The 72,089-nt window shown below is 42.4% G+C and overlaps 3 protein-coding genes across 6 annotated transcripts; 1 reads left to right on the top strand and 2 right to left on the bottom strand.

The window, feature by feature from the left end:
* Positions 1-11,409: 11,409 nt before the first annotated feature.
* Positions 11,410-30,156, bottom strand: LOC110488050 (zinc transporter ZIP4). Of its 3 annotated transcripts, none has more exons than XM_021560021.2 (12): positions 29,551-30,156; positions 28,104-28,451; positions 27,630-27,684; positions 26,703-26,944; positions 20,912-21,083; positions 19,681-19,853; positions 17,943-18,110; positions 17,461-17,556; positions 16,596-16,650; positions 12,989-13,141; positions 12,402-12,589; positions 11,410-12,123 (listed from the first exon to the last, which is right to left on the bottom strand). In XM_021560021.2, exons 1-12 carry the CDS (start codon positions 29,758-29,760, stop codon positions 11,995-11,997), a joined length of 1,989 nt encoding a protein of 662 aa, XP_021415696.2. In that variant the 5' UTR covers positions 29,761-30,156; the 3' UTR covers positions 11,410-11,994. The 3 variants fall into 3 exon arrangements, with proteins under 3 accessions (XP_021415696.2, XP_021415695.2, XP_021415697.2); XM_021560020.2 differs by having other exon boundaries at positions 27,480-27,684; positions 29,551-30,148; XM_021560022.2 differs by lacking the exon at positions 29,551-30,156 and adding an exon at positions 29,443-29,523 and having other exon boundaries at positions 27,480-27,684.
* Positions 30,157-36,116: 5,960 nt separating this feature from the next.
* On the bottom strand, positions 36,117-53,898 carry LOC110488049 (ATP-dependent DNA helicase Q4). Of its 2 annotated transcripts, XM_036971186.1 has the most exons (19): positions 53,786-53,898; positions 53,140-53,173; positions 52,727-52,856; positions 52,379-52,537; positions 50,705-52,193; positions 50,407-50,494; positions 50,059-50,224; positions 49,430-49,552; positions 45,373-45,537; positions 45,085-45,177; positions 44,796-44,932; positions 44,596-44,679; positions 43,680-43,869; positions 42,916-43,098; positions 39,283-39,462; positions 38,885-39,164; positions 38,605-38,736; positions 37,610-37,967; positions 36,117-37,354 (listed from the first exon to the last, which is right to left on the bottom strand). In XM_036971186.1, exons 5-13 carry the CDS (start codon positions 50,713-50,715, stop codon positions 43,777-43,779), a joined length of 960 nt encoding a protein of 319 aa, XP_036827081.1. In that variant the 5' UTR covers positions 50,716-52,193; positions 52,379-52,537; positions 52,727-52,856; positions 53,140-53,173; positions 53,786-53,898; the 3' UTR covers positions 36,117-37,354; positions 37,610-37,967; positions 38,605-38,736; positions 38,885-39,164; positions 39,283-39,462; positions 42,916-43,098; positions 43,680-43,776. The 2 variants fall into 2 exon arrangements, with proteins under 2 accessions (XP_036827081.1, XP_036827082.1); XM_036971187.1 differs by lacking the exon at positions 53,140-53,173 and having other exon boundaries at positions 53,786-53,892.
* Positions 53,899-53,979: 81 nt separating this feature from the next.
* Positions 53,980-59,461, top strand: LOC110488047 (protein HGH1 homolog). Its single transcript, XM_021560016.2, has 7 exons — positions 53,980-54,057; positions 54,433-55,082; positions 55,376-55,476; positions 55,668-55,766; positions 57,303-57,394; positions 57,725-57,847; positions 59,053-59,461. Exons 1-7 carry the CDS (start codon positions 53,998-54,000, stop codon positions 59,236-59,238), a joined length of 1,311 nt encoding a protein of 436 aa, XP_021415691.2. The 5' UTR covers positions 53,980-53,997; the 3' UTR covers positions 59,239-59,461.
* The last annotated feature ends 12,628 nt before the right edge of the window (positions 59,462-72,089 follow it).

The raw sequence follows: 72,089 nt of genomic DNA, 5'->3' as shown, positions 1-72,089 counted from the left end.
GGTACCAAGTAATTTGTTAAGTGACTATGCATAGATAATAAACAGCGAGTAGCAGCAGTGTAAAAATATAAGGGGGGGGGGGGTGGGTCAATGTAAATAGTTAAGGTGGCCATTTGATTAATTGTTCAGCAGTCTTATGGCTTAGAAGCTGGGGTAGAAGCTGTTGGTCCTAGACTGAACGTTCTGGTTCTGCTTCCTTTTCGGTAGGAGAGAGAACAGTCTATGACCTGGGTGACTGGAGTCTTTGACCATTTTTTGGGCCTTCCTCTGACACACCTAGTATTTAGGTCTCCTTCACTCATATACTACTCCACCTTTCCAACCCTCCATCCCTCTCCCCACAAACCCTCAATCCCTCATCTCATCTCATCAGCCCATGTCCATCACCTCCCATCTGCCTGATAAGGCTGGCCACATGTGACCATTAAGGGGAGGTGAGGGACAGCTGAGGTGGTTAGGTATCAGAACAATGTTGGTGGGTGAGTGACATGCAGAGAGGGAACTGGGCATGGCCCTCTAAATCATAGGTCACTTAGCTGTGGCTGGGGGGCGAACGTCTCACAGTAGTCATATCAGTAACATTATCTGTGTTAGGAAGAGAGAGAGACAGAGAGAGAGAGCGACAGAGAGAGAGAGAGAGAGAGAGAGAGAGAGAGAGAGAGACAGAGCGAGAGAGAGAGAGAGAGAGAGAGAGAGAGAGAGAGAGAGAGAGCGAGAGAGAGAGAGAGAGAGAGAGAGAGAGAGAGAGAGAGAGACAGAGAGAGAGAGAGACAGAGAGAGAGACAGAGAGAGAGACAAAGAGAGAGGGAGGGAGGGAGGGAGGGAGGGAGGGAGGGAGGGAGGGAGGGAGGGAGGGAGGGAGGGAGGGAGGGAGGGAGGGAGGGAGGGAGAGGGTAGAGTCAGACGTATTAGAGGGAGAGAGAGAATGATTACAGAGGAGTGAAAAGGTGTTTGATGGAGGAAGACGAAGGGAGAGGGAGGTTGTTGTTCCTCCCAGCTGGGGAGGACAGTCCATGCCCCCCCTCCATCCCTCCATCCCTCCATCTTAACTCACGACCACCTCTCCCTTCTGTTCTGACATGTGAGACAGAGCTGCTGTTAATTATCTTAATCACTCTTTACAGCTTTTCTAGGCTTATCGGCCCTCTCACTCCTTCAAAGACACTCACAGAGGCCTTCGCAGCCAACAGCTGAACAGCTGAGCCGGCTACCAAATAACAAAGAGAAGTGGAGAACAGCATTGGGGGGCGGAGGGATAGGGCTACAGGAGGATCTGATCTGAGAAAAGTTCTCCCGAGTACCCATCTTTAGGAAGTGTGTTGAGAGCGGTCTTCAGAGATTACCAGTGTTTTTTATTTATTTCCGGAGGTAGCAACTTCATGTGAAAGCACAGCGGGAGTCCCAGCTTCAATCAGCCCAACTAGCGCTTGGAGACAAGGACACTGCTTTTCTACTTGGCCATGCTCTTGAAAAATAGAAAGAGGAAAAACACTTTTTAAACGGCTAAATGGATTAGCCGTCACACGTTATTTTCGTAATGGAAACATCAGCAGAGGAAATATAACGGAGTAAGAAGTGAATACATGGAGGGTCGTCCAGTGCAGATGCATCCAGGGTGGCAGTATCATCTGAAAACTCTCCCAGTTGGATAAAGGATCTGCCACTAATGCCACCAATGTGACATTTTCCTTAACCATACCCACTTTGAAATCTGAGGACACCAAAACACACTTTTAATCTGTCCGGTCTTAAGCATCCATGTATTTCAAATGGAAGATGGGCTTTAGTTGGTATGTGTGTGTGTGTGTGTGTGTGTGTGTGTGTGTGTGTGTGTGTGTGTGTGTGTGTGTGTGTTAGGGTTAGGGTACAGGTTAGGGTTAGGGTTAGGGTTAGGGTTAGATTTAGGATTTAGGGGTTGAGGAAAATAGGATTCTGAATGGGACTGAATTGTGTGTCCCCACAAGGTTAGTTGTACAATAATGTGTGTGTGTGTGGAGGGAAAGAAGGAGGGAGGGAGTGATGGAGGGAAAAAAGGAGGGAGGGAGTGATGGAGGGAAAGAAGGAGGGAGAGAGTGATGGAGGGAAAGAAGGAGGGAGGGAGTGATTGAGGGAAAGCAGGTCAGTGTGCAGCCAGGACAATGTGGGTGGTAGGGGCAGCATTTGGGGGTGACGGCAGTGTGTATGTTTGTGTGCATGTGTGTGGTTTAGTCTCAACTCAGGGATTAGGAACATCACGCCGACCAGGGGAGGAATGAGGAGGGGGCAGATGTCCAGGGTCCCACGACTGGCCCCTGGGGAAACCAAACGAAGGAACACAGCAGTGGAATCCCGCCCGCCCACCGTCACCATGGCAACGTGCCAGGGCCAGAGCTGCTATACACGGTATCACTATAACGTCTTATACTGAGGTAAAAACTTTGGAATCAGATGGTAAACGAAAGGATATATTTAATCAAATGTCTTACCTTCACTTTGAAGACCATGTTCAACAACGGCTAATTTAACCTTGCGTGTGCAACAGCTCTTCCCATCCACTCTGTACACTCTGTGGAGGCTATTGACAGAATGATCCAGAGGGGACTATACTTTACATATGGTAGACTACCACCATCCGTATCACAAGGAGGCTATGTGAATCACTGCATTATAAACACTGTAAACTACTAAAGCAAGCCCACCAAGTCAACTTCTCAGATCATCATTTACTACCAAACCTAAAAGGTCCTTGACACTTGACAGAGTCAATGGAGAATACTGTTGCGTTGCTGCCAGTGTTAGTGATCAGAGCGAGGACGACGCAGCCTTAAGGAGTCAACGGCTTCGGCGCTGTTCAGGCCCACTGTTCACCAGGCAGGGCATTCATCTTCTTGTGTTAGCATCATCAGCCTCAGCAACACACACACACAGTCTCTACTCAGCATCACGCTACACACACACGCAAACGGACAAGCACACACGTGCGCGCACACACACACATGAACACACACACTGTCTCTACCCAGAATCACAGCACTATCTCTCACCGCCACATATTCATCATCCACTCAACTGATGAGGACCACAATACCTGCTCCAGCTATAAAACGTATCATCGTAACGCTACTAGGCATAAATCTTGTGCTAAGGAGACAGGCTACATTGAGGAATGGGGAGCCCGTGTGTTTTGGCTGTATGGGGATTAGATTGATGATTTAGATATGCTTATACTTCCCAGCAGCGTGGTTTATAATATAAGACAATGTTGTGGAACAGGGAACAGGAACATGGGTTTTGAAGTCCGTTCAAGTGAGAAATAAATTGGATGGAGAGTGCGGGTTTTGCTTAGCTGGGCAAGCATGAAGCGTCACATCTAAGAGAAGTCTACTTCGCACATCCCCCACAACTGGAATACTGTCATTACTAGACTCTGTTTACACTTGAACTTGATCATCAAAGAACCAAACTTTTCGGTCATTTAGCATCAGACAGAGGTGAGCTAATTGGCCAATTCAGAGTGACAGGACAGGGGGCGAGCAAGACCCTGAGACAAGTCTCCCAACCCTAACTGCCAATCACAGATTGACACATTGTAATCTCAGAATGTGAGACTGTGAGAGAGTAAATCCCCCTCATCCAGACTCTTGCCCCGGGGCCGTCCTGTCCTGCTTTCCCATAGCTGTCACTAGGCCTCAGAGCTGGGCACATGCACACACACGCACACACACAGGCACAAGCACGCACATAGACATACACAACATGGACACACACACAGAGCAGGATAGTTTCTTTCCCCCGTCCCCCAGGCAGTACCGATAATCCTAGCTGGATTAGTAAAATTATGGGGGAGCTGCTGTGGAGGAAGTTTTCTGACCCAGGAGATTAATTTGAGTGTGTGACTAGTCGTTTAACAGCTAAAATGACTCACACTGACTCCTAATGGCCAGCCACCGCCTGCCTACTCAGTGTAAACTCGGTGTAAATATATATGTATATGATGCTGTGTATAGACAATTCGGGCAGTATATGAATAGACAAGGTATGTACAGCAGTACTTATATAGGATAGGCCTTGACTAGAATACAGTATATACATATAAAGTGGGTAAAACAGCATGTAAACATTATTAGTGACCATGACTTTACGGCAACAGTCTCTAAGGTGCAGGGTTGAGTACCCGGAGGTAGCCGGCTAGCAACAGTGACCTTGTGATGTATTGGTGCTGACCGCACCACCCTCTGGAGAGCACTACAGTTGCGGACGTTGTAGTTGCCATACCAGGCGTTGATACAGACCGACAGGATGCTCTCAACGGTGCATCTGTAGAAGTTTGTGAGTGAGGGGCCAAGCCGAATGTCTCTTGAGGTTACAGAGGTGCTGTTGCACCTTCTTCACCACACTGTCTGTGTGGACGTACCATTTCAGGTTATCAGTGATATGCACGCTGAGGAACTTAACGCTTTTCACGCTCTCCACAGCTGCCCAGTGGATGTCATTTTATTGACATTGATAATGCAAATCTGAAGAAAACAAAGTTTTATCAACACATCGCCATGCACCCTTGTGGGGCCCCCATGTTGAAGAGCAGTTTTTGCCTACCCTCACCAATTGGGGACGGCCTGTCAGGAAGTCCAGGACCCAGTTGCACAATGCGGGGTTCAGACCCAGGGCCCTGAGCTTAATGATGAGCTTGGAGGGTACTATGGTGTTGAAGGCTGGGCTGTAGTCGATGAACTGTATTCTTACATGGGTATTCCTCTTGTCCAGATGGGTATTAAAGTCCTGAGCTACAATAAACGTGATCTCAGCATATGCGGTTTCCAGTTTGCACAAAGTCCAGAGCAGTCGTAGTGTTGGCTTGAGGGGGACTATACACGGCTGTGACAATGACCAAAGAGAATTCTCTCGGGAGGTAATGCGATTGGCATTTGATAGTGAGGTATTCCAAATCGGGAGAACAAAAGGACTTGAGTTCTTGTACATTACCACAATCACACCATGAGTAAATTTTGAAAAAATGTTGTTTTACCTTTATTTAACTAGGCAAGTCAGTTAAGAACAAATTATTATTTTCAATTACGGCCTAGGAACAGTGGGTTAACTGCCTTGTTCAGGGGCAGAACGACAGATTTTTACCTTGTCAGTTTGGGGATTTGATCTTGCAGCGGTTTTAGGTTAATAGTCCAACGCTCTAACCACTAGGCTACCTGCCGCCCCCAATTCATGGTGAAGCATACACCTCTGCCTTTCTTTTTCCCAGAGATGTATTTCTTCCTGTCTGTGCGATGTAAGGAGAACCCTGCTGGTTGTATGGACAGGGACAGTATATCCGGAGAGAGCCATGATTCTGTGAAACAGAGTATGTTACAGTCCCTGATGTCTCTCTGGAAAGAAATCCTCACCCTGAGCTCGTATACTTTATTGTCCAGGGATACTCGGAAGCGGTGGATGCTACAAGTCCACTCGATAATCCTCTTCTCCGTTGGCAGCGTCTTGGAGCAGCCCTTGGGATGAGTGAAAATGCCTCGGGGGATAAGAACAAAGGAACCAATTCAGGAAAGTATAATTTTTTTTTAAATGCTGGTGAGTGACTGCTGATCTAATATCCTAAATGTATTTCCGGACTAGCAAATAATGTAAGAAATAACACAAACAAATATATATGGCAAAGTTTGTTAGGCGCTAGGAACAGGGCAACCATGTCTGTCGGCACCATCTTGTTCCATCTTGCTCCGTCTCCATCTCTCTCTCTCTCTCTCTCTTGCTCCCTCTCTCACAAGGTGCTCCGCTCAAGCCTTAAAAAGATAAAGAAATAAACAAGAGCGGAATGTTGACAAAGAGCCCCTGACACTCACACAAAAAACTACTGGGCAGGAGCAGTCTGAGAGCTGCAGTAGTACAGTTACTGCAGGGCTCTTCTCAATCTCAAATATCCACGAGAGGCTGAAAAAAAACGCTACACACAGGAAGCATTTAGCTGGAGAAACCAAACAGGCTGCAGGGGTCTGGACCAGGCAGGGGGCTGTGGAGTGAAGCCTTTTTCTCTGGGTTGTTTTGGCCATCCAGAGAGGACAGCTAGGCGGCGTCTCAAATGGCATTATATTCCCTTTATAGAGTATTAGTTCTGACCAGAGCCCCGTAAGGTCCTGGTCAAAAATAGTGCACTTCATAGGTAATAGGGTGCCATTTGGGATACTACAATAGATCAGTGGTGTCCTATCAAGGCCGGTGTTACTGGGGCTGCGTCTCTCTCCCCCGATGGATGCTCTTTTGTGGAGGGCTAACCTTTAATTGGCTAGTGAAGTGGTGAGGCGAATAGGAGGGTCTGTCTGTCTGTCGATCTGTCTGTCTTTGAGAAGCTAATGACTCTTTGGTCTCAGCCACACATTCCCTTTGAATAGGGAGTGGAGCCCCACTCCCCTGAGAACACGGCGATCTGTTTCTTCATTTAACGCTTCATTTGTGATTGCTGTCACAGTAATGGTGTGTGTGTGTGTGTGTGTGTGTGTGTGTGTGTGTGTCTGTGTGTGCGTGTACGCACATGACAGCATATGTGCTTGTTTGTCAGTAAATTGGTAAGAAAGAATGAAAAAGGAGTGAAACTGAGACACTGAAGGATTTATGTGTGTGTGTTTGTGTGTGTGTGTGTGTGTGTGTGTGTGTGTGTGTGTGTGTGTGTGTGTGTGTGTGTGTGTGTGTGTGTGTGTGTGTGTGTGCGTGCGTGCGTGCGTGCATTGGGGAGGGTGTTAGGCAGAGGATGGTGTTAACATCCTCAGTGTGTGTCGTCTATCCAGACACAAAGGGTGTCCCCATGTGGTAGCAGCAGGAGCAGTCCTCCCCAGTCCTCCTCAACCCACTATAGGGTCCCACAGGGCACCTAATGGGAATATCATTAACCACACAGACAGCTAGAGCTGAATGGGAATGAGGGGAGAACAGGCCATGGATTAGATTAGAAAGCCATTTATGTCACTCTCCTACTTCAACAGTGAATGACACTAGTGTTCCATGTCAACACATGTCAAACACATGAAATGTTACAATTTTATGATGATTACAAAATGATAGGGATCTTGCAAAGGCAATCTCCATGTAACTCACCAAGGTACAGTGCAAATGAAAAATAGAAAAAAGAAAAGTACAAAATTGAACTGTTTTCGAGCAACAGAATGTAGAGCAACATCAATTAGCTCTTTACCTGTTGACATCAAAACATTACAACATCCAAGACCTTAAGTTCTGCTAAAAGTATGAATAACAAAACATTTGCATAATGTATAAATAGATTCTTCACATGATAGTTCAGCTTCTTTATCTTTGTATCTGAGGAACCTCCTGGCATGTCATACCTTTTGTCCGATGCCTACCATATTCCTCCGTACCGGGCACCTAAACCAAAGTTATTGGATCTTTTCCGCTTTTCTTACAACAAACAATGACACGTGCATTCTATCCTGCAGAGCTAAGCATGCCTCTGTGTCTATGAATAAATTAATCGATGCTTTCTAAAGAAGACTGGCAGGCTTACCACAATGGTTCTTAACATAGCTAAGATTACGCTGCCATCCTATTGGCTCACACAGAAGCTTCACCCCCGCAGGAGGACGATAAGTAACGAATCAGATTCCTGATAGGCTCCATGGGTGTGTCTCAAATGGCACCCTATTATAGTATATAGTGCACTATTTTTTGAGCAGAGCCCTACGGGCCATTTGGGACGCAAGCTCTGTGTTTACAATCTAGCTCGGGGCTTCTGTGATTCTGAAGGTTCTCCATGCAGTTTAGCACCACAATAGCAGGGCTTATAAGGTATCTCCAGTTTGATTCTGAATGGGTACATTGTCTATTTCTAGCTATTTGTAGTTGTAAAGATGACAATTGTATCAACCTTGTTTTCTACAGAATTGTCACATCATTGTCATATTATGATGCTGCTTTCATAAGGTTGGACATGGAGAATATTTGACAGGGAGGAGTTTATGAATAGCCTGACAGTTTGAAATGCTCTGCAGTGTTTCTTTGCCTATGTCATCAGCAGTTGCAAAACAGGCAAATTATAATAGGTGGTAAATCATAAATATTCTAACAACCTGTTCAATTAATGTTACTGTTAAGCTGTGACTGTAGTCAAAAAATAACTTCACTGAAAATAACCTTCACTCATCTTAGAAAATATGAAGGACATCAATTTACCTCATTATTTACAAGACTATATTCTGAGAATCATGGTTGACATTTGTGAAAGCTTTTCATTATTAAGGTTCTACCTGTTCTGTAAAATGTTCTCTACCAATATACTACTTTAAATACACCAATTCATGTCAAGTTAAAAACAATAAAATATATTTTTTAATTGCTCACACCATTCAAGCCAATGGGGGGGGGGGGGGTTTGGTACTTTAAAGCCATTTATCTTAGTCATCTTTTTGCAGATAGAACCTTATAATTTGAAGGTAATGTGACTTATCTATCATTGCTGTGGAAAGACATCCTATGGTGACATACAGTATCTCTCCTCTAATGTGGCCATGTGTCTGGGGTGAATTTCAAGGCAACAGGAAATACATAATATTATGAGTCTCAGAGCTCCCTCCAGTGGTCCATTTGAAGAACATACACCACTTATAAGCTACTTCATCATTTTTCCTCAATCAAGTCTTTAAAAAAAAGCCTCAATTGACTCACCATAACCCTGTCACATTCTCACATTCATACACACTGTGTACACTTGCATCAACTTCACACTTCAGAAGATCACAAATTGAAACAGCATCTACCTACAGTGCACACTGCCACGTACAGTAGCATCAGAAGTATTCATACCTTTTGACTTATTCCACGTGTCGTTGTGTTACAGCCTGAATTCGTAAATTATTACATGAATTTCTTTTTCTCACCCATCTACACACAATACCTCCTAATGACAAAGTGGAAACATGTTTTTAGAAATGTTTGTACATTTATTAAAAACGAAATACAGAAATATCTAATTTACAGTACACAAGTATTCACACCCCTGAGTCAATACATGTTAGAATCCCCTTTGGCAGCAACTGCAGGTGTGAGTCTTTCTGGGTAAGTCTAAGAGTTTTGCACACCTGGATTCTAAAATATTTTTATTATTATTATTATTATTATTATTATTATTTATTTTTTATTCTTCCAATTCTGTCAAGTTGGTTGTTGATCATTGCTACACAACCTTTTTTAAGCCTTGCTATAGATGTTTGAAAGGCTGGTCATGGCTCACATCAACACCATCATGTCGGAAACCCTAGACCCACTCCAATTCGTATACCGCCCCAACAGATCCACAGATAACGCAATCTCAATCGCACTCCACACTGCACTTTCCCACCTGGACAAAAGGATCACCTATGTGAGAAGGCTGTTCATTGACTACAGTTCAGCATTCAACACCTTATTACCCACAAAGATCCTCACTAAGTTAAGGACCCTGGGACTAAACATCTCCCTCTGCAACTGGATCCTGGACTTCCTGACGGGCCGCCCCCAGGTGGTAAGGGTAGGCAACAACACATCTGCCGCACTGATCCCCAACACTGGGGCCTCTCAGGGGTGAGTGCTCAGTCCCCTCCTGTACTCCCTGTTCACCCACGACTGCGTGGCCAAGCACGACTACAGCACCATCATCAAGTTTGCTGACGACACAACAGTCTGATCACCGACAACGATGAGACAGCCTATAGAAAGGAGGTCAGAGACATGGCAGTGTGGTGCCAGGACAACAAACTCTCCCTCAATATGAGCAAGACAAAGGAGCTGATCGTGGACCATAGGAAAAGAAGGTCCGAACAGGCCCCCTGTGGAATGAGTCGAGAGTTTCAAGTTCCTTGGTGTCCACCAACGAACTATCATTGTCCAAACACACCAAGATAGTTGTGAAGAGGGCACGACAACACCTTTTCCCCCTCAGAAGACTGAAAAGATTTAGCATGGATCCCCAGAACCTCAAAAGGTTCTACAGCTGCACCATCGAGAACATCCTGACCCGTTGCATCACCGCCTGGTATGGCAACTGCTCGGCATCTGACCTCAAGGCGCTACAGAGGGTATTGCGTACGGCTCAGTACATCACTGGGGCCAAGCTTCCTACCATCCAGGACCATCCAAGACCTATATCCAGGACCCCTCTCTTCTTACACTGCTGCTACTCGCTGTTTATTATCTATGCATAGTCACTATACAAAATACCTCGACTAACCTGTACCCCCACATATTGACTCGGTATCGCTATCCCCTGTATATAGCCTCGTTATTGTTATGTCATTTTCTTGTGTTACATAATTTTTTTACCTTAGTTTATTTAGTAAATATTATCTTAACTCTCTTGAACTGCATTGTTGGTTAAGGGCTTGTAAGTAAGCATTTCACTGTAAAGTCTACACCTGTTGTATTCAGCATTTCACAGTAATATTTGATTTGATGTTCAAGCTGATTTAAGTCAAAACTGTAACTAGGCCACTCAGGAACTTTCAATGTCATCTTGGTAAGCACATCCAGTGTAGATTTGGCCTTGTGTTTAAGGTTATTGTCCTGCTGAAAGGTGAATTTGTCAGACTGAACCTGGTTTTCTTCTAGGATTTTGCCTGTGCTTCACTCCATTCTGTTTCTTTTTTTATCATAAAACACTCCCTTGTCCTCTACCGATGACAAGCATACCTATAACATGATGCAGCTACCACCATGCTTCAAAATATGAAGTGTTATTCCGTGATTTGTTTTGTTGGATTTTCCCCAAACATAACACTTTGTCTTCAGGACATAAAGTTCCTCACTTTGCCACATTTTTTGCAGTTTTACTTTAGTGTCTTGTTGCAAATAGGATGCATGTTTTGGAATATTTGTCTTCTGTACAGGCTTCCTTATTTTAACTCTGTCAATTAGGTTACTATTGTGGAGTAACTACAATGTTGTTGATCCATCAGTTTTCTTATGTCACAGCCATTGTAACTGTTTTAAAGTTACCATTGGCCTCACTGTGAACTCCCTGAGTGGTTTCCTTCCTCTCTGGCAACTAAGAAGGACACCTGTATCTTTGTAGTGACTGGGTGTATTGATACATCATCCAAAGTGTAATTAATAACTTCACCATGCTCCAAAAAATATTCAATGTCTGCTTTTTTCATTTTTACCCGTCTATCAATAGGTGCCCTTCTTTGCGAGGCATTGGAAAACATCCCTGTTCTTTGTGGTTGAAATTCATTGCTCCACTGAGGGACCTTACAGATAATTAATTGTATGTGTGGGGTACAGAGATGAGGTAGTCATTAAAAAAATGATGTTAAGCACTGTTATTGCACACAGAGTGAGTCCATGCAACTTATTATGTGACTTGTTAAGACATTTTTTACTCCTGAACTTATTTAGGTTTGACATAACAAAGGGGTTGAATACTTATTGACTCAAGATATTTCAGCTTTTAATTTTTAATGAATTTGTAAACATTTCTAAAAACATAATTCCCCTTTGACATGATGGGGTATTTTTTATAAGCCAGTGACACAAGATTTGACACAATTTGAATCCATTTTCAATTCAGGCGTTAACTCAACAAAATGTGGAAAAAGTCAAGGGGTGTGAATACTTTCTGAAGACACTGTACATGGGGTTAATACAAAAGGTGTGACAATTAGAGAGGAAGTAGCCTGAGGACCTGTGAGTCCCATTATAAATATAGGTTGTATAAATTACAGTTTGAACTAATCACATTCAGATGATATCCCTTCAAATAGTAACATTAGCACCTACGGCAGGATGTGTCCACACAGAACACCAACAGATTATACTTCTATGTGTTAGATGCATAAGATACACCAGAACTAGCCTGTATGCTCATACTGTGTATAACATCTAGAAAAGTAATGTCAGGAAATGTTGTATCATATAGAAATACCAAGCGTGTTACAGAGACAGTAAAACAGATGAAATATAGCATAGCCTACATAGTGTCATTTGTAATTGTATTGTACTGTACAGTGTTAGGAATGGGAGGCTCTAGAAGCCAATTTTATCCTCATATAGAGAGAGGAGGAGCAGGATGCCCCAGCCAGACAGCAGTCCTACGTTCTGCAGCAGGAACATGAGCCAGGGCCTACGGTTGTCCACATGGACCATGGTGGGGAGCTGGGGGATGAGGATTAAGACAATCAAATGCATTTAACTCATTGTTCAAAATATATCATATTTATAGAGGAAATTAGGCATTTCTGAAAGGAATAGGAGCAACTGTGTCATAACTCGGGGTCAGAGTTCTTCCTGGTCAGGTCACATGGCCAGGAGATGCTAAAGGCCCAAGTCAAAGCAATTGAACTATTCGTGCGACAGATTCTCATTTGAAAAGAACCACCAAGAAGCTATTCCTCCTATCCTGTTTGAGAATGAGGTAAAACTAGCATACTAACCATATCAGCCAGGCCCACGTACAGGAAGAGACCAGAGGTGACGGCAGCGATCCACTGCTTGGTGGCCAGGTCAGTAGAGATGGTGAGGGCGATGTAGAGACCGATGAAGGATGTGAGGGCACTGGCCACGTTCAGCATCAAGGCCTTCTTCACTGACACCCCGCTGTGCAGCAGGATAGCGAAGTCACCTGGGAGATGGAGAGAAAGGAGGGGTATAAAGGGATGACACTGGTGATCAAATGTCGGTCTTAGATTGATGTCATTGGAAAGATTGTGTGAATTAGAAACAGAGCCAAATGACTAAACTGTGTATCTGCTAATCATCTACCTTTCATCTATTGCTATTAATCTATTCTAATACTTTATTGTTTGAAATGAACGATAATCTTCTGAAATCAAACAAATCTAACTAAATATAAATATCGAGTTCGATTTGTTTGATTTCAGAAGATTATCTTTCATTTCAAACAATAAAGTATTAGAATAGATTATATATACTGTATATATATATATATATGGCTGGACCTTATTCTCAAGAGCCTTTTTCAACATGGCCAACTAAAGGAATCAGTCGGTGCTCCACTCACCCAGTTCGTGAGGTAGCTCATGACAGAACACAGCCAGAGACGTGGCAAGACCTGACTTCCAGGAAACAGAAAAGGCCGCTCCAATAGCCAGGCCATCGGCAAAGTTATGTATCCCGTCCCCTATGGTAACCATGTAGGGTAGCAGACGCTGTTCTAGTGGAGGGGAGAGACAGAAGGGAAACTCAGAGAGAGGCTCAGTTGTCTAAATAAGTCCATTCAAAATGCAGCTATTGTTAATAACTGTATATATATATTTGTAAATACAGAAAATACTGTATGACTACATGACCAAAAGTACTGTATGTGGATACCTGCTCGTCGAATATCTCATTTCAAAATCATGGGCATTAATATAGAGTTGGTCCCCCCTTTGCTGCTATAACAGCCTCCACTCTTCTGGGAAGGATTTCCACTAGATATTAGAACATAGATGTGGGGACTTGCTTCCATTCAGCAACAAGAGCATTAGTGAAGACGGGCACTGATGTTGGGCGAGTAACCCTGGCTCGCAGACAGCGTTCCATTCATCCCAAATGTGTCCAATGGGGTTGAGGTCAGGGCTCTGCGCAGTCAAGTTCTTCCACACAGATTTCCCTTCATTGGAACTAAGGGGCCTAGTCCGAACCATGAAAAACAGCCCTAGACCATTATTCCTCCTCCACCAAACTTTACAGTTGGCATATTGCATTGGGGCAGGTAGCATTCTCCTGGCATCCACCAAACCCTGATTTGTCCATCGGACTACCAGATATTGAAGCGTGATTCATCACTCCAGAGAATGCATTTCCACTGCTCCAGAGTTCAATGGTGGAGAGCTTTACACCACTCCAGCCGACACTTGGCATGATGATCTTAGGCTTGTATTGGGCTGCTCGGCCATGGAAACCCATTTCATGAAGCTCCCGACGTACAGTTCTTGTGCTGACGTTGCTTCCAAAGGCTGTTTGGAACTCGGTAGTGAGTGTTGGAACCAAGGACAGACGATATTTACGTGTTACACGCTTCAGCAGACGGCGGGCCGTTCTGTGAGCTTGTGTGGCCTACCACTTTGCGGCTGAGCCATTGTTGCTCCTAGATGTTTTCGCTTCACAATAACAGTACTTACAGTTGACAGTGGCATCCTTTGACGGTGCCAAGTTGCAAGTCGCTGAGCTCTTCAGTAAGGCCATTTTACTGTCAAAGTTTGTCTATGGAGAGTGCATGTCTGTGTGCTCGATTTTATACGCCTGTCAACAACTGGTGTGGCTGAAATAGACGAATCCACTAATTTGAAGGGGTGTCCACATACATTGTATATATAGTGTGTATATACAGTTGAAGTCAGAAGTTTACATACACTTAGGTTGGGGTCATTAAAACTCGTTTTTCAACCACTCCACACATTTCTTGTTAACAAACTATAGTTTTGGCAAGTCGGTTAGGACATATACTCTGTGCATGACACAAGTAATGTTTCCAACAATTGTTGACAGATTATTTCACTTGTAATTCACTGTATCACAATTCCAGTGGGTCAGAAGTTTACACATACTAAGTTGACTTAAACAGCTTGGAAAATTCCAGAAAATTCTGTCATGCTTTAGAAGATTCTGATAGGCTAATGACATAATTTGAGTCAATTGGAGGTGTACCTGTGGATGTATTTCAAGGTCTACCTTCAAACTCAGTGCCTCTACACTTGGCATCATGGGAAAATCAAAAGAAATCAGCCAAGACCCCATTAAAAAAATTGTAGACCTCTACAAGTCTGGTTCATCCTTGGGAGCAATTTCCAAACACCTGAAGGTACCACGTTCATCTGTATAAACAATTGTACACAAGTATAAACACCATGGGGCCACACAGTCGTCATACAGGAAGGAGACGCGTTCTGTCTCCTAGAGATGAGCGTACTTTGGTGCGAAAAGTGCAAATCAATCCCAGAACAACAGCAACGGATCTTGTGAAGATGCTGGAGGAAACAGGTACAAAAGTATCTATATCCACAGTCCTATATCGACATAACCTGAAAGACCGCTCAGCAAGGAAGAAGCCACTGTTCCAAAACCGCCATAAAAAAGCCAGACTACGGTTGGCAACTGCACATAGGGACAAAGTACTTTTTGGAGAAATGTCCTGTGGTCTGATGAAATGAAAATTGACCTGTTTGGCCATAATGACCATCGTTATGCTTGGAGGAAAAAGGGGGAGGCTTGCAAGCCAAAGAACACCGTGAAGCACGGGGGTGGGAGCATCATGCTGTAGGGGTGCTTTGCTGCAGGAGGGACTGGTGCACTTCACAAAATAGATGTCATCATGAGGCAGGAAAATATGTGGATATCTCAAGACATCAGTAAGGAAGTTAAAGCTTGGTCGCAAATGGGTCTTCCAAATGGATGATGACCCCAAGCATACTTCCAAAGTTGTGGAAAAATGGCTTAAGGACAACAAAGTCAAGGTATTGGAGTGGCCATCACAAAGCCCTGACCTCAGTCCTATTGAAAGTTTGTGGGCAGAACTGAAAAAGTGTGTGTGAGCAAGGAGGCCTACTAACCTGACTCAGTTACACCAGCTCTGTCAGGAGGAATGGGCCCAAATTCACCCAACTTATTGTGGGAAGTTTGCGGAAGGCATCAAGAAACATTTGACCAAAGTTAACAATTTAAAGGCAATGCTACCAAATACTAATTGAGTGTATGTAAACTTCTGACCCACTGGGAATGTGATGAAAGAAATAAAAGCTGAAATAAATTATTCTCTTTACTATTATTCTGACATTTCACATTCTTAAATAAAGTGGTGATGCTAACTGACCTAAGACAGGGAATTTTTACCAGGATTAAATGTCAGGAATTGTGAAAAACTGAGTTGAAATGTATTTGGCTAAGGTAAGGTGTATGTAAAGTTCCAACTTCAACTGTATATATATATATATATATATATATATATATATAAATAATGGTGTGTATAGACAGTATGGACAGTATATGAACAGAAGATATGTGTACAGCAGTAGTTATATAGGATGAGTTTTGACTAGAATACAGTATATACATATGGAGTGGCTAAAACAGTACAGTTGTAAACATGATTCAAGTGACCAGTGTTCAATTACTATGTACTGTAGGGCAGCAGTCTCTAAGGTATCATTGTAAATGATATTATAATTTACAACGATGACGGGGACATTTGGGTTGTACCTGCAGCTAAAATGTTTTATCCCTTTAGCAAATATCCCTTTTTAACTGTTCATTAGAAAAGAACACAGCTCTCTTGTGCACCTTACTCTTCGTCACACTGAATGTGTGTAAACATTGACTAGACTTGAGACTCTACTCGCACAGTAAGTTTACAGTTTGACAGCTTGACATTGTAGCTACTTCCTGAATGTCAAACCTTGACCTATTTTTGTATTATTATTATTATTATTATTATTATTATCTTTGCTACTCAGTCATGTCACGACTTACTTTAACACATTTCTTAGTCTATATTGTATATTATTGCGTATCTTTTTCCAAACATTCACATAAAAAGAAAAAGGCTTTCCTGTGCAAGTGACCAATAAACTTTGATTAGATGTAATGTCTTGTGAAAAGGTTGTAAGTAGACCAGAAGACTTTCTTACCTCTTGAGTGTTGGTTTTGTTCTGGAAAGGCTTTCTCTGTGTCATTGCTATCAACCTAGCAGGATCAGAATATTACAGAATAATAACACCTGAATTAAAGCAGGGTTAGTGAGGGAAAAGATGTTCAGAAACATGGATAGTAGAGACGTGTGAATAACTGGTACAGAACCTACCAGGTCTGTCTGTGAATAACTGGTACAGAACCTACCAGGTGTGTCTGTGAATAACTGGTACAGAACCTAACAGGTCTGTCTGTGAATAACTGGTACAGAACCTACCAGGTCTCTGTGAATAACTGGTACAGAACCTACCAGGTCTGTCTGTGAATAACTGGTACAGAACCTACCAGGTCTGTCTGTGAATAACTGGTACAGAACCTACCAGGTCTCTGTGAATAACTGGTACAGAACCTACCAGGTCTGTCTGTGAATAACTGGTACAGAACCTACCAGGTCTGTCTGTGAATAACTGGTACAGAACCTACCAGGTGTGTCTGTGAATAACTGGTACAGAACCTACCAGGTCTGTCTGTGAATAACTGGTACAGAACCTAGCAGGTCTGTCTGTGAATAACTGGTACAGAACCTACCAGGTGTGTCTGTGAATAACTGGTACAGAACCTAACAGGTCTGTCTGTGAATAACTGGTACAGAACCTACCAGGTCTCTGTGAATAACTGGTACAGAACCTACCAGGTCTGTCTGTGAATAACTGGTACAGAACCTACCAGGTCTGTCTGTGAATAACTGGTACAGAACCTACCAGGTCTGTCTGTGAATAACTGGTACAGAACCTACCAGGTGTGTCTGTGAATAACTGGTATAGAACCTACCAGGTCTCTGTGAATAACTGGTACAGAACCTACCAGGTCTGTCTGCGATACAGACTGCTTGTTCTTTTTGTCCTGCAGGTACATCTCCAGGACTTTACCATGGTCACAGTGATGGGGCTCAGACTCCACCTGGAAACACAATGAGACAATGTGCTCATAATATCATATATTTTGATTGCAGACAGCATAGAACATGTATCTACTGTTATTACCTAACAATTATCACATTTTGGAACCAGTAAGACCTGACTAATTTATGTGACCGAAGCATTGCACTTCATTAAAAGTTTATTGCAAATATAAGTGTGGGAGTTTTTTTCACCATGGATCCACTGAACCAGTAAGCGGACAGAACAGTGGGGTTCAGAAAAGAAGATAACATTTCGAAACAGAGTGAAATTGGGAGGTACTACCTGAAATTGTCCAATAAGGTCACAGATTTTTGTTTCTTGATGCAAACATTTTGCTACGTTGGGCCCTACTAAACACAGACCAGGGTAATAGACACTACTTACCCCATGGTGATGCGGAGCATGGTGCGTGGTGATGATGGAGAAAATAGTCTCCATGAGATAGAAGCAGTAGATGCCAGCCATCAGCACCAGTATTTTATAGATGTAGTCTGGAACCTCCTCTGAGTGGCTGTGGTCTGTTCCTTCACTGTGAACATGGAGGCCTAGGAACTGAATCAAAAGAGGAAACACGGTCACAACACGGTCAGACACAGTCAGCCCAATGTCATTATAATGACAGTGTTATGACAGTGTTATGTAACCTTTATGACGGCAATACACAGGGAAGGATAAAACCAAATACTGGTGATGCAATCAACCTGTGGGTCAATTACTCTGAAATGGCCTCCTTCACATGCCACTGTTCTGACAGATGAATGTTTAGAGTGGAGACTGGTACCTATCCACCATATTGCTTTCACCAATCATGTCCTCTCAATAGGTAGTTGTTAAGGAGAGAAGAGGGGGATAAGAAACAATTTCGGCACCATTGGGACACAGGGTTATGTTACTCTCATCATTGGCTTTGTAATGACCGAAGATTCCCCGAAGCAACATCGGCCCATTTCTCGGTTTGTCCAATGAGAGGGTGTCGTTTCAGTTCCTTAATCACATTATTTTACACTGTAGCTGAGGATAGGGTGTGACAGCCTGCTAATATGTCGTCCTGTGATGTTGGCATGGATCTAAAAGGATTGAGCTACAGGAACAGGAAGTTCTGGATCTCCTTTAGAAGAGTCTGTCTGCCCTGGGGGAAATTAGCCAACTAAACTCAACTCCACAATGTACGATGCAGTTGATTGGCAACAATGTCATGTGTAAATGCAAGCTATTCTTTGGGTGCTGAAATCAGTATTTCTTGATAAAAAACATTTTATGTGAAGTCGTAGCTCCAGTCCGCCCACACTAGTTGCAGCACAACTCCATCGTATATTGTGGAGTTAAGTTTAATCAAAGGCCCTCAGACATCTAGATGATCATTGGGTCGCACAGACATTAAAGGCCCGGTGCAGTCAAAAACTGGATTTCCTGTGTTTTATATTTATTTCCCACAATATGTGGTTGGAATAATACTGTGAAATTGTGAAAATTATGACAACGGCCATTTGGTGTAAGAGCTGTTTGAAAAGACCCCCTGAAATTTCAGCCTGTTTTGGTGGGATGGAGTTTTGGCCTTCCATGGTGACATCACCATGCAGTAAATTAGTTAACAGATAGTTTCAAACCTCTGGCAATAACGGCTAGTTTTCACCCTCCCAACTCAGACCACTCGCAGACAGTCCTAGCAAAATTCTTGCTTGAGAAATTGCTTTGTTTAGAATATATTTATTTATATTTTTTGTACCATTTTAATTTAAAACAATCACAGTAAGGTACTAAATTGTTACCTAGAAATGATTTGATGTTGAGATAAAAACGGCTGCATTGGACCTTTAATCATAACACTTCAAGGAAGTGTTGAGGAGAAAGAGGCCTGGCTGGCCAGATTGTGATGTTGCGTGTGATGCGCTGCTGGTACAATCTAAAGGGTAATGCTGCTGAACAATAACCAGATGATACCTGATGATATACCTGTTATGCTATAAAGTGAGTATAAAGTCTAAATCCATGTTTTTTCCCACATTGTCCATTCCAGGCACAGTTCCAGAAACTATGATGGGTGTGTAACCAGGCCAGCACAGTACAGCTCAGCTTGAATCAGCTGGGCTCGGTAATGTGAATATGGTACTGTGGTGCTCACCATAGGCAGGAGGTGCAACAGGGCGTCCCCAGTGAGGGAGCCCACGGCCAGGCTGACACAGAACTGGATGATGAGCTGGAAGACACTACTACAGGAAGTACACAGCAGCACCACAACGCCAACCACAGCGGCCAGACAGATCAGAAGATTGGCGATGGTGGCATACACATACTCTGTGGAGAGAGAGAATTAACATTACTGGGTTCAACGTATACAGTAATAACAGGACTTAAGCAAATCAGTCAGTCAAGCCATGAAAGGTATGTTAGATGATAATATATTCCACATACTGTGGATGTTACCTAATGATAACATCCATCTATACTGAACAAAAATATGCAACATGCAACAATTTCAAGTTAAAGTTCATATAAGGAAATCAGTCCATTTAAATCAATTCATTAGGCACTCATCTATGGATGTCACATGACTGGGCAGAGGCGCAGCCATGGGTGGGTCTGGGAAGGTATAGGCCCACCCACTAACCCAATGGGGAGCCAGGCCCAGCCAATCAGAATGAGTTTTTCCCCACAAAAGGGCTTTATTACAGACAAAAGTACTCCTCAGTTTCATCAGCTGTCTGGGTGGCTCAGATGAACCCACAGGTGAAGAACACAGATGTGGAGGTCCTGGGCTTGGCGTTACACATGGTCTGCGGTTGTGAGGCCAAATTCTCTAAAACAACGTTGGAGGCGGCTTAAGGTAGAGAAATTCAAATGTAATTATCTGGCAACAGCTCAGGTGGACATTCCTGCAGTCATGCTGTTTAATCAGCTTCTTGATATGCCACACCTGTCAGGTGGATGGATTAACAAGCATGCGCACAAAATTGAAGAGAAATAAGCTTTTTGTGTATATGGAACATTTCTGGCATCTTTTATTTCAGCTCATGGAACATGGAACTATCACTTTACATGTTGATTTTATATTTTTGTTCAGTATAGTTTAAAGTTTGGAGTGTTTATATTTATGAACATAGTAAATGTATCGGTGCAGAGTCTCACTATCATTCCCTTTTCATTAAAAAGTAAATAGTGACGAATGGGCCTTTCTGTATCAAAAGGAGAGGAGTGAGTGTTGAATAGAGTGTGTACTATAGTAGTCAATCAATCACATATATTTTATAAATCCCTTTTAACATCAGAAGTTTACATATATCCATCCTAAACTCCCAAAGAGCAAGCAATGCAGAGGCAGAAGCATGGAGCTAGGACTGTAGCAGTCCACTCACTCTCTATGGTGCTGAGCTGGTCTGATGGTCCAGTGGGGGGAGAGGTGCTGTTGCAGGCCCCACTGAGGATCTGCTGGACCAGGGCTGGGCTAAGCCGGGCCACGTCATACCTGGACAGGCTAGATCCATTCAGCCCATGGATCTTTACCAGTTCCTCTGGGCTGAAACATGTCTATATGGAGAAAAGAGGGCTGAAACACATCTCCATAAGCAGGAAATGCCAACAACGAACAGTCTAACTCATATTTATGCATTAAAAACAAATAATAAAAGAAAAGCATTGTAAGTTTTAGTTTTGTAAAGTTGGCGTGGGAGAGGTGGATTTCTTTTTGTTATCGATCAATAATGACAAACATTCTGGCATTGACAACTTAGATGGAAAGCTACTGAGGAGGGTAGCTGACTATAGCCACTCCTATATGTCATATCTTTAATCTAAGCATACAGGAAAGTGTGTGCCCTCAGGCCTGGAGAGAAGCCAAAGTCATTCTGCTACCCAATCAGAACTATCAGCTTGTGTGTAAACTATCAGCTCTTAGCAAACTGTTGCAAACAAATGCAATACTATTTCTCTGTAAATAAATGTACGTTCAGCATGCTTATAGAGAAGGGCACTCAACATGTACTGCACTGACATGACTGATGATTGGTTGAAATAAATGTATAATAAGAAGATTGTGGGAGCTGTACTGTTAGATTTCAGTGCAGCCTTTGATATTATTGCCAATAACCTGTTGTTGAGAAAAACGTATGTTTTATGGCTTTTCAAACTCTGCCATATCGTGGATTCAGAGCTTTTCTTCTAATAGAACTCAAGAGTTTGTTTTTATAGAAGTCTCTCTCTAATGTAAAACATGTATGGTATGATATACAGCAGGCAGGTCTCTAGGCCTGCTATTCTTTTCCATTTTACCAATGACCTGCCACTGGCATTAAACCAAGCCTGTGTGTCCATGTATGCTGATTATTCAACCATTTACGTGTCAGCAACCACAGCTAATGAAGTCACTGAAACTCTTAACAAGGAGTTGCAGTCAGTTTTGGAATGGGTGGCCAGTATTAAACTGGTCTTGAACATCTCGTAAACTAAGAGCATTGTATTTGGTACAAATCAGTCCCTAAGCTCTAGACCTCTAGCTGAATCTGATAATGAATGGTGTGATTGTTGAACAGGTTGAGGAGACTAAATTACTTGGCGTTACCTTAGATTGTAAACTGTCATGGTCAAAACATATAGATTCAATGGTTGTAAAGATGGGGAGAGATCTGTCCATAATAAAGAGATGCTCGGCTTTTTTGACACCACACTCCAAAAATCAAGTCCTGCAGGCTCTAGTTTTTTCTTATCTTGATTATTGTCCAGTCGTGGTCAAGTGCCACAAAGAAAGGTCTAGTTAAGCTGCAGCTGGCCCAGAACAGAGCGGCACATCTTGCTCTTCACTGTAATAAGAGGGCTAATATAAATACTATGCATTCCAGTCTCGCTTGGCTAATAGTAGAGGTGAGACTGACTGCATCACTTCTTATTTTTATAAGAAACATTAATGTGTTGAAAATTCTACATTTTTGCATAGTCAACTTACAGCTCTGACACACACACTTACATACCGGACATGCCACCAGGGGTCTTTTCACAGTCCCCAAATTCAGAACAAAATCAAGAAAACTTACAGTATTATATAGAGATATTATTGCATGGAACTCCGTTCCATCTCTTTGCTCAAGTTAACAGCAAACCTGGTTTAAAAAAACAGATAAAACAACACTTCACGGCACAACGCCTCTCCCCTATTTGACCTAGATATTTTATGTGCATGTATTGATATGTAGGCTATGTCTGCCGTTTTTAAATGGATGTAGTTCTGTCCTTGAGCTGTTCTTGTCTGTTATTGTTCTGTTTTATGTCGTGTTCATGTTTTGTGTGGACAGCAGGAAGAGTAGCTGCTGCTTTCACAACAGCTAATGGAGATCCTAATAAAATACCAAATACATAGAGGAAACAGCGCTGAAACATGTCTACATTGAGGAAACAGCGCTGAAACATGTCTACATTGAGGAAACAGCGCTGAAACATGTCTACATTGAGGAAACAGCGCTGAAACATGTCTACATTGAGGAAACAGCGCTGAAACATGTCTGCATTGAGGAAACAGCACTTAAACATGTCTACATGGAGGAAACAAAGATGAAACAAGTATACATGGAGGAAACAGGGATGAAACACATGTACAGTGGCTTGCGAAAGTATTCACCCCCCTTGGCATTTTTCCTATTTTGCTGCCTTACAACTTGGAATTAAAATATATTTTTTGGGGGGTTGTATCATTTGATTTACACAACATGCCTACCACTTTGAAATATGCAAAATATGTTTTATTGTGAAACAAACAAGAAATAAGACAAAAAACAGAAAACTTGAGAGTGCAAAACTATTCCCCCCCTCAAAGTCAATGCTTTGTAGATCCACCTTTTGCAGTAATTACAGTTGCAAGTCTTTTGGGGTATGTCTATAGAAGCTTGGCACATCTAGCCACTGGGTTTTTGCCCATTCTTCAAGGAAAAACTGCTCCAGCTCCTTCAAGTTGGATGGGTTCCTCTGGTGTACAGCAATCTTTAAGTCATACCACAGATTCTCAATTGGATTGAGGTCTGGGCTTTGACTAGGCCATTCCAAGACATTTAAATGTTTCCCCTTAAACCACTCGAGTGTTGCTTTATTATTATGCTTAGGGTCATTGTCCTGCTGGAAGGTGAACCTCCATCCCAACCTCAAATCTCTGGAAGACTGAAGCAGGTCTCCCTCAAGAATTTCCCTTTATTTAGCGCCATCCATCATTCCTTCAATTCTGACCAGTTTCCCAGTCCCTGCCGATTAAAAACATTCCCACAGCATGATGCTGCTGCCACCATGCTTCACTGTGGGGATGGTTATCTTGGGGTGATGAGAGGTGTTGGCTTTGCGCCAGACATAGCGCTTTCCTTGACAGCCAAAAAGCAACATTTTTGTCTCATCTGACCAGAGTAACTTCTTCCATATGTTTGGGGAGTCTCCCACATTCCCTTTGGCGAACACCAAATGTGTTTGCTTATTTTCTTCTTTAAGTAATTGCTTTTTTCTGGCCACTCTTCCGTAAAGCCCAGCTCTGTGGAGTGTACGGCTTAAAGTGGTCCTATGGACAGATACTCCAAACTCCGCTGCGGAGCTTTGCAGCTCCTTCAGGGTTATCTTTGGTCTCTTTGTTGCCTCTCTGATTAATGCCCTCCTTGCCTGGTCTGTGAGTTTAGGTGGGTGGGCCCTCTCTTGGCAGGTTTATTGTGGTGCCATATTCTTTACATTTTTTAATAATGGATTTAATGGTGCTCCATGGGATGTTCAAAGTTTCAGATATTTTTTTTATAACCCAACCATGATCTGTACTTCTCCACAACTTTGTCCCTGACCTGAGCTGCTTGGTTTTCATGGTTCCCCTTGCTTAGTGGTGCTGTAGACTCTGGAGCCTTTCAGAACAGCTGTATATATATACTGAGATCACGTGACACTTAGATTGCACAAAAGTGGACTTTATTTAACAAATTATGTGACTTCTGACGGTAATTGGTTGCACCAGATCTTATTTAGGGGCTTCATAGCAAAGGGGGTGAATACATATGCACACACCACTTTTCTATTTTTTTCTTGTTTTTCTTCTTTTAAACAAGTGATTTTTTTTCATTTCACTTTGTGTATGTCCATTACCTGAAATCCAAATAAAAATACATTTTAATTACAGGTTGTAATGCAACAGAATAGGAAAGATATCAAGGGGGATGAATACTTTTGCAAGGCACTGTATATGGAGGAAACAGGAATAAAACACATCTATATGGAGGAAACAGGGCTGTAACACCCTATAGTGCACTGTTTTGGGCACTATGAAGGGAATAGTGTGCCATTTGGGACACAGTCAGATACAGTATTTGGATGAGTAGACAAGTATATTAATTGAATAATTAATTTGCATTTCCATTTTACATTGATGCACTGCACAGCACAGCATTTACAGCTATTATTTCAGCTATTCAGCTATTTCATCTTTATTTAACCAGGTAGGCTAGTTGAGAACAAGTTCTCATTTACAACTGCGACCTGGCCAAGATAAAGCAAAGCAGTGCGACAGAAACAACAACACAGAGTTACACATAAACAAAGGTACGGTTAATAACACAATATAAAAATCTATGTACAGTGTGTGCAAATGTAGAAGAGTAGGGAGGTAGGTAATAAATGGGCCACAGAGGCGAAATAACACTGGAGTGGTAGATGTGCAAGTAGTGATACTGGGGTGCAAAAGAGCAAGAGGGTAAGTAATAATATGGGGATGAGATAGTTGGGTGTGCTATTTACAGATTCACTGTACCTGTACACAGCCATCGGTAAGCTGCTCTGACAGCTGATGCTTAAAGTTAGGGAGGGAGATATAAGACCCCAGCTTCAGTGATTTTTGCAATTCGTTCTAGTCAATGCCTTAAATGAACACTCCTTAATGACTAAAGGAAAGATGTCATTGGGCATTCATTCATCTCTTGTGGAAAGACTATGTAAACATAAATGGTACATCTGACCAAATTACACAAGATTTTAGTTCTGGGTTTAGTTTGAGATTAGGCATTTATAAAGTGGGGACCACTTTTACAAGTGACATGTCATTATGCCTCAGCTGTGCTCCTTTTCATTCAAGTTCTCCAATAGAGATGTTACCATGGAGGGAATCCTATAGCTCCCAATAGCTCAGGCAATCTAAAGCACATCTAATGCTCATTACAACACACAGGAGGAGCAGCAGACACCAGGGGTTTAGCAGTTTGATAATGAATCAGAGTGAAGGAGTGTGGGTGGGTTTGTGTGTGTGTGTGTGTGTGTGTGTGTGTGTGTGTGTGTGTGTGTGTGTGTGTGTGTGTGTGTGTGTGTGTGTGTGTGTGTGTGTGTGTGTGTGTGTGTGTGTGTGTGTGTGTGTGTGTGTGTGTGTGTGCTGTGCCTTTAAGCCCCCGAAGAGAGAGTGAAGCTAAGGCCTTGACCTAGTAACCCACCAAAATAATCACCCATCAAGCACTGAGGTGGTTCAGTATAATAATGACCCACCAAGCACTGAGGTGATTTAATGACCCACCAAGCACTGAGGTGATTCAGTATAATAATGACCCACCAAGCACTGAGGTGATTCAGTATAATAATGACCCACCAAGCACTGAGGTGGTTCAGTATAATAATGACCCACCAAGCACTGAGGTGATTCAGTATAATAATGACCCACCAAGCACTGAGGTGATTCAGTATAATAATGACCCATCAAGCACTGAGGTGATTCAGTATAATAATGACCCACCAAGCACTGAGGTGATTCAGTATAATAATGACCCACCAAGCACTGAGGTGATTCAGTATAATAATGACCCACCAAGCACTGAGGTGGTTCAGTATAATAATGACCCACCAAGCACTGAGGTGATTCAGTATAATAATGACCCACCAAGCACTGAGGTGATTCAGTATAATAATGACCCACCAAGCGCTGAGGTGGTTCAGTATAATAATTACCCACCAAGCGCTGAGGTGGTTCAGTATAATAATGACCCACCAAGCACTGAGGTGGTTCAGTATAATAATGACCCACCAAGCACTGAGGTGGTTCAGTATAATAATTACCCACCAAGCGCTGAGGTGGTTCAGTAAAATAATGACCCATCAAGCACTGAGGTGGTTCAGTATAATAATGACACACCAAGCGCTGGGGTGGTTCAGTATAATAATTACCAGGTCCCAGCTGCTGATGTTCCTCTGGTGGTACCCCTCCTCGTGACTCTGTCTGAAGGCTGCACTTCCACCTCGATCCCCCCAACCACTCTGAGCACCTCGACCCCCGCTAGCGGTACTGTGGTGACTATGATCATCATGACCATGGTCATTGTTGTGTCCATCTTGATCTCCATGTTCATGATCGTGTTCCTCTTTGTGGATTCCACCCAGTTGCAAGCTCTTCATAATACCTTCCAGCTCTACAGAGATGAATCAGAATGATATGATTGGTGGTAATGTATATAGCAGGCCATTGGGGAACAGCAGGGGCGAAACTTTGGCTTTAGAAGTGGGGGGGACATATTTTTTTTGTATATATTTTTTTTCTTCAGTCAGATTAACACTCCAAGAGCCTACCCGGCACCTCGGAGTCGTCCGCATGGTCCTAAAGCACACTGTTGCCTCGTTTTGTATCACATTCCAATGATAAAACTAGGGGGAACATGTCCCCCCCGTCCCCAGTGAAAGTTGCGCCCCTGGGGAAAAGTAATACATGGGGTAATGTTAATAACATAGCCCCTCAAGGGCAACATGCTAAATAAATGATGAATTATGTATGACACAACATGGATGAAAGAGTAGGTTGAAGTACAGGCAGGAGGATGACATTACATGGCAGTGTAATAAAACTAAAACTAAAGAATAAGATCAAAATGATTCCTACTAATAGGAATAGTCACTTGTTATGAGGTAATATGACAGAAATAACAACATTAAAGGGTTATCGTACGGTACCATGAATTGTGATGTTGTCAGAGCCGAAGCGGTTGAGTATGAAATCCAAAAAATACTCTTCTTCAGGTAGTGCTCTGGCTGTCATGCAGTCACCTCGTAAAGCATGGTAAACTATGTATCCAAACACCACATCTGTGTTGTGAGGCTCACCATCACTAGTTGACGCGCTGCTCTCCTCTAAGATGTCTTGACCAGTGAGACAGTGCTAAATGACCATGATAACAAGACAGGACAGACTTACACTGTTGAATAGAAATACTTTGTTGAGACAAATTAACTATTTAGAAAACAGGTCAGTATATACAGTATTTTGCTATTCTTCATTATAAACCAGGTAGTTCCAGCCCTGGATTCCGATTGGCTAAAATGCATGGCATATGAGACAATATACCACAGGTATGACGCAATCTCCTGGTTTACTGTTCTAATTACGTTGGTAACCTGTTTATAACAGCAATAAGGCACCTCTGGGGGTTTGCAGTATATGGCCAATATAACACGGCTAAGGGCTGTAGCCAGGCACTCTGCATTGTTAAAATTTTAACAGCCCTTAGCCGTGGTATATTGGCAATATACCACACCCCCTCGGGCCTTATTACTTAATTATTACACATCAGCTCCAACCTGGTCGTACTGCTGATCAGGCTTGTAGTGCTTCTCCATGTTTCGGAGCAGAGTCTCTATCCCACTGCTCTCCATGTCTCCGTGTCCATGCCCATCCCTGTGCCTGTGTACGTGGTGGTCATGGCCTGTGATTTCCTGGATGAGGTGGTCATGGCCTGTGATTTCCTGGATGAGTTGGTCCGTCTCATCCCCCCACCTCCCTGCCCTCACGGCAGAGCAGGCCTCGGTGGGAGAGCTGAGGTAGAGGTGGCATCCTGCCGCTACTCTGAAGAAGGCCTCGTTGTGAAGGAGACCACCAGTGCTGGTAAAGTTACCCACCAGCTGGTCTACTGACTGCACAGAGAGGCACTAGAAACAAGCTTCAGTGTTACATGTAGATTATTTATGTACTAAGGACAAATATAGGTCTAATTTATAAGAGAAAACAAACGTAAGGTCTTATTGTTTTGTCATTATGACCACAAGCTAAAGGAAAGGAGTTTGGGTTGGTTTGACTTGGGTGACATTTTCTGATCTTTAAGAGCAGAGTATACTCTAGGACATACAGTGACTTTGTACAGTATCATAATGTAGATAATGGTCTGAATCTACCGCACATCCCAAACCGACTAGTGAATGTGCTGGAGGCAAAATGCAAAACTGGAGGAACAGGAAAAAGTCTCCACACATTTTCAGTCAGATGTAAATGTATTTTAGAAGAGGCTGAGCTTGATGCAGGTCGGACTGACTGAAAGAAATATGAAATAGAATTTCAGAAATGTAAGGAAAATAGAATGCCTGATCATTAAGATACAATTTAAACAACCTGCACAGCGAAGGTTGATACAACCAAGACGTTCAAATGAATTGGTGATGTAAAAGAAAAGCATTAATATAAAATATTATATTGGGTGTATGCTCATTGTAATAGTCATATAGAAGGCTATGCTAATACTTGTAACCCAGCCATAGGCCATTTAAGCCTAAGACATTGTTCTATAATATCTACTACCCTGTTTTAGTGTTGGTTTTATGTCATTGCAATAGTAAGAACATAATGGTCGGGATAAATGTTGTTACAAAAATCGGGTACAAAACAATCTGCAATGCTGACGTCGTGTAATATCTCTCTGTGTAATAATAACACGAATCATTATTGTTTTTAATCTATAATACAGTAATAATAACAATATATATATGTTTTAAATATTATGGAGCAAGCTTTAACTTTATAATTGCTCAGTGCTCAAGATATATGTATCAATAAAAATAAAAATATACTCTGTCAGGGACAGATAAATAAAAAAAATACGGATATATTTTAGCTATTGGTCTAACAAAGAACTGTGACTGTACGTACAGCGTAGTCTCCAGTAGTGTAGCGCACCGCACAGCACAGTAACAGGTGCAGAATGGACCTCGACCTTTCCTAAAGCGCAAGCTGTAGCGAGTGTAGGAAAAAAGTTACCTTTTCACACGACACACCAGGGCACTGCACACGCTTCTCTAACAGTTTGAAAAAGGAGCGAAGTGACATTTCATCCAGGTATTCCTCTCCTGGCGACACGAGCTCCACCACTTTATCATATACATCCACAGGTGAATACCACGCATAGCTGAATAGGTTAATACTCAGACATAAGAGAATAACGAGGAAATACTTATATGTAGTTTCCATTGTTTTATCAATAAAGATAAAATACTCAATAAAAAATTATCAAAAAATAAGTGCTAAAACAGTGAGTTTAGTCGATGAGTTGTTTCCCGAGTGGCGCAGATCATTCCACGCGCGGTTTTTAAGTTCATCATACAGGTCTCTCTATAATTACGAAGTTAGAGATTTCATCGACCTGTAAGCTTGCCTTTGATTGGTCCAGAGGCGAGGTGTGCTTCTCTACCATTCCATAAATAAGTGACCATTGCAGTTCACCCGAATGAGGGGTACATGTCCAAATCACCTGTCTTCATTGTAAACTCAGCATAAACTTTTTATGAAATAATGGCAAGTTCGTTTTTTAAATGTCAGTACAATATGTTGCTAAGAACACAGGCGGTGCCAAGTGACACACTTACACCCTCAATGGCCACAACTGTCTTGATGAAGACCATCACTAGCTGTTGTTATCTAAATATCAAATAATTGTACAATGAAGTACCTTACTGTGAATATTTCAATTTAAAATGGTCAAAAATAAACCAAAATAGCTTCTTAGCAAAGGGCAATTTCTCAAGCAAGAATTTTGCTTGTACTGTCTGAATGGTCTAACAGGGGAGGGGGGAATGTTGCTGTTATTTGCAGAGAGGTTACTGATGTCTCCATGGAAGGCCAAAACTCCATCCTACCAAAACAGGCTGAAACTACAGGTGGTCTTTTCAAACAGCTCTTAAACTAAAAGGGCATAATCATAATTTTCACAATTTCTCAGTATTATTGCAACCCCATAGTGTGGAAATATATATAAAACACAGGGAAATGTCATGTTTTACTGCCCTGGGCCTTTAACACTTCCCTTTACTGACAACAGGTTGTGTATTAGGAAAATTGACAACATGATGTAACAAGACAATGTATTACTGACAGCGTGGAAGGTGGCTGGTGTAACTTTTGTCAAAACAAATAATGCACATACTGTCATTTCTACAGAACTTTTTCTGTTCAAAAAAATAAAGAGCCAACACATAGTTGAGGAAATGTATTGATGAGTAAATTCAGAGGCCCCGTTCTTTACGTATACCCATTTTGGAGTAAAAGCACTTTTCATGGACAACATTCAAAATGTTGCATTGACCTTGGATGATTGAGTCCCATAGTTTTTCCTGGCAGTGACTAAGAGAAACTTTCTCACGGCAAACCAAGAATGTAAGATGTACCAATGCATACACAACCTTCAGTATAATCTAGAAGCCATATGTTGCCATGTTAACTAATTCACAAAGTGTTCATGTGAATTACCAATGAGGACATATAGGTGTTCATCTACTTGACCAATGAGAATGAGACCAATGTTGTGTTACATGTTGTGTAAGTACAACGAGCAGGAGTAAAATGTATGTTTGGCAAGGTGTTGTCTGAGCACGATCCTTCCATCGCAATGTAAATAAAAGACTGGAGTAAAATACTTTCCATGGACACCCATCATTTGTATTGACCGTGTGGCTGGATGATTGGGTCCAGTATTTAGGGACAATGACTAAGATAAACTCCTGGCCCTCAAAATGGTTAGTGGACTGCCATTACTGTAACACCTGCTACACACCTGTTGTCACAAGTGCATCTCAAACTATGGGGGGCAAGTTTCCCCTTGGTACAGATCTGTGATCAGCTTTCCCTCCCCCAATCCTAACCATTATTGTGGAAAATTGACCCAAGATCAGTGTCTAGGGGCGACCACCCTACAACACATCATCAGCACAGAGGCTGGGCCAGGTGAGACTGGTTTAACACATCCTTGTGTCATTGTCAACAGGATATGAGGAGGAGATCCCCTGTCTCCAAGTCAAACATGAAGCTGTTTGAAGGGTCTTTGGATGTAAGTGTGAGTATGAATATCCAATGAGGTACCCAAAGTAGACCTTCAGTGGTTTGCCACCTGTGTTACTTTGAACATATTTGGATGAAAGAAAGGCATGTGCAGAGTAGAAGAGCAATGAGCGTGAAACTGCTGCATCGTGGGAGATTTTGTTCTGAAGGGCCTAGCAGGATTTCTGGATCTATATAATGGGTTTGTGACGTGTCATAGCCTTGAATGAACGTTAAATTACATTATCAAAGGAACAGTCATCATGTGGTAATGATCTTATAAAAACAACATTATCATGGTCAATATTAACATTATCATGGTCAATATTAACATGATCATGGTCAATATTGATGTTATTATGGTCAATATTAACATTATCATGGTCAATATTAACATTATCACGGTCAATATTGATGTTATTATGGTCAATATTAACATTATCGTGGTCAATATTGATGTTATCATGGTCAATATTAACATTATCACGGTCAATATTGATGTTATTATGGTCAATATTGATGTTATTATGGTCAATATTAACATTATCATGGTCAATATTGATGTTATTATGGTCAATATTAACATTATCACGGTCAATATTGATGTTATTATGGTCAATATTAACATTATCGTGGTCAATATTGATGTTATCATGGTCAATATTAACATTATCACGGTCAATATTGATGTTATTATGGTCAATATTGATGTTATTATGGTCAATATTAACATTATCATGGTCAATATTGATGTTATTATGGTCAATATTAACATTATCATGGTCAATATTGATGTTATTATGGTCAATATTGATGTTATTATGGTCAATATTGATATTATGGTCAATATTAACATTATTGTGGTCAATATTGATGTTATCATGGTCAATATTGATGTTATTATGGTCAATATTGATGTTATTATGGTCAATATTAACATTATCGTGGTCAATATTGATGTTATTATGGTCAATATTAACATTATCATGGTCAATATTAATGTTATTATGGTCAAAATTAACATTATTGTGGTCAATATTGATGTTATTATGGTCAATATTGATGTTATCATGGTCAATATTGATGTTATCATGGTCAATATTGATGTTATTATGGTCAATATTAACATTATCGTGGTCAATATTGATGTTATTATGGTCAATATTGATGTTATCATGGTCAATATTGATGTTATTATGGTCAATATTAACATTATCGTGGTCAATATTGATGTTATTATGGTCAATATTGATGTTATCATGGTCAATATTGATGTTATTATGGTCAATATTAACATTATCATGGTCAATATTGATGTTATTATGGTCAATATTGATGTTATTATGGTCAATATTGATGTTATTATGGTCAATATTAACATTATTGTGCTCAATGTCCAAATTATTATGGTCAATATTAACATTATTATGGTCAATATTACAATTTTTATGGTCAATGTTAACATTATTATGGTCAATGTTAACATGATTATGGTCAATGTTAACATGATTATGGTCAATATTAACATTATTATGGTCAATGTTAACATGATTATGGTCAATATTAACATGATTATGGTCAATATTAACATTATTATGGTCAATGTTAACATGATTATGGTCAATGTTAACATGATTATGGTCAATATTAACATTATTATGGTCAATGTTAACATGAGTATGGTCAATATTAACATTGTTATGGTCAATGTTAACATTATTATTGTCAATGTTAACATGATTATGGTCAATATTAACATTATTATGGTCAATATTAACATTTTTATGGTCAATGTTAACATGATTATGGTCAATGTTAACATTATTATGGTCAATATTAACATTATGGTCAATATTAACATAATTATGGTCAATATTAACATGATTATGGTCAATGTTGATGTTATGGCAATATTAACATTATTGTTAATATTAAACACATTATATATGATTCATATTTTGCCACAACAAATCCCCATAAGCCTACATTCAAAATAATAACTTAATATATTTGATGTTTGGTTTCATAGCCCACTCTCTCTCCATACAACAAGGTTGCCAGGGATAGGTAATTAGTTTAGCTTCCCATTCAGTGAATGCATGCTACCTGACAAAGTTCACAGTCGACAGAGACAATAAACCTTATCTTGAGTTACAGCTACACAACTTTAATCTCAAAAGGTCATCACTGATAGACTACAGTGCCTTCAGAAAGTATTCATAGTACCGCTTGACTTATTGCACATTTTGTTGTGTTACAGCCTGAATTCAAAATGTAATAATTAATTTTTCTCATTCATCTACACACAATACTCCATAATAACAAAGTGAAAACATGCTTTTAGACATTTTAGCAAATGTAGTGAAAATTAAATACCGAAATATCAAATTTACATCCTGCAAATATTCCCACATCTGAGTCTATTCTTTGTAGAATCACCTTTGGCAGTGATTACATCTGTGAGTCCTTCTGGCTAAATCTTTAAGAGCTTTCCACACCTGGATTGTTCAATATTTGCCCATTATTCTTCTCAAAATTCTTCAAGCTCTGTCAAATTGGTTGTTGATCATTGCTTGATAACCATTTTCAGGTCTTGCCATAGATTCAAGTCAAAACTGTAACTTAGCCACTTAGGAACATTCACTGTCTTCTTGGTAAGCAACTCCAGTGTAGATTTGGCCTTGTATTTTAGGTTATTGTCCTGCTGAAAGGTGAATTCATCTCCCAATTTCTGTTGGAAAGCAGACTGAACCAGGTTTTCCTCTAGGATTTTGCATGTGCTTAGCTCCATTAATTTTATTTTTATCCTGTAAAACCCACCAGTCCTTAACGATTACAAGCATACCCATGACATGATGCAGCCACTACTATGCTTAAAAATATGGAGAGTGGTACTCAGTAATGTGTTGTATTGGATTTGCCCCAAACATAACACATTGTATTCAGGACAAAAAGTGAATTCCTTTGCCACATTTTTTGCAGTATTTATTTAGTGCCTTGTTGCAAACAGGATGCATGTTTTGGAATATTTGTATTCTGTACAGGCTTCCTTATTTTCACTGTCAATTAGATTAGTATTGTGGAGTAACTACAATGTTGTTGATCCATCAGTTTTCTCCTATTACAGCCACTAAACTATTTAACTATTTTAAAGTTACCATTGGCCTCATGGTGAAATCCCTGAGTGGTTTCCTTCCTCTCTGGCAACTGAGTGAGGAAGGACACCTGTATCTTTGTAGTGACTGGGTGTATTGATACACCATCCAAAGTGTAATTAGTAACTTCACCAGGCTCAAAGGGATAGTCAGTCTGATTTTTTTTTACCCATCTACCAATATGTGCCCTTCTTTGCAAGGCATTGTAAAACCTCCCTGTTCTTTGTGGTTGAATCTGTGTTTGAAATTCACTGCTCGACTGAGGGACCTTACAGATAATTGTATGTGTGGGGTACAGAGCTGAAGTAGTCATTCAAAAATCATGTTAAACACTGTTATTGGACACAGAGTGAGTCCATGCAACTTATGTGACTTGTTAAACACATTTTTACTCCTGAACTTATTTAGGTTTGACATAACAAAGGGGTTGAATACTTATTGACTCAAGACATTTCGGCTTTCATTTGTAAAAATGTCTAAAAACATAATTTCAGTTTTACATTATGGGGTATTGTGTGGGGTATTGTGTGTTATTGGTATTGTGTGTTGGCTAGTGACAATTTAAAACATATATTTTAATCAATTTTATATTCAAGCTGTAACAGAACAAAATGTGGTAGAAGCCAAGGGGTGTGAATAATTTCTGAAGGCACCGTATTTCCCCAAATAATCAGATAAAAGACAAAGACAAAATATTTTTTTTCTCAACCTACAGCATCTGATAAACAGCTGTAGTCTATTGATTGTGTTATGTTCACATTATCTGTCCAGAAGTCTTCCTTCAAGACTGTTACAGACATGTTGGCAGAAACCTAAGTCAGCAGTAGCTATATTACAGTAATGTAGAGCTGAGGTTGTTCTGAACTGATAGTTAGACTGCACTGCAGTCATTTCCTCAAGCAGACGTTACTCAGAATGTCCTCACTTTGTGGTCACCATCACTACTTAGACAGAGAAGTCATACTATCTGCTACTTAAAGTAAACGGACACTGCTCTCTGTGGAGTCAGTCAGCATTTTCACTCTGACCCTGAGAAGACAGACATGGCCAACACACAGCCTCCATAACTGCAGCAACATCAGGGGTGCTTCAAGATACTGTAGAGCCCAAAATACATTTTCACAACTCTAAGTTGAAGAGTTCACAGTGTGACAAGGTTTAGGTCCAACGTGGCATTATTCCATCTCATAACAGTTTCACACTTATCCTGTACCATTCTGCAGCAACAAAGGTGCAATACTGGAAATACTGTGTGACCCAGGCCCTGAGTTAATCATCAGTTTTATTTTACCTTGTTCCTTAAAAATGTGTTTATATTTCAGTTCAAAGATAATAAAACATGGGTTCTAGACCAGGTTATCAACATTTTTTTAAACCTTTATTTAACTAGGCAAGTCAGTTAAGAACAAATTCTTATTTTCAATGACGGCCTAGGGGGGGGGGGGGGGGGGGGGGGGGGGGTTAACTGCCTGTTCAGGGGCAGAACGACAGATTTGGACCTTGTCAGCTCGGGGGATTTGAACTAGCAACCTTTCGGTTACTAGTCCACCGCTCTAACCACAAGGCTACCCTGCCGCCCCAACCTTGACCGGCTTAGTCAAATAAATTGCTGGCGCAGACACTTCAAAATCAAATAAGAGTAATCTTGAATACATATAAACTAAAGAGTAATCTTGAATATATAAACCAATGTTTATACAATGGGAGAGTCACATTTGTAGGTTCGTATTTTAACTTCCTCATTCCAGCCATCCATTTCCTTAACCCTGTGAGACCCAAGCATAGATCCAAATGAGGAATTAATGTTACTACCCTTCAGAAATACTTGTATTAGGCCTCTGATTATGACAATAATCTGTTTTTTTTTCTCAAATGTGTAGTACAATTTTCTGGAAACGTTGCAAAAATGCAACATTGTGCTTCAATGGTAGGAAACATTTGTGGAAAGAAAACTGTGAAATGTTATGGAAATGACAACAAAATAATTTACATGTGATGGGACATATGTTCTAGTGGTATATACAGTATATCACAAAAGTGAGTGTTCCATGATGTCATATCCTGTGTTTAATCAATTGGTTGCTTACTGTGTAATCTGCATTGCCATTGGTTAGTTATGACTGGTTAATCACTTTGTTTTTGTCATGATTTGTATTTTTTTCTAACATTTTTGTAAATATTTGAGTATATCTTTTCATGTGACAACACTGAAGAAATGACACTTTGCTACAATGTTTACTTGACCACAAAATCGTCACATGAGCAAATAATACACACCTACATACTATACACAAACACAACCTATCCAACACAACGTTTTTTCTTACAGGTAAACAGTCTACTGTAACAGACTGGCCAGGTGTTCAGAATGAGTTTGCAGTACTTGTCGAGGTTCTGCAAACTGAAAATGCACACAGTTTAAAAATAAATATATACGGTGTGCCCTAATGAATGAACATGAGCCGGGTGTTGTGATGTTGCCCTACATCATGGTGAGTTTGCAGAGCTGACCATCTTACAGACAGAGAGGGTGGGGTGGAGCAGCTCTACCCACTGCTGACGGTGCAGCTCCAGGTAGCACAGCAGAGTCTCCAAAGCTGACAAACACACAGACACACAGAGACAGTCTTTGACTTACAATGACTTACAAGTTACATTGTTACTCTGATGTCTGAAGGGCACTGGTCTTGACAGAAAAAGATACATTAAACTGGGATTTCATTCTAATGACATATTTACTGTTTTCTGATCCTTGAATCAATTATCTGAGTGACACAATTGGCCGTTTTATTGAATTAAACAACAGACAAGACATTTCACCTGTCCTGTGTTAGGTATAGTGAGGTACTCACCTTCCTCAGTGATGTCCAGGGCTTCCACAGTGTCCTGCATAGGGACGGCCCTCTCATGGGTGTGACACACCCTAGTCGTGGGCCAATCATCACCTCCCCCTGGCCCCTCCTCCTCTTCCTGTTCGCCATCCCCTCTCCGGGGAAGTGGAACACTCAACTCTGGTGGTTCTTTCTGCTTCCCCTCCGATGGTTGAAGAGTTGGTACATCCTTGTCCTCAGTAGGGACTTTGGCCTGTTCCAACTGCTCAAAGGGGGTGTTTTGACTAGTCTCCTTTGTTTGTTCTGGTGCTGCAGCAGAGGTCTCATCACAGGTGTCCATCAGTTCCATCATCTCGGAGTCGTCAACCTCCTCCAGAGCCTAAGACAGCGTGAAAGAAATGAGAACAACTCCTCAAAAAGATATGCTTGGTTTATGTCCTACACAGAGACAAATGACATTACAATGAAGGAATTCTATTTAATTCTATGGTGCAATAAAACTTGTTAAAATAAACATTTTGACATGAATTCTAAATCAAGTTTAGCTTTTTTTATGTCTTAAAGATCCAATGCAGCCCTTTTAATTTTAATATCTAATCATTTATGGGTAACAATTAAGTACCTTGCTGTGAATACATTTTCTCAAGGAAGAATTTAGCTAGCCTGAGTGGGGAGGGAAAAACGGAAAACGAGCTCTTGGCAGAGAGGTTTGGAACTCTCTTATTGGTCGGTTAACTAATTTGGTGACGTCACCAGGCAGGCCAAAACTCCATCCCACCAAAACAGGCTGAAATTGCAGGTGTTTTTTTTCCAAACAGCTCTTATACTAAAAAGGGCATTATCATCACAATTTCACAGAAGTATTCCAACCTCATAGTGTGGAAATATATATAAAACAAAGGCTGCAAAATAAAATAAATAAATAAATCAGGTTTCAGTGGACCTTTAATTAGGGTTCATATAATGAGTGTAGATGGAGAGAATGGGGAAAGAATACATAAGTATGTCAACATTACCCTGGCTAGATCCTGCTACTTCTGGTAGACCTGGCTGCACTTGTAGGGAGGAAACACCTTTTGCACCAGCTTCTTCACAGTGTAGTAGTCCACGGTATCTGCATAGATGTGCAACTCATGCAGGTCCCCTCCCTAGAACCACAGCAGACAAGAACGTAGGATTACAGTGATGTTGAATAAAAGTGTAAAATATTGTACATCCAACCAAAAAAATACAAGAGAGAGAGAGAGAGAGCTGGAGAGTTAGAGAGAGAAAAATAACAATCTTGAGAAACCTCACCTCAGGTTCCAGGAAGAGATGACAGTGAGCCGGTACTCCGTCTCTCCCTGCCCTCTCGATCTCCTGCACGTAGCTCTCAAAGCTCTTGGGCATGTTGTAGTGCACGATGCCGAGCACGTCCGACTTGTCCAGGCCCATGCTGAAGGCTACCGTGGCAACCACCATGCGCAGCTCTCCACACATGAAGCTGTTCTGGACACGACGGCGCTCGGATGACGACATGCTGGCGTGGTAGGACTCAGCCATTCACTTCAGAGGCTTATACGGATCTTCTTCCTGGCTGAGGAAACACAGCAGAGAGAGGTCAGGGCCCGTATTCACAAAGCGTCTCAGAGTACAAGTGCTTCAAAACTCCTAATCTCCTATTGTCATCAAGCCAAACGCAAATAGATAGGTACCCAAAGCTTTCTTCTTCTTCCCTATAGGGTTGTCATCTTCCTCCTGGCTGGCAACAGCACCCCCTGGAGGCAGGTCCTGAGCAGGGCAGATATATGGGTGGCCTCGTCTCTCCTGGTGCAGTAGACGATGACGGACTCCAGAGACCCGAACATCTCTCCCTTCAGCAGAGACACCAGGGCCTGGACAGGGGAAAGGCACACGCAGGGTTCAAATACTCAGGGCTCTATGCTGACATTATTTTTTATATTTTTTTAAGTTGAAAAATGTAAGAGCACACAAAGACATTTAAGAGCAGAATGAAAGTATTTGAGGAAGAGTGTTTTTATGATAAGAAATTACAAAAATGTCATGAATAAAAGGTTTTTGGAGTGTTCCATGCTCAATCAAGCACAATGTATCCTAAAACATTTGAGTCACTTAGGTGAGACACATTTTCAGCTTCCCCTTTAAAAGGTTACTGTAGTATGGGGAACTGGCATGTCTTGGTGCTTTCAAGACAATTGGGAGCTCGGGAAAACCATGATGTCAGTGATCTTCAGGTCGTAAAGTCAGCACTCTAGAAAGATGCAAAAAAAAAAAAGTTTCTGAAAGTTTCTGACTTAGAATTCCCAGTTCCAAGTCAGGAGTTCCCAGTTGCCTTGAATGCACTGGAGTCGTCAAGTCGGAGATTTCCGAGTTTCCAATTGTTTTGAACGCAGCATCGGTCTGTGAGGGTTTTGACTAGAAAATATATCCATTCAAGACATGACCGTCTGTGAGAGGTGAGATTCTTCTACGTCTCTTTGCTAGCAGTTGAGCAAGCTCAAATGAACATAGAAAAACAACCTAGCGTGTGAATAACCAAGAAACACGGACAAAGTCACACTTTGTTGAATTTACCCGAAAGTCTACAAAACTTCTATGTCTGTGCGCTTCGGAAAATTCATCTATCAGCAATTCACTCACTATTGCCGTGTGCAAGTTGGGATATATATTTGTATTTCATTTAACTAGGGAAGACAGATAAGAACAAATTATTATTTACAATGACGGCCTACCAAAAGGCAAAAGGCCTCCTGCGGGGACGGGGGCCTGGGATTAAAATAAAATAAACACAAATATAGGGCTAAACACAAATCACGACAAGAGAGACACCACAACACTACATAAAGAGAGCCCTAAGACATATATGGGACTCCACATAGTTCTTTATGTGATTAGCGACCAGTTATGAAACAAAACGGCAGAAATACTTTTAAAATAGCTACAGCAGCATTTATTTCTTGATATAAATCACAACTCGTCATGTGCTCATACCTTTTCATCTATTTCTAGGCGCAAGTGCAACGATCCTGATACTATGGGTGTGTTCGTAAATTCACTCTGGAGTGCCAGTGTGCTCTGGGCGTTCATAAATGTATAGCATTGTCAGATTGTCCGTTCATAAATTCAGATCGTTTCACTCTCAGGGGGGGAAACTGGATGCTCTGGCAGAGGAGTAGGGTTGATCCAAGCATTCTGACCTCAAGCACCCAAGCTAACTGGCTAAAGTTGGCTAGCTTGCTAGCTACTTCCAGACAAAAAAAATGAACTCACCTCACTCTGACCATTTTAGCAGTGCTGTTTAGGCTGTTTTCATGTTATCCAGAGTTTTGGCGACTGAAACTGTGCTGTTGGAAATATTTTTTTGACAATAATTACTGGCACCGACCATATTCAACGGGTGTTGAGCGTTAGTAAATTCATCAGTTATTCTGTGCTCTGGTACACTCAGACGAGAGTGCTCTGAAATCGGAGTAGACAGTGAATTTACGAACGCACCCTATTAGTTTTCTTTCAAATAGTTTAGCTCTGCTTGATTGGGCTTGCCTGGCCTAAGGAACGGATGAGCGATGACATAGTCCCAAATTAAAAACTCCATCCAAGCAGACTCAATCAAATGATCAAAGTCTTTGGAAGAAAACACATATTTGCATCCTGGCCTGCACAGCATACACACTCACAAATGTTGCAGATATACGGTCTCAACCTTTAAGTCTTTATTGAAGACTCATCTCTTCAGTGGGTCCTATGATTGAGTGTAGTCTGGCCCAGGAGTGTGAAGGTTAACTGAAAGGCTCTGGAGCAACGAACTGCCCTTGCCGTCTCTGCTTTGCCAGTTCCCCTTTCTCTGCCTCTAACCCTATTACAGGGGCTGAGTCACTGGCTTACTGGTGCTCTTCCATGCCGTCCCTAGGAGGGGTGCGTCACTTGAGTCACTGGGTTTTTGTACAGCACTTTGTGACATCAGCTGATGTAAGAAGGGCTTTATAAATACATTTGATTGATTGAATTTGAGTATCTGTTCTACAATACATTTCTGATGTAAAATAGTGAATGATGTCAGATCTATCTACTACAGTTCTAGGTTCTGAACATTCTGAATGTTTCACTACACTAAACACCTCAACTAAGGGTGTGCAGAGTAGTCAGACAAAATGAGTATCGTAATAGATATGGGACATTTTTTTTTGTAATTATCCATAATCCAAGTATGTTTCTCATGTCAGTCAGTCACAGTTTCTAAACTATACGTTCTGTCCTTGAGTCAGTCGGGCCTCCCGAGTGGCGCAGCGGTCTAAGGCACTGCATCGCAGTGCAATAGGCGTCACCCGGGTTCGAACCCAGGCTGTGTCGCAGCCGGCCACAACCAGGAGACCCATGAGGTGGTGCACAATTGGCCCAGCGTCATCCGGGTTAGGGGAGGGTTTGGCCGGCCGGGAAGTCCTTGTCCCATCGCACTCTAGAGACTCCTTGTGGTGGTCCGGGGCGCATGCACTCTGACACGGTCGCCAGTTGTACGGCGTTTCCTCCAACACATTGGTGCGGCTGGCTTCCGGGTTAAGCGGGCATTATGTCAAGAAGCAGTGTGGCTTGGCAGGGTCATGTTTCGGAGGACGCGCGACTCTCGACCTTTGCCTCTCCTGAGTCCGTACGGGAGTTGCAGCGATGGGACAAGACTGTAACTACCAATTTAATATCATGAAAAAAGGGGGTAAAAATGACAAAAATAGAGCCAGTCATGTGCGTGCTAGTTTGCCTGTCGGTAAAGAGAAGGGCGGGCTGTACATTGATCCTGCTGCTCTGATTGGATAGAGTGAATTCGTTCACTCACTTCATAATTTCACATGATCATGAGATCATGTGAGATCATGAGAAAGACCCCAAATTAAGAATCATGTTTCTGGTCTGATCATTTAGATTGCTGCTGCCACCCACTATGATTAATCACACCGTAAGGGCGGTTTGCTATCAATGTATCAATGAGCATAATATCTAACAAGTGGGCCAAGGTTAGGGGAAAAATATGAAACGTTGGCAAGCATTCTGACTAAGTAAGAGTAAACTTGGCTGCCCGCTGGAAGTTGAGGACAGACACACACCCCTCCGCTCGCTGCTACTAATCTGCAGATTTTTTTGCAGTGAGAATGTACAGGGAGGTATTTTGCCAACATCTATTTAGGAATATTAAAACACTTAATTTTTTTACAATTACAAGTATCATTTGATCTGCCTATTATGGATACAATTCCGAGTATTTGCATGTCAACACACCCCTAACCTCAATCGTATGTGTGTGTGTGTGTGTGTGTGTGTGCACGTTGCTATCCTACCTAGTCCTTGTCTCGGTCCATGGAGACAGACAGCTGCAGGTTGTCAGGCACGGCGGCCGAGCGGACAGCAATACCGTCCTGGTCAGTGATGTCCAGGTGTTGAGCGATGTCCAGGGCTGTGGACAGGGTGGCGGTGGCAGTCAGACCCAGCAGGCAACGCACACCCAGAGGGTCCCTCAACACCTAGGAGATGGAACAGAGGTGGTTCAGTTAAAAACCTACCTGAGACCTGAAGACTGGCGTTAGCTCCTTGAGCTACAGTAATGCCTAGGCTTTAGCTCAGCAGGCTAATATCGTCTAGCGGTGTGTAGATGACCTGGACGGTCCCTCAACACCTAGGAGACTGAACATACACTAAGAGGGCACTTTAACACTGAGGGGAAGAATGGCATTTACTGTATGTGTGTAACCATGTACAGCTATAATGGTAAGAGACATGCTCCTAATTTAAGAAAGGACTTAAAAAACATTGAGTTATTATATTCATTTTAAATGAGTTAAATGTTTTATACACAAAGAGGCCATTGGCAGTTCTATATATGAGAGAAGAGATGACATATCATTTGCTCCTACCAAAAATCTTTGGTTTTGCTTGTTTTGTGAGTTGAGAGTGGATTTAGAGATTCCTGATAGTGAGTTACAATGGTTAATTTGCAGACATGGAAACTAAGTGGAAAGAACAGAGCTTCTGCTCTTCTCTGAACTGACACTTTCTTGACAGTTGCTGTTTATCATATATTGGGTGGTCAATGACCAGATCTCACCTTGCAGAGACGCAGGTAGCAGGGCCTGAAGTTGTGGGACCACTCTGAGACACAGTGGGCCTCGTCAATACAGGCAAAGGCCACCGGGGGGAGCTGGTCAGCCGGTGGGCAGACAGGCAAAGCCAGAGTGACCTCCACCTACCAACGCCTCAGGGGACAGGAGCAGGAAATGGACCTCACCTGCCTTAACCTGGAGGGAACACACAGACAGAGATACCCAAAGCATATACAATCAAATCAGGAAACTTTATTGTCATGAAAATCACCACCAACATCAATGCAAATATGACTGACACCATTGTAGTAGCAGCTTCATGGCATGACACAGACAGATGACACGGACAGATGACACGGACACATGACACGGACAGATGACACGGACAGATGACACGGACAGATGACACGGACAGATGACACGGACAGATGACACGGACAGATGACACGGACAGATGACACAGACAGATGACACAGACAGATGACACAGACAGATGACACAGACAGATGACACAGACAGATGACACAGACAGATGACACAGACAGATGACACAGACAGATGACACAGACAGATGACACAGACAGATGACACAGACAGATGACACAGACAGATGACACAGACAGATGACACAGACAGATGACACGGACAGATGACACGGACAGATGACACGGACAGGTTATACATGAGCAAAAAGACATCACTGAGAGATATAGAACCCTAATAACAGATCAACATGATCAACAGCTCAGTTGGTATGGTAGAGCAAGATTGACTAAGTCGGTTTGGATAAAAGCGTGTGGCATATTTAATTCAGTTCAAGTCTGAAATATATAAATGTTATGCAAAAATAGAGAGGAAGTCGATGTTTAGGACTAGATAAACTATGCTCTAACTCGGCAGATTGTAATCGGATGTCAGTACCTTTTCAATGGTTGCCTCCCTCTGTTTTTTAGACATACTGGAGTGAATAGCAGCTGCTTTCAGTGTGGATGGGAATCCAGATAGCTAAGGAGACAAAATAATTTACTGTCAGTATTTCATTCAATGACCTTTATTGAGACATTCACAAGACAGTGTCTGTATCAATAATGTGTTGTATAACTAGGGGACAGATATGTTACCTGATTGTCCATAAGAGATACCAGTGGTGATACCACAAGAGTGATACTGTTGGACCTCTGGGCATAGAGGTAGGCAGGCAGCTGGTAGCACAGAGACTTCCCCATGCCTGTGGAGAGCACCACTAGAGTGGACAGACCTGGAGGGACACACACACAAAGTGAGCATCATGCTTGTTACAAACACAAATCTGTATGTGAGGAAGCGACCACTTACAATATCAATTTACCGAGGTAGTAAATTAAGTACTGTATAATTCTGTTCACTGTGTTTTACCCTCTACCTGCATACCTGATAGAATTGTCATGGTGGCCTGTTCCTGCCCTGGTCTGAAAGACTTGAACCCAAAGTCTTTGAGTGCTTTAAAAACTTCAGAACGTGCCACTGCAGAAACAAAGTAAGAAAATAGGTATATAAACCCTACTGTACTAGTTATTTGAGTCGCTGAATCAATCAACTAAATCAAATGTATTTTATAAAGCTCTTTTTACATAAGCAGTTGTGCTTTACAGATACTAGGCCTAGAAACAATTAATTGAATAATTGTATTTACAACAAACAAACGAAAAAACTGGGTACCTTGCACTTTTCTGTCCTCCCCTAGGGGGTAGAGGGGCTGCATGGGGGGCGGAGAAGGAGTACGTTTGTAGTCTGGCCTGATCACATTCAACAAGACCTCATCACCATCCTCCTGCTGCTTCTCTCCCTGACACTCATTCTCCTCTTTAACACTGGGGGGTGCCACTGTGTAACAGAGATAGACAGGTTACGTCCCAAATGGCACCCTATTCCCTTTATTTTACAATTATAAAAATAATAGGGTGTACTATACAGGGAACAGAGTGTACTATACAGGGAACAGAGTGTACTATACAGGGAACAGAGTGTACTATACAGGGAACAGGGAGTACTATACAGGGAACAGGGTGTACTATACAGGGAACAGAGTGTACTATACAGGGAACAGGGAGTACTATACAGGGAACAGGGTGTACTATACAGGGAACAGGGTGTACTATACAGGGAACAGGGAGTACTATACAGGGAACAGGGAGTACTATACAGGGAACAGGGAGTACTATACAGGGAACAGGGAGTACTATACAGGAAACAGGGAGTACTATACAGGGAACAGGGTGTACTATACAGGGAACAGGGTGTACTAAACAGGGAACAGGGTGTACTATACAGGGAACAGGGTGTACTATACAGGAAACATGGTGTACTATAAAGAGAATAGGGTGCACTATAAAGGGAATAGGGTGCACTATAAAGGGAATAGGGTGCACTATAAAGAGAATAGGGTGCACTATAAAGAGAATAGGGTGCACTATAAAGAGAATAGGGTGCACTATAAAGAGAATAGGGTGCACTATAAAGGGAATAGGGTGCACTATAAAGAGAATAGGGTGCACTATAAAGAGAATAGGGTGCACTATAAAGGGAATAGGGTGCACTATAAAGGGAATAGGGTGCACTATAAAGGGAATAGGGTGCACTATAAAGAGAATAGGGTGCACTATAAAGAGAATAGGGTGCACTATAAAGAGAATAGGGTGCACTATAAAGAGAATAGGGTGCACTATAAAGAGAATAGGGTGCACTATAAAGGGAATAGGGTGCACTATAAAGGGAATAGGGTGCACTATAAAGATAATAGGGTGCACTATAAAGAGAATAGGGTGCACTATAAAGAGAATAGGGTGCACTATAAAGAGAATAGGGTGCACTATAAAGAGAATAGGGTGCACTATAAAGAGAATAGGGTGCACTATAAAGAGAATAGGGTGCACTATAAAGAGAATAGGCTGCACTATAAAGAGAATAAAGTGTACTATAAAGAGAATAGGGTGCACTATAAAGGGAATAGGGTGCACTATAAAGAGAATAAAGTGTACTATAAAGAGAATAAAGTGTACTACACAGGGAATAGGGTGCACTATAAAGAGAATAGGGTGCACTATAAAGAGAATAAAGTGTACTATACAGGGAACAGGGTGTACTATACAGGGAACAGGGTGTACTATACAGGGAACAGAGTGTACTATACAGGGAACAGAGTGTACTATACAGGGAACAGGGAGTACTATACAGGGAACAGGGTGTACTATACAGGGAACAGGGAGTACTATACAGGGAACAGGGAGTACTATACAGGAAACAGAGTGTACTATACAGGGAACAGGGTGTACTATACAGGGAACAGGGTGTACTATACAGGGAACAGAGTGTACTATACAGGGAACAGGGTGTACTATACAGGGAACAGGGTGTACTATACAGGGAACAGAGTGTACTATACAGGGAACAGGGTGTACTATACAGGGAACAGGGTGTACTATACAGGGAACAGGGTGTACTATACAGGGAACAGGGTGTACTATACAGGGAACAGGGTGTACTATACAGGGAACAGGGTGTACTATACAGGGAACAGGGTGTACTATACAGGGAACAGGGTGTACTATACAGGGAACAGGGTGTACTATACAGGGAACAGGGTGTACTATACAGGGAACAGGGTGTACTATACAGGGAACAGGGTGTACCTATACAGGTAATAGGGTGTACTACACAGGGAATGGGGTGTAATATAAAGATAATAGGCTGTACTATAAAGAGAATAGGGTGCACTATAAAGAGAATAAAGTGTACTATAAAGAGAATAGGGTGCACTATAAAGAGAATAAAGTGTACTATAAAGAGAATAGGCTGCACTAAGAGAATAAAGTGTACTATAAAGAGAATAGGGTGCACTATAAAGAGAATAAAGTGTACTATAAAGAGAATAAAGTGTACTATAAAGAGAATAAAGTGTACTATAAAGAGAATAGGGTGCACTATAAAGAGAATAAAGTGTACTATAAAGAGAATAGGGTGCACTATAAAGAGAATAAAGTGTACTATAAAGAGAATAGGCTGCACTATAAAGAGAATAGGGTGCACTATAAAGAGAATAAAGTGTACTACACAGGGAATAGGGTGCACTATAAAGAGAATAAAGTGTACTATAAAGACAATTAAGTATACTAGACAGGGAATAGGGTGCACTATCAAGAGAATAAAGTGTACTATAAAGAGAATAAAGTGTACTACACAGGGAATAGTGTGCACTATAAAGACAATAGGGTGCACTATAAAGAGAATAAAGTGTACTACACAGGGAATTGGGTCCACTATAAAAGGGAATAGGGTGTACTATAAAGAGAATAGGGTGCACTGTAAAGGAAATAGGGTGTAATTTGGGACGTATCCATCGTCAGAGGGACCTCACGTACAGAGCTGTAATGACCTAATTCCACCACTGGTCTAAGGGTCAGCTTTGGTGTCGAGTTTGTTATGACTGAGGTTTGTATTGGAGTTGGGAGAAACTGAGCCTAAATCAGTTGTTGTTATGGGCAGGGAACTGGGAGGAAGTAACCAGAGTGAGAGAATTGCAGGGGGGCAAGCATGAGCTCTTTGACCTTTTGGCATGCAGGTTAGTTTAGTAGCATGACATCATTGCTTTGCCAGACAGTGGAGGAGCTGTTATGCTCATCTAGTTTTAAACTGTAGGTCTGCCTGTTCCGTCTTGGTTTAGAGGGGCCTCTGTTTCTGCCTGCACAATCACTCCAACGTTTGCTGGACATCGTCTGTGTGTGGGGCTGCATTTCACTCTATGTGCTTCCCAAATGGCACCCTATTCCCTACATTGTGCACTACTTCTGACCAGAGCTCTATGGGTTTCCTGGTCACAAGGAGTGCACTATATAGGGAACAGGGTGCCATTTGGGACACATGGCGTGCTATGAAAATGAGTGTTGAGCGTTCCGTGGGGACCCTCCGTGATTGGTCTTACCAGTGACATTTTTCCCCCTTAAGTCCATGCTAGACACATCTTGCGGGCTCCGATGCCTTACAGTACAGACTGTATCCAGCTAAACTACATAGCCACTTGAGTTTGGAGTTGTGGTTTTATCTCCAGTTGGGATGTCTGGGGCCTGCGTTCAGACATGTGGAGAGTGGAGATGTATTACAGAGAGTGGAAAGACGGATGGTTTCCACTCTGTTGTGCTGGGTAGACACTGTGCCAGGGCCCGAGGCCTTCACCATAAAATACTGCTTTTAACATCACAGGCACAGGACCAGCCCATTGTAACCCAAAGTGTGTGTTGTTTTTATTTATTTGTTGTGTTTCTACTAGTGAAACAGATGCTCTGGGCTACTGAAGGGAGTTAGACTTGGGTGAAATACTCACAGCTGACAGATACACTGTTAGAACCTCACTTATCAACAAACTATATCAACTGGATCAACAAAGTTACTGAGTGTATGGGGAGGATTCTAATCAGTCACATTTCTACAAAGTTAGTGTCTATTTAGCTTATTGTAATGCTTCAAAGTATGCGTGTCCCAAATAGCACCCTATCCCCTTCACAGAGGCCTACTTTTGAGCAGAGCCACCCTATCCCCTTCACAGAGCCCTACTTTTGAGCAGGGCCAATAGGGCTAAGGTCAAAAGTAGTGCACAATATAGTGAATAGGGTGCCATTTGGTATGTAAATTGGGAATATTTTGATTGAGATTGAAGAGAGAATCTGCCTCAACATTTTCACTAAAGTAAATCTCATCACCAGACAGGGTGACAATGACATACCCAGAGGCTCGGAACGCAGAGTTCCTGTTGCCCGGGCAACCTCCTCCAAGGTTGGCAGCTCCAAGGGCTCCTCCTCAACCGCAGACGCCTCATCAGCAGCAGCACTGTCTACTGGAGCTGCAACTGGAAACGGGAGGGGCACACAAAAGGTTAAATAGGGGTTATATAACAGTCAATATATAACATTCACAGGGTACAGGGATGTATTCAATAGGGAGAAACTTACCAAATGTTGCAGACAGAAATGTCATGTAGAGAGCAAAAATGACTATTGTATAGGACAGAGAATCAGATATGTTGAACAAAATACATTTCTATCTGAATGTCCTGTAATGTTGCACCTGACCTTGCTCAACAGACCTGCATCAAAGAAAACTGTTTAGTACAGTACTTTATATATCAACTTAAAGATGAGTAAAGATAAGCATGATGTGGTAAATGAGACTAGTTTCTGAAGAACCAATCATCTAAACAAGCTAATTTTGCTACCACGGCTCATTTGTTGGTGTGTAGCATTCTTCAGTGTATGTCCTGTGACCTCTCACCTCTGCCCTTGCAGTTCATAGCCCAGTGTCCTGACCTCTCACCTCTGCCCTTGCAGTTCATAGCCCAGTGTCCTGACCTCTCACCTCTGCCCTTGCAGTTCATAGCCCAGTGTCCTATGCCTCCACACTTGAAGCAGCTGTCACCTGGACGTTTGAACCCTCCGAAGCTGCCTCTAAACCCTCCTCTGCCTCTTCTGCAGAAGCCCCCTCTAAACCTTGAGTCTGGCCCTCCAAACATCTCCCCCTTTAGCTGAAACAGAGAGAAAACAGGACAAATGCTGCTATATGCTGATATCATATATACATACTGTCTTCCTAGGCAGGGACAGTATGCTGTTCAACTAGTATGCTGTTCAACTGTACTCAAAACAGAGAATCAATAACAGTACTGTATGTATTTTGTAATGCTACTATTGCTACTAAAGTTCTTACCTGCTTCCGTAGGCCAGCGCCCCTACATACGTATCCTTTCTTTTTCAGGTTGATCTTCACAAAGTTACCGTCCGAGTTCATGGTGGCTCTGGATAGATGAATGGAGCAACAGAAAAATCACATTAATACAAAACAATTACATTTGTAAAATGAAGGTCCAGTTATATGACAATTACAGTCAATGAGGAATATGTATTTTAAGGGGCTCTTGCAAGTGCATAGGTTAATTTGTAAATATAAATAATATTATTTGTTGAAATATATTAGTAGTCTCAGGGTAATATAGAGTATAACCCACTTAGGTCTCATAGTGTTGCTCCCTCTGTTCCTGGCAGATTTGATGTCTCATCCACCTCCTAGCAGGTTCTCCTGTGGAACCCTTGGTTTCTGCTTCACCACTTCCTTCTCTGTGACGTCACCATCCTCCTGATCGCTGACGTCTCCATCACCTGCCTTAGCCTTCTTCCTCGCTTGGGGGGCTTTATCTGTCCTTCTCCTCTTTTTCACCACCCACTCCTCTTTCTCCGTGCCTGCAGGGTTCTCTCCATCTGTGTCAGGATTCCTGTGTCTTTTTCCACCCCTTTTCTTTGTACCCTTCTTCTCCAATCCGAGCTCATCACCTTCGGCCTGCGGTGGCTGCGTTAACACTCTTGCCTCCTCCACATCCCCTCCTCCCCGGCCCTGTCTGGTCCTCACTCGAGATTTCTTGGCAGTGGTGGCGCCGACGGCGGTCTCTTCTATCGTACCGCCCTCTGCCTGTCCTTTGAGACCTGATCTGGTTTCTTCATCCTCTCCTCCTCCAGAGCCAGACACTAATGAGGAGCGTTGTCCAGCGGGCCACAGACTGGCTGGGTCTGTTGCAGACGTTACGCCACCACCAACCTGGGGCTGGTGCTCGTCAGGAGAAGGCAGATCCTGTGGCATGGTACTCTTGGAAGCCCTCTCCCCCAGGAGAGTTGCCCCTTCGTTCTGCCTGGAAGGTGTGACAAAGGAACTGGCGGCACGTCCTGCGATCTCTCCCTTGCCAGCGCCTCCCCTTTTGGCGTGCGGGGAACTCATCGCCGCTTCCACGGCAAGAGACAAATTACCCACAACCGGCTACTCTGCGTCACCCACCTCATCAAATACAGAGGTCAGCCTCTTGGTGAAGGTCTGTCTGAGCTGCTGGGCCCTGCTGCCTGCCTGTCTGTATGATGAGGATACCCCGCTGCAGGAGACCATAGCTTGGAGGGCGTGAAGGCTGTTAGGGGCTCAAAGGGCTCCTCCGGAAGCTGCTCTGGGTGTTCTGTCCCTGTCTGCATTGGAGAGGCCAGGTCTTGACGTGTGTTGGCTGGCTTTGGCAGAGGGGATAACAGGGTATGTCTGTCTGCCTGCAGCTCCAGCTGCAGGATATGTCTGTCTGCCCGCAGTTCCAGCTGTAGGGTATGTCTGTCTGCCCGCAGCTCCAGCTGTAGGGTATGTCTGTCTGTCCGCAGCTCCAGCTGTAGGGTATGGCTGTCTGCCCGCAGCTCCAGCTGCAGGGTATGGCTGTCTGCCTGCAGCTCCAGCTGTAGGGTATGGCTGTCTGCCCGCAGCTCCAGCTGTAGGGTATGGCTGTCTGCAGCTCCAGCTGCAGGGTATGTCTGTCTGCAGCTCCAGCTGTAGGGTATGGCTGTCTGCCCGCAGCTCCAGATGCAGGGTATGTCTGTCTGCAGCTCCAGCTATGGGTATGGGCTCTGGACATCTTTCCATGACTTCAGAGGTGTTCCACGAGGAGTGAACGACTTCTTCAGAGAAACCGGTCTCTCCTACAAACAGTTTATAGTGCAGGAAAAATGTATAAATGGCAGAGCTCCAAATTCTCCACATCTGATTCATGATTTCTTGCAATTGATGTTTGCATTTTACACTAAGTCTTCATCTATGCAAATCACATTTATGCTACAGAGTTTGCAAAACACAACATGTGGAACTGGACACACACAGACCGTACCTTTGTTAGAGCTCCCAGGTCCAGGTTTGACTTGAGCTTCATGTCAAAGTACTGGGCCGAGGCTTGGAGGGACTCCCTTTCCTTGGCTGTCAGAGTCAGTTTGGGGGAAGCCACCGGCATGCTCTTACAGTTCAGCTGAGTGCCCCAGCAACCTGAGTCCTTCAAAGAGAAAACATATTAAAATGGGAAATCTGCAACAAAGCAGTCAATGGGTATACATCATTATTTGAAAAATCCCAAAATGTATGTACCAATCTCAAATTGCACCTTTAAGTACAGTCAATAAATTATAACTGGAGTTAAGGAGATTTATAACAATATAATTATACTGAACCGAATGTAACCTACCTTTTCTCTCTGGCAACAGGGACGGCTGCCGCTATCTACAGACAAAACCTGATTGAGTCTGTGAGGTAGGTGTTGGGTCTGTGTGCCCATTTATTTGCTTGCTTGAGCGTTCGATATTCTTTGTGGAGCTCTGTGAAACACACGCAGAAACACAAAATTCAAAGCAACATATTTCAGTAACTGACATGAATTATAGGAGGATACCTGGGTCCTATTTAGTAGAAGCAAACGGACCAAAACGGAGAGACCTAGCTGAATTTGTCCAATAAGAAACACTTGTTTTTGTTTATCTGTTGCTAAACGTTTTCCTACAGTGTTCCTTAACGAATACAAGCCTAAGGACAGCAATGTACTGATCCTGTGTTTGAGTTCTGTTAATGCAGGGAGTCCGTTGATTATTGATATGCACTTACTTTTAGTCTCTTCTGGGGCTCCGTCAATATCACCCTGAATAATAGAACAAGTCAGAGTGGGAAAGACAATATGTTAGTTACTGTAGTCTCCGAGTAATGCATGATACAAAAATTGAATAGATAACTAGCTACATAGCTAGCTACGTTGTTGGGCTTTCTTTGATGTTCTTGAACAAATGACTGCTCCCAGGTTTTCAAAAGAATCTTGACATCATTGTATCGAGCCATCACTTCCACAGATATTATCGACCTTGTAGGAATCAGTTTGCTAAGATGATGAATAATTAATATTATAGCCGGTAGCAATTTGTTGTAAATATGATATGTTAGACTAGAGTTCAGAGTTTGTGCAAGTGTGAAAGTGAACGGTAACGTTATATAAATATATAAGTCAGTGATTTCAGCAGTATCCAAACAGCTGGCTCTCATGGCAGTAATACTCCAAATCATTGTTAGCATTCATTATAAACGTAGTAGCTACCTAACGTTTCAAACAAGAGCCACATGAGAATGTAAACAACGTCAAATCAGAGAGCAGACACATCTAGCCTTAGCCATCTGGCTCTCTGAGCTAAAGCTACAAGAGTGGGTTAAAAAAGTCCCAAAAGGCCGTCATCTCAAACGAAATAAGTCTGACGTTTCTTACCTGACTGCGGGCAATAATAAATCACACCAGGAAAATGACATAGCTAACTATTGTACGGAGCAGTTATTTCCACAATTTTAGCGCGCTGTAAAAGTGACGTCCACCTATCTACCAATGGAAGGCTGCTGAGGAAGTAAAAACCAATCAGAAGGAAGGATTACTTTTGAGGGCGGGTATATGTTGGTTATCCGTAATCATATTGGAGATGTAAAATGTCATTTAAAAAATACGGAAGTACGTTTTATCAGCATGGAAAGGCGCATGAGGATGATGTGAGTGTGCTTCAACATTTTATCAACTTTACAGAACCACACGATCGTTTTTTTTTAGCTACTTTGTTTTATATATTTTAACATTCAAGAAAGTCGTGTGGTTGTGAATGAGTTAGAACCTAGCTTACGTTATCCTAATTTCGACCGAGTAACTAGCTACAACGATCGAAATGACTCAAAGTGATGATCATGCCATGACAGCATGAGTTTTAACACTAGTTATTTTACGGACTGTTGTGTCAGCTTGCTGGGGTTCTTGTTTTGGATGCACCTCGCAACTGTCTTGTATGTTTATGTTGTGTTCTAGCTAGGTACATTGTCTTGTTAACGTTAGCTATTATTGCTTCTCTTTTTCCTCTCTCTCTCTCTTTGTAGATAGTTATCTTTACAGGTAACCCTGTAACCCTGTATTACAACTGTAACCCTGTATCAACTTTGGGATTTCTTAAGATTTGGATTACAATATTTCTACTGACCACCAACATGCTGAGTGAGGTAGAGGCCAAAGAGCTGCTGTCCTTCCTCACACTGGACACCAGGCCAGACGTCAAGGGCCAGGCTACTGAGTACATCCTGGGTCTCTCTGGCAACAGGGACGGCTGTCGCTACCTACAGACAAAACCTGACTTCCTTAAAGCCTTGGTGACCCTCACTACCGACCCCTCCATCGCTATCGTCAAAGACTGTTACCACTCTCTCATCAACCTCTCGGCTGATGAGACCATGCACCAACCGCTGATCAAAGACTCGGACTTCCTCCCTATGTTGTTTAAAAACCTCCTGGACCCAGAATTTATGTTTGCGGACCGTATCTGTACGATCCTCACTAACCTGTCGCGGCACGTGAAGACTTGTAAAGAGGTGTTTAAGGCTATGCAGAAGCAGGAGATAGGTTTGGCACAGATAGTGGACATCTTCTGCACTGAGGGCTACAACAAGCAGACATCGCTCCATTACCTGGGCCCCCTCCTCTCCAACCTCACACAGCTGCCCGAGACCAGACACTTTATCCTGGATAAGGAGAGGTCAGTGGCTGGGTGGTTAGCTCATGAGATACAGGGCTAGACTGTCTTTGACTTCTCTCATAATCCAGTAACACCAATGCTAAAACCAGTCCTGTATTCAGTGTCTATAATGATTTAGAAGATAAACTGATTGTAGATCAGCAACACTCCTTTTCTGAGACGCTTAATGCATATGGGCCTGGTACTTTCTTTTTCTGCCCCATAAAGTGCTTCCTTTCTTTTGCTGATCATCCAGCATGTTGCCTATGGAAGACCACTCACTGTGTGTGTGTGTGTTTTAAAATGTTCCACAGGTGTGTAGTTCAGAGGCTCCTTCCCTACACCCAATACCAGGCCTCAACGATCAGACGAGGGGGAGTCATTGGCACTCTGAGAAATTGTTGCTTTGATCATGGTAGGGAAGACACAGAATCTTAATAGGTGTACGACAGTCAGTTTTAACCTTCATAGTTCATGCCTGTTTTGTGTTGAATTGAGTAGGATTGATTTTCGATAAATGCTCTAGATATGTAGAGCTTTTACCTTGTAATCAATGGGAAGATCTCAATTGCATACTCCTAACTTTTTTTTTCTTCTTCTTCCCAGCTCATCATGAGTGGTTGCTGAGTGATGCGGTGGACATTCTGCCTTTCCTGTTGCTGCCTCTCGCTGGGCCTGAGGAACTGTCTGACGAGGAGAATGAAGGTAAATCATTGTTCCTGTCTGAGTGACATTGCAGGGCATGTACGACCCCCCCCCCCCCCCCACCCCCACCCCACACCACACACACACACAAATCCAGACATCTACCGGCCCCTACTCTATCTCCCATATCCCTGTTGTCTCTGGAAAAACAATAAAATACAGAATTATTTTTTTTTAGTTAAAAAGGACTTTGTGTCTGGGACATGACCATGTCTGCTGCAGTGGCCCTCTCGTCCATAGGGGGCAGTGTGTTTGTTCTGTACAGATGACAGGTGGAATTTCAGGGCACCACCCTATTTTATTTTGCATTATGAGTAGACACAATTCGCATCAGGCTAAAGTCAGATTAGAGGGGCCCCAAATGGGAAACTGTTTTAGATCCTTCTAAGGAAGTTCTGCTGTACTCCGCGTCGGTTCAAAGGCGGTGAACACAAAAACAGATTTGTAACTATTTTATACGTTTCACTCTTGTGGAACATACTAATGTTAACCAGTCTTTATAGTAGCCTGAGATGCCGGAGAAGAGCCAAGCTCCTAGAGAGATGGTGGGCGTCACAAGGCCCACACTCAGTAGTGTAAACAACATAATACATACTGTGTGTGTATGTGGTATTTATTAGCTAGTTACTTTACAGCCTTATTCTAAAATTGATTTAAATTGTTTTTATTCCTCAATCTACACCCAATACCCCATAATGACAGCAGATGTGTTACAAATAAACTGAAATATCACAGTTATAAGTATTCAGACACTTTACTCTGTACTTTGTTGAAGCACCTTTGGCAGCGATTACAGCATTGAGTCTTTGGTATGACACTACAAGCTTGGCACACCTGTATGTGGGGTGTTTCTCCCATTCTTCTCTGCATATCCTCTCAAGCTCTGTCAGGTTGGATGGGGAGTGTCACTGCACAGCTATTTTTAGGTCTCCAGAGATGTTTGATCGGGTTCAAGTCCGGGCTCTTGCTGGGCCACTAAAGGACATTCAGAAACTGCGTTCTTGGGGACCTTCAATGCTGCAGACATTTTTCTTTTGTACCCTTCCCCAGATCTGTGCCTTGACACAATCCTGTCTGAGCTCTACGGACAATTCCTTCGACCTCATGGCTTGGTTTTTGCTCTGACATTCAGTGTCAACTGTGGGACATTATATAAACAGGTGTGCTACTTTCCAAATCATGTCCAATAAATGTAATTTACCACAGGTGGACTCCAAGTTGTATAAACATCTCAAGGAGGATCAAAGGAAACAGGATGCACCTGAGCTCAATTTTGAGTCTCATAACAAAGGGTCTGAATACTTATGTAAATAAGGTATTTCTAAACTTGTTTTCGCTTTGACATTATGGGTTATTGTGTGTAGATTGAGGATTTTTATTTGATCAAATTTACAATAAGGCTGTAATGTAACAAAATGTGGAAAAAGTCAAGGTCTGAATACTTTCCGAAGACACTGTATATTGCTACTGCACTTCAAGATGTCTGCATTGAAAATAAGCCTAGTACTGATGGTACTTTGTCCTTATTCAATGAAGGGTTACCTGTCGACCTCCAGTACTTACCAGAGGACAAGGAAAGAGAGGAGGATCCCGACATTCGCAAGATGCTCATTGAGACCATGATACTGGTTGGTGTCACCTAGAGTTTTTTTTTTTTTTTTTTTAACTAGGCAAGTCAGTTAAGAACAAATTCTTATTTTCAATGACTGCCTAGGAACAGTGGGTTAACTGCCTTGTTCAGGGGCAAAAGTACAGATTTTGTACCTTGTCAGCTCGGTTACTAGTCCAACACTCTAACCACTAGGCTACGCTGCCTCCCCCGAGTCAATGCCATGCTTCCACCAACACTTAACCATCTGTGTCACTGAACCAGTAAAGCTTTGTTTCTCTGTATAATCCAAACGGGTTTAACAGCAAAAAAAAACAGTTTGCTGTTTTTGTGTCTCTTTTGCACCCAGTTGACAGCTACCAAAGTAGGTAGGCAGATTCTGAAGGCCAAGAATGTCTATGCCATCATGAGGGAGTTCCACAACTGGGAAAAGGAGCCTCACGTGGCCGCTGCTTGTGAGAAGCTCATACAGGTAAACTATGAATATAACTTCCAAAAATGTTTATGTTTGTACTAAGGTACAAAAACATACCTATGGTTTACCATAGTAAATCAATACAGAGCAACCTCATGGTGAGCTGCTGGTGATGTGTTATTCACAACCCAGTCCAGAGCTGGGGTGTGTGTCCCAGCTGTCGTCATGGCACCTTGGCAGTTATGTAGTAGTAGTAGTAGAAAAAGGTGATCATCTGGACGCAGTGAAAAAGGTAACGCTTACTATACTTTCAATGCATTTTTCAGCAAAAGGTGGGTAAACTGTTGAAAGAAAAAAATAAGTGTGTGAACTGCGTTTACTTGCATTTACCCTCCATTGCACCTTGGTAACTGTTACATTCAGGAAGAACAACTATTTTATTTTCATGACTTCTTATTGTGCTTGGTAAAACAACCCAGTCTATGGCGCCAATGAATCTCATGACATCTCAGTACTCTGAGTGCTGAAATTTACAGCATCGGCAGGTTTAAGAAAACAGAGTCCACGTTCCAAATGGCACCCTATTTCCTACATTATATGGGGTCCTATAGGCCCTGGCCAAAGGTAGCACACTATATAGGGAATAGGATGCCATTTGGGATGCAGGCAGGATGTTCTGATTGGCTGGAAAAAGCTTCCACTGTTCCGTTCCTGCTCTGCACTGCGGTGGCAGTCTTGTAGTGGGGAAAGACCGAGTGGAAAAGATGTCACTCGGTCTCGCATAAAAATAAAACCCTGATACACTCCATAACAGCTCGGAGATCCCTTTTGAACTGTGGTCCAGAGGCACAAGTTCAGTCTTTAGCTACCCAGCCAGTTTTAATCACTGTCATAAAACGTTGAAATCCGAGCGTGATATTTATCCAAGACTAATGGGCTTTTTATGCTGAATCTTGTGGATAACAAGGCTGTAACGTTTTATCATATTACTTTTAAAAAAAACTTTATTTCCACTAAGTTTTTCTTCAATTGTCTGGAGCTTGTCCTGATGCCGTTCTGACATTTCTTGGGCTAATTTGTTGTCAATTACAGTCTGCGGTAATGTTGAGGATGTCATTGGAATATTTTGGTCTCTACTGTTTTTCACCTAAAGTAGCCAAAATACCGGATAGGAAGATCTTAAAGCCAAGGCAGCATTCGACTGAGAATTGGGTCAATTGTGTGTTTTTATCCACGCGTGTATGCGCATGTGTCTCTGCCAGGTGCTGATCGGGGACGAGCCAGAGCCAGACATGGAGAACCTGTTGGAGGTGGAGATTCCTGAGGACGTGGAGGTGAAGCTCAAAGACATGGATGCCAAGGAGCAGGAGCAGTTGGAGAAGGACCAGGAAGATCTGTTAAATCCAGACCAGTCCCAGCAGTGTGCTGGCATAGTGAGGATGATGTAGCAAGGTGGTCTTTTCTACATTTAAACTGGTCAACCATCTTATGAACAATGGAACCAACTGCTAACTCAAATTTAACAGAAAATGATTGACATCACGATAACAAACGGCATGAAATCAGGACTCGGAAGGACTGTGTGCAATCTGAAACTTTCACACCATGTAATTTCGCACCACAAAGTCTTAAATCGATGAAAATAATGTAATTTTATTTTTAACGAAAGGAGTATGTCCTTGATTTTGTTTTCTGTACGAATCCCAAAATGTTTCCGTCACACTTGATTGAGCACATGGAAGAAGTCTATGGTTAGCAGCCCCCTAGGCTAGTCCCGAGGAGTAGAACACCTCAGAAGGTGGTTGGGGGTGCGGCTGCTGTCAGCTTGCCTGAGGGGCTATGCAGCTGCCTGTTGGCCGAGCCAGGCTTCCTGAAGTTGGGGAGGTTGTGGAAGGGCTTTGGGGCGAAGGGCGGCCGGGGCCGGGTCATGAAGAGACGGTTGGTGTTGGTGCTCTGGCATTGGGTGGGTCTCATCAGGAGCCGACAGGGGGACACCAAGGGGGGCTTGGGGCAGGGCGGCTCCTCTCTCTTCTCCTGTGGTGGTTCACGGTGATGGCAGCCAGCGCTGCTGGCCCCGGTGAGGTAGTGGGGGGCCACTACAATTCGCTGGGGCCTCTCAGGCAGGCTGGTGTGTCTGAAGGATGAACGGGTGAGGGTGCCAGGGCCTGAGTGGCAGGAGCGGCCTGTTACACATCCAGTCGGATCTGTATTTCAACATGCCAGGTAGACTGACTTTATAACACATCCAGACAGCTCTGTAATTCAACATGCCAGGTAGACTGACTTTATAGCACATCCAGTCAGCTCTGTATTTCAACATGACAGGTAGACTGACTTTATAACACCTCCAGTCAGCTCTGTAATTCAACATGCCAGGCAGACTGACTTTATAACACATCCAGACAGCTCTGTAATTCAACATGCCAGGTAGACTGACTTTATAGCACATCCAGTCAGCTCTGTATTTCAACATGCCAGGTAGACTGACTTTATAGCACATCCAGACAGCTCTGTAATTCAACATGCCAGGTAGACTGACTTTATAACACATCCAGTCAGCTCTGTAATTCAACATGCCAGGCAGACTGACTTTATAACACATCCAGACAGCTCTGTAATTCAACATGCCAGGTAGACTGACTTTTATAACATTTTAGTCTTGTGGAAAAGGGTTTCCAAAAGTCTGTCCGGGGCCCCCTGGGTGCACGTTTTGGTTTTTACTCTAGCACTACACAGCTGATTCAAATAATGAAAGCTTGATGATGATGAGTTGCTTATTTGACCAAACATGCACCCAAGGCGGGCCCCAGGACCGAATTTGCGAAGCCCTTATTTAGAAGACTTATCCAGAATGACTTACAGGAGCAATTAGGGTTAAGTGCCTTGCTCAAGGGCACAGCGACAGATTTTTCACCTAGTCGACTCGGGGATTCAATCCAGCAACCTTTAGGTTACTGGCCCATGTTCTTAACCACTAGGCTACCTGCTGAAGCTGGTTTATATAGACAAAGAACCATAGTAGTATTTCACATACTGCTAGATATCTAACTTACATGATGTATAACAGTCATTTACAAAAATGTCATGCCATCTAAAATCATTATGGCGTTAACTTGCTTGAAAGAACGAGACTATAGGGAAGTAGTGCACTACAGTGGCAAGAAAAGTATGTGAACCCTTTGGATTTCTGCATAAACTGGTCATAAAATTAGATCTGATCTTCATCTAAGTCACAACAACAGGCACACAGTCTGCTTAAACTAATAACACACATGGTTATATTTTTGGATAAAGTATGTGAACCCCGAGGCGAATGACTTCTCCAAAAGCTAATTGGAGTCAGGAGTCAGCTAACCGGGAATACAATCATTGAGATGGAGATGTTGGTTAGAGCTGCCTTGCCCTATAAAAAACACTCACAACATTTGAGTTTGCTATTCACAAGAGGCATTGCCTGATGTGAACCATGCCTTGAAAAAAAGAGATCTCAGAAGACCCAAGATTAAGAATTGTTGACTTGCAGAAAGCTGGAACGGGTTACAAAAGTATCTCTAAAAGCCTTGATGTTCATCAGTCCACGGTAAGACAAATAATCTATAAATTGAGAAAGTTCAGCACTGTTGCTACTCTCCCTAGGAGTGGCCATCCTGCAAAAGATCAAGATCACAGAATGATTAATAAGGTTAAGAATCTTAGTGTCAGCTAAAGACAGCTAAAATATCTGGGACATGCTAATATCTCTGTTGACAACACTAAACAAGAATGGTGTTCATGGGAGGACACCATGGAAGAAGCCACTGCTGTCCAAAAAAAACATTACTGCACGTCTGAAGTTTGCAAAAGTTCATCTGGATGTTCCACAGCGCTACTGGCAAAATATTCTCTGTACAGATGCAACTAAAGTTTAGTTGTTTGGAAGGAACACAACACTGCTTGGAGAAGAAAAGGCACAGCACACCAACATCAAAACCTCATCCCCACTGTAAAGTATGGTGGAGGGAGCATCATGGTTTGGAGCTGCTTTGCTGCCTCAGGGCCTGGACAGCTTGCTATCAACGGAAAAATGAATTCCCACGTTTATCAAGACATTTTGCAGGAGAATGTAAGACTCCAGAATATATCTGTTAGGTAAGAAAAGGGAGTATGGGGAACACAGGAAAACAAAATCATGGATCTCGTCAAATATGGTTATTGCTATCTGGAATCATTGTCCTCCAAATTAAGCTCAACAGAAATTGTTTTGTTGCAACAGAACAACGGCCGAAAACACAGAAGTAAATCAACAACAGAAAATACTCCTTCTGGAGTGGCCCAGTCAGTCCTGACTTCAACCCGATTGAGATGCTGTGGCATGACCTCGAGTGGTTCACACCAGACATTACAAGAATATTGCTGAACAAACAGTTTTGTAAAGATGAATGGTCCAAAATTCCTCCTGACCGTTGTCTGATCCGCAACTACAGAAAACGTTTGGTTGAGGTTATTGCTGCCAAATTAGGCTCAACCAGTTATTAAAACCAAGGGTTCACATACTTTTCCCACCCTGCACCTTGAATGTTTACACAGTGTATTCAATAAAGACATGAAAACGTATAATTGTTTGTGTGTTATTAGTTTAAGCAGACTGTCTATTGTTGTGACTTAGATGAAGATCAGATCAAATGTTATGACCAATTTATGCAGATATCCAGGTAATTTCAAAGGGTTCACATACTTTTTCTTGCCACTGTAGATAGAAAATAGGGCACCATTTATGGAGTGACAGAGGGAACATCTCACCGTCTTTAAGCTTCTTGTCCAAGGCTTTGTTCTTGTGGGAGGTGTCGCTCCTGGTGGCACGCAGCTTGTAGAGCGGGCCGGTCATGGATGGCATCATCCACTGGTGTGTGTTGACCTGGTCCAGAGGCAGGCGAGCGGTGGGCTGCCACTCTAACAGCTTCTTAATCAGGTCCTGGCAGCCTGGAGGGGCATAGACAGCCAGGGAACATTAGGACTGGAGCTTTTTATGTCAAAAGTATTTTTATTGACTTTAAATTAATACACATGTCAACAAGTAAAGACAGGCACACACCCTCCCCCCAAAAAATCCACTTTGCATTACTATCGTTCTATAATAATCATACAGATGCCAATTTCAGAAATTGATGAGGGCATTTCTTTTTTTGAAGCTGGGCTGGAATGCGTTTGGGTCCTCTTTCTTTCCAAAGCAAACAGTGTTATATATATTTTTAAACACATTTCTCAGACCAGGGCCCGTATCCACAAAGCATCACAAAGTGGGAGTGCTGTTCTCGGATCAGTCGTGTTTCCTAAATCTTGAAATAATAAGATTGCATAGACACTGGGGACCTGATCCTAGATCAGCGCTCCTACTCTGAGATGCTTTATGACTATGGCCCCTGTTCATTGCTGGCAGAATACCTGAAGAAACTGGGTGGTGGAACGGCAGCTCTTTCCTGATGAGTTGGACCAGTTTGCGTGGGTGCTTCTCATGGTAGGGCAGCTTCCCTGTGACCATGGCATACAGAATCACCCCTCTGGAGATGGAGAGGAGATACATGGCCAACTAACTTCCAGTAAGCAGAAGACAGAAAACAGTTGTGTTCAAAACTATCACACTTGGGATATGTGATGCCCCCTTGACCGTATGATTTGTTTTGATAACATGACTGTCAGTATATACAGTAAGCAACTAGTATGTAGGTGCACTGGGACCAATGAGAAAAGTTGTTCTGTAGAAGTTGTGGAATGAAACTCGTATAGCTATTTAACTAAGTGTGAGACTTGTGTCGAGGCTGTGTCCCAAATGACTCCCTAATCCATATAGTGCACTACTTTATACCAGGGCCCATGGTCAAAAGCAGAGCACTAAATAGGGAAAAGGGGTGCCATTTTGGACGGAATGTGTGTCTGATGACTCACAGGCTCCACAGGTCAGCTTGTTCTCCATTGTATTTGCGAGACAGTAGGATCTCTGGGGCAGTGTAGGCCACGGAACCACAGAAGGTGTTCATCAGAGCACTCCTGTCTGTGTAGTGGTTGGCAAAGCCAAAGTCTGCCAGGCACAGCGCAAGCACACACACACACACACACAGAGTCAGTGATGCACATGGTTTTACCATAGGCTGGATTTAGAAACCTGTCTGGTGAGGTGGTTATTGGAGTGCATGGTTATTTTACCAGTTAATTTCACAAATCCTTGCTCGTCCAACAGTATGTTTTCACATTTCAGGTCTCTGAAAAGGAAAAGGACATTGTCATGGTGAATGCAAGACATATTGACATTACCTGTGACTATTGTGGGTGTGTCAGGCAGCAACAGTGCTTGATGAGCAACAGTGCTTGTAAACTACGATGTGTGATTGTTGTAGCAGTCATGCACTAAGTGGTTGCTGTGGTATTACTGTAAACTACGATATGTGATTGTTGTAGCAGTCATGCACTATGTGGTATTACTGTACTCTACGTTGTGATTGTTGTAGCAGCTGCGGTATTACTGTAAACTACGATATGTGATTGTTGTAGCAGTCATGCACTAAGTGTTTGCTGTGGTATTACTGTAAACTACGATATGTGGTTGTTGTGGTTTTACTCAACATTACCTGTGATTGTTGCAGATATAGAATTAGATGGTTGCAGGAACAAAAGTTGTGTTACCTGTGTACTATGTGGTTATTTTTTATTTATTTTTATTTCACCTTTAGTTATGGCATACAATGAGGTGTTTTCTGTGTACTATGTGGTTGTTATGGCAGACAGTGAGGTGTTACCTGTGTACTATGTGGTTATGGCAGACAATGAGGTGTTTTCTGTGTACTATGTGGTTGTTATGGCAGACAGTGAGGTGTTACCTGTGTACTATGTGGTTGTTATGGTAGACAGCGAGGTGGTACCTGTGTACTATGTGGTTGTTATGGCAGACAGTACACAGGTAACATCTCACTATGTGGTTGTTATGGCAGACAGTGAGGTGTTACCTGTGTACAATGTGGTTGTTGTGACAGACAGTGAGGTGTTACTTGTGTACTATGTGGATGTTATGGCAGACAGTGCGGTGTTACCTGTGTACTATGTGGTTGTTGTGACAGTGAGGTGTTACCCGTGTACTATGTTATGGCAGACAGTGAGGTGTTACTTGTGTACTATGTGGTTGTTATGGCAGACAGTGAGGTGTTACCTGTGTACAATGTGGTTGTTGTGACAGACAGTGCGGTGTTACCTGTGTACTATGTAGTTGTTGTGACAGTGAGGTGAACATTTGAACATCTTGGCCATGTTCTGTTATAATCTCCACCCGGCACAGCCAGAAGAGGACTGGCCACCCCACATAGCCTGGTTCCTCTCTAGGTTTCTTCCTAGGTTTTGGCCTTTCTAGGGAGTTTTTCCTAGCCACCGTGCTTCTACACCTGCATTGCTTGCTGTTTGGGGTTTTAGGCTGGGTTTCTGTACAGCACTTTGAGATATCAGCTGATGTACGAAGAGCTATATAAATAAATTTGATTTGATTTACCTGTGTACTATGTGGTTGTTGTGACAGTGAGGTGTTACCTGTGTACTATGTGGTTGTTGTGACAGTGAGGTGTTACCTGTGTACTATGGGGTTGTTGTGACAGTGAGGTGTTACCTGTGTACTATGTGGTTGTTGTGACAGTGAGGTGTTACCTGTGTACTATGTGGTTGTTGTGACAGTGAGGTGTTACCTGTGTACTATGTGGTTGTTGTGACAGTGAGGTGTTACCTGTGTACTATGTGGTTGTTGTGACAGACAGTGAGGTGTTACCTGTGTACTATGTGGTTGTTGTGACAGACAGCGAGGTGTTACTTTTGTACTATGTGGTTGTTGTGACAGACAGCGAGGTGTTACCTGTGTACTATGTGGTTGTTGTGACAGACAGTGAGGTGTTACCTGTGTACTATGTGGTTGTTGTGACAGTGAGGTGTTACCTGTGTACTATGTGGTTGTTGTGACAGACAGTGAGGTGTTACCTGTGTACTATGTGGTTGTTGTGACAGACAGCGAGGTGTTACCTGTGTACTATGTGGTTGTTGTGACAGACAGTGAGGTGTTACCTGTGTACTATGTGGTTGTTGTGACAGACAGTGAGGTGTTACCTGTATACTGTGGTTGTTGTGACAGACAGTGAGGTGTTACCTGTGTACTATGTGGTTGTTGTGACAGACAGCGAGGTGTTACCTGTGTACTATGTGGTTGTTGTGACAGACAGCGAGGTGTTACCTGTGTACTATGTGGTTGTTGTGACAGACAGCGAGGTGTTACCTGTGTACTATGTGGTTGTTGTGACAGTGAGGTGTTACCTGTGTACTATGTGGTTGTTGTGATAGACAGTGAGGTGTTACCTGTGTACTATGTGGTTGTTGTGACAGACAGCGAGGTGTTACCTGTGTACTATGTGGTTGTTGTGACAGACAGCGAGGTGTTACCTGTGTACTATGTGGTTGTTGTGACAGACAGTGAGGTGTTACCTGTATACTGTTGTTGTTGTGACAGACAGTGAGGTGTTACCTGTGTACTATGTGGTTGTTGTGATAGACAGTGAGGTGTTACCTGTGTACTATGTGGTTGTTGTGACAGACAGTGAGGTGTTACCTGTGTACTATGTGGTTGTTGTGACAGTGCATGACAGCGTTGACTATCTGTTTGAAGAGCCTGCGAGCCTCCTCTTCACTGAGGCCCGGGCTGCCCTTGCTATGGGACACGGCGTTGATGTGTTCTAAAAGGTCTCCGCTCAGAGCCAGCTCCAGAATCAGATAGAACCGCTTCAGTGAACGGAACATGTCATACAGCTGGACCTGTTCAAAAATAGAGTACCCACCACATAAATAGAATCTATTTACCTAATGATTCTACTTCTATGGTACACACGCTATGGTACACACTGGATGCAGGTGCATGCTTGACATCACATCAAAACTTTCTTGCAATACCATTTAGGTGTCTAAGGGCCAGTTTCCCAGAGCCAGATTAGGCCTATTCCTGGACTAAAAGGCATGTTCAATGGAGATATCCAACTAATCTAAAGGACAGTTTTATTGCTTCTTTAATCAGGACAGTTTACAGCTGTGCTAACACAATTGCAAAAGGGTTTTCTAATGATCAATTAGCCTTTTAAAATGATACATTTGGATTAGCTAACACAACGTGCCGTTGGAACACAGGAGTGATGGTTGCTGATAATGGGTCTCTATACGCCTATGTAGATATTCCATTAAAAATCAGCCGTTTCCAGCTACAATAGTAATTTACAACATTAACAATGGCTACACGGAATGTCTGATCAATTTTATCTATTTTAATGGACAACAAATGAGCTTTTCTAAGTGACCCCAAACTTTTGAATGGTAGTGTACAGTACCAGTCAAAAGTTTGGACACACCTAATCATTCAAGGGTTTTTCTTTATTTGTACTATTTTCTACATTGTAGAATAATAGTGAAGACATCAAAACTATGAAATAACACACATGGAATCATGTAGTAACTGAATAAGTGCTAAACCAATCAAAATATATTTTATATTTGAGATTCTTCAAAGTAGCCACCCTTTGCCTTGATGACAGCTTTGCACACTCGTGGCATTCTCTCAACCAGCTTCACCTGGAATGCTTTTCCAAGAGTCTTGAAGGAGTTCCCACATTTGCTGAGCACTTGCTGCTTTTCCTTTACTCTGCGGTTCAACTCATCCCAAACCATCTCAATTGGGTTGAGGTCGGGTGATTGTGGAGGCCAGGTCATCTGATGCAGCACTACATCACTCTCCTTCTTGGTCAAATAGCCCTTACACAGCCTGGAGATGTGTTGGGTCATTGTCCTGTTGAAAAACAAATGATATTCCCACTAAGCACAAACCAGATGGGATGGTGCATCGCTGCAGAATGCTGTGGTAGCCATGCTGGTTAAGTGTGCCTTGAATTCTAAATAAATCACTGACAGTGTCACCAGTAAAGCACCATCACACCTCCTCCATGCTTCACGGTGGGAACCACACAAGCGGAGATCATCTGTTCACCTACTCTGTGTTTTACAAAGACACACAAAAATCTCACATTTGGATTCATCAGACCAAAGGACAGATTTCCAGCGGTCTAATATCCATTGCTCGTGTTTCTTGGCCCCAGCAAGTCTCTTCTTCATATTGGTGTCCTTGAGTAGTGGTTTCTTTGCAGCAATTCGACCATGAAGGCCTGATTCACACAGTCTCCTCTGAACAATTGATGTTGAGATTTGTTTGCTACTTGAACTCTGTGAAGCATTTATTTGGGCTGAAATTTCTGAGGCTGGCAACTCTAATGAACTTATCCTTTGCAGCAGAGGTAACTCTGGGTCTTCTGTGGTGGTCCTCGTGAGAGCCAGTTTCATCACAGCACTTGATGTTTTTTGCAACTGCACTTAAAGTAACGTTCAAATTGAAACTTTCCGCATTGATTGACCTTCATGTCTTAATGTAATGATGGACTGTCATTTCTCTATTGCTTATTTGAGCTGTTCTTGCCATAATATGGATTTGGTATTTTGCCAAATAGGGCTATCTTCTGTGTACCACCCCTACCGTGTCACAACACAACTGATTGGCTCAAACGCATTAAGAAGGAAAGAAATTCCACAAATGAACTTTTAACAAGCCCACCTGTTGATTGAAATGTATTACAGGTGACTACTCCATGAAGCTGGTTGAGAGAATGCCAAGAGTGTGCAAATCTGTCAAGGCAAAGGTTGGCTACTTTGAAGAATCTCAAATATGTAGATTTGTTTAACACTTTTTGGTTACTACATTATTCCATACAGTGGGGAGAACAGGTATTTGATACACTGCCGATTTTGCAGGTTTTCCTACTTACAAAGCATGTAGAGGTCTGTAATTTTTTCATAGGTACACTTCAACTGTGAGAGACGGAATCTAAAACAAAAATCCAGAAAATCACATTGTATGATTTTTAAGTAAATAATTTGCATTTTATTGCATGACATAAGTATTTGATACATCAGAAAAGCAGAACTTAATATTTGGTACAGAAACCTTTTGATTGCAATTACAGAGATCATACTTTTCCTGTAGTTCTTGACCAGGTTTGCACACACTGTAGCAGGGATTTTGGCCCACTCCTCCTTACAGACCTCTGGATCTTTCAGGTTTTGGGGCTGTCGCTGGGCAATACGGACTTTCAGCTCCCTCCAAAGATTTTCTATTGGGTTCAGGTCTGGAGACTGGCTAGGCCACTCCAGGACCTTGAGATGCTTCTTACGGAGCCACTCCTTAGTTGCCCTGGCTGTGTGTTTCGGGTCGTTGTCATGCTGGAAGACCCAGCCACGACCCATCTTCAATGCTCTTACTGAGGGAAGGAGGTTGTTGGCCAAGATCTCGCGATACATGGTCCCATCCACCCTCCCCTCAATACGGTGCAGTCGTCCTGTCCCCTTTGCAGAAAAGCATCCCCAAAGAATGATGTTTCCACCTCCATGCTTCACCGTTGGGACGTTGTTCTCGGAGTTGTACTCATCCTTCTTCTTCCTCCAAACACGGCGAGTGGAGTTTAGACCAAAAAGCTCAATTTTTGTCTCATCAGACCACATGACCTCCTCCCGTTCCTCCTCTGGATCATCCAGATGGTCATTGGCAAACTTCAGACGGGCCTGGACATGTGCTGGCTTGAGCAGGGGGACCTTGCGTGCGCTGTGTGTTACCAATGGTTTTCTTTGAGACTGTGGTCCCAGCTCTCTTCAGGTCTTGCCGTGTAGTTCTGGGCTGATCTCTCACCTTCCTCATGATCATTGATGCCCCACGAGGTGAGATCTTGCATGGAGCCCCAGACCGAGGGTGATTGACCGTCATCTTGAACTTCTTTCATTTTCTAATAATTGCGCCAACAGTTGTTGCCTTCTCACCAAGCTGCTTGCCTATTGTCCTGTAGCCCATCCCAGCCTAGTGCAGGTCTACAATTGTATCCCTTATGTCCTTACACAGCTCTCTGGTCTTGGCCATTGTGGGGAGGTTTGAGTGTGTGGACAGGTGTCTTTTATACAGGTAACGAGTTCAAACAGGTGCAGTTAATACAGGTAATGAGTGGAGAACAGGAGGGCTTCTTAAAGAAAAACTAACAGGTCTGTGAGAGCTGGAATTGTTACTGGTTGGTTGGTGATCAAATACTTATGTCATACAATACAATGCAAATTAATTCCTTAAAAATCATACAATGTGATTTTCTGGATGTTTTCAATTCCGTCTCTCACAGTTGAAGTGTACCTATGATAAAAATTACAGACCTCTACATGAGGTCTTTGTACGTAGGAAAACCTGCAAAATCGGCAGTGTATCAAATACTTGTTCTCCCCACTGTATGTGTTATTTCATAGGTTTGATGTCTTCACTATTATTCTACAATGTAGAAAATAGTAAAAATAAAGAAAAACCCTTGAATGAGTAGGTGTGTCCATACTTTTGACTGGTACTGTATATCAATCTGAAGTTTTAGGTGTTTGATACCTTAACAACACTCACCACCCCTGGGTGTCTGTACGTGGCGTTCAGAGCATATATCTCTCTGTGTAGGAATTTCTTGGAGTATTCTAGGGGAGCCTCGTTGATAGAGATGATTTTGATAGCCACCTGAACAATTTTTATGGTTGTATGGGTGAACATCCTCATCCACACAGTTCACAAAAATTACAGCAAGGTTGTTTTTAAAAGTGTCACTGCAGTGCTAGTCTTAGTTAGATACTATTGTTATAAAACATGTCCAGCAAATATAAATGTCTGGATATTTAAAAAAGTGCTAGTGCTATGCACATTAAATGAAGTTGAGAATGTCTTAAAATGATTTACCATGGTAAAAATGTGTCAGAGAAACAGTACTTTACCATATTGTGGTTCTTGCTCCTCAGGTCATTGGCCAGCTTGTAGTTCTTACTGATCTTATTTGGGGTAGCGTACCCCAGGTAGACCTTGGAGAAAGCACCTGTCCCAATCTTCTTGCCAGAGAGAAGGTAGCCATTCTCTCGACACTCTATGGTCCTCTCATGAAGCGACTTCCCAGAGTCCTTTACTCTCGTGCCAGTTGCACTCATACTAAAGTACAGTATATAACTTCAATCCACTTCTTCTCCTAATGGCTGCATCTCTTTTCCTGTGCATCTCAGATTATGCTCCCTATTAAATCATTTTATGCATGACAGATATTTGATATTCATCTTTGTCATTTTTAGCTATAACCATGCTATAACACAAAAGGTGTGAACTGTCTGAAATGAGGACAATGCATTTGGAACCTTCTCCATGGCAACATGAATGTTACAGTACAAACAAATTCTAAAATAGAATGTTGAGGGGGTTCTCTTTGCTTTTACATGAATGGAATGGAACCCTTTGCTAATAATCCATTGTTCCACTCTTACATGCTGGAGTATAATATTTTGTAGCTCATAACTCCTTGCTCTAGCTGCAGTACTGTAGTTATTTAGACAGGCTATAACAGTGCTTCACAACTCCACATATTTTCCTTCCACGAATCATCTCATTCTCTAAGCCAAAGTTGAGCTAAATAGAGGGATGATTTCAAATGGTATTAATCAAACTTAGACAAGTCTGGCCAGAGGTGCGAGCGATGACTTGTGAGACCAGCTCATTAGGAATGCATGACAATAGGAAAACATGGGTTATGGCCCAAATGGCACCCTATTCCCTTTTTAGTGCACTACTTTTATCCAGGGACCATAGGGCTCTGGTCAAAAGAAGCTGCCATTTGGGACATCGCCCATGGCCCTGGCCCAGATTAATACAGGGCTGAAAACAATTAAGGAGTCTATTAAATTGACTTAGTTATTCCTGCTGGAGAGGCCAGCTTGAGGAAGAGACACTTCATAAGTGTAAGTGATATATCAATAGCTCATGGCTCACCATCCAGGCCAATTTGGTTTCAACACTGCATACTTGGGCCAAGGAGAGAGAGTTGTTCTGGCTTAAGTGATACTGGGGCCATAATACATTATCCTTTTATTTTGTGTAATTGGTTAGATGAATACTGATTTGCATACGGCCTAGCAAGTAAAATGGAAAAGAAACGGATCTCTCAGATTGTATTTATCCAACCTACCTTTGTCAAGGCACTATACTATTTTAAACTTCTATGATATATCTACAATGCACATTTATTTATCTTTTTTGACGGTTCCGCAATAACATTCACAGACATACAAGAGGTCAGTGTTTTTAGCCATTGGTTGTTATATGTCACCCTCTTGTGGACATCTACGAAGGTATTTTATCTTACCGGTATGTATTTGCTTG

Source organism: Oncorhynchus mykiss, chromosome 32 (genome assembly GCF_013265735.2).
Source record: "Oncorhynchus mykiss isolate Arlee chromosome 32, USDA_OmykA_1.1, whole genome shotgun sequence".
Classification (NCBI taxonomy): domain Eukaryota; kingdom Metazoa; phylum Chordata; class Actinopteri; order Salmoniformes; family Salmonidae; genus Oncorhynchus; species Oncorhynchus mykiss.
The sequence above is the reverse complement of the archived record's forward strand: the minus strand, read 5'-3'. Positions and strand labels throughout refer to the sequence as shown.

Bases quoted from the DNA above. Each gene is read 5' to 3' on its own strand.
- LOC110488050 (XM_021560020.2), bottom strand. From the start codon at position 29,760: ATGGAAACTACATATAAGTATTTCCTCGTTATTCTCTTATGTCTGAGT. The intron at 26,945-27,479 runs GTACCGTACGAT...TCATCTCTGTAG, and splicing joins TGACAACATCACAATTCATG to AGCTGGAAGGTATTATGAAG. The intron at 19,854-20,911 runs GTGAGTGGACTG...CTCTCTCCACAG, and splicing joins CCAGCTCAGCACCATAGAGA to AGTATGTGTATGCCACCATC.
- LOC110488049 (XM_036971186.1), bottom strand. The intron at 49,553-50,058 runs GTGAGAGGTCAG...TCCCGTTTCCAG, and splicing joins TATGAACTGCAAGGGCAGAG to TTGCAGCTCCAGTAGACAGT. The intron at 45,538-49,429 runs GTATGTCATTGT...TCTGTTACACAG, and splicing joins TCTGCGTTCCGAGCCTCTGG to TGGCACCCCCCAGTGTTAAA.
- LOC110488047 (XM_021560016.2), top strand. From the start codon at position 53,998: ATGTCATTTAAAAAATACGGAAGTACGTTTTATCAGCATGGAAAGGCG. The intron at 55,767-57,302 runs GTAAATCATTGT...TATTCAATGAAG, and splicing joins GTCTGACGAGGAGAATGAAG to GGTTACCTGTCGACCTCCAG. The intron at 57,848-59,052 runs GTAAACTATGAA...TGTCTCTGCCAG, and splicing joins CTTGTGAGAAGCTCATACAG to GTGCTGATCGGGGACGAGCC.